This window comes from Centruroides sculpturatus, unplaced genomic scaffold (assembly GCF_000671375.1).
Source record: "Centruroides sculpturatus isolate CEXI.00-Female unplaced genomic scaffold, Cexi_2.0 scaffold171, whole genome shotgun sequence".
NCBI lineage: Eukaryota > Metazoa > Arthropoda > Arachnida > Scorpiones > Buthidae > Centruroides > Centruroides sculpturatus.
The window spans coordinates 142927-210610 of NW_019384470.1; the positions used below are offsets into that span (position 1 = coordinate 142927).

The 67684-nt window shown below is 30.4% G+C and overlaps 3 protein-coding genes and 3 long non-coding RNA genes across 6 annotated transcripts; 5 read left to right on the top strand and 1 right to left on the bottom strand.

The window, feature by feature from the left end:
- Positions 1-10428: 10428 nt before the first annotated feature.
- LOC111621126 (astacin-like metalloprotease toxin 2) lies at positions 10429-11249 on the bottom strand. Its single transcript, XM_023363197.1, has 4 exons — positions 11194-11249; positions 10996-11125; positions 10753-10928; positions 10429-10664 (listed from the first exon to the last, which is right to left on the bottom strand). Exons 2-4 carry the CDS (start codon positions 11079-11081, stop codon positions 10429-10431), a joined length of 498 nt encoding a protein of 165 aa, XP_023218965.1. The 5' UTR covers positions 11082-11125; positions 11194-11249.
- A 6848-nt stretch (positions 11250-18097) lies between these two features.
- On the top strand, positions 18098-26909 carry LOC111621128 (astacin-like metalloprotease toxin 5). The gene is made up of 8 exons (XM_023363198.1): positions 18098-18161; positions 18234-18310; positions 18415-18490; positions 18563-18686; positions 18754-18929; positions 19005-19228; positions 26610-26678; positions 26892-26909. Exons 1-8 carry the CDS (start codon positions 18098-18100, stop codon positions 26907-26909), a joined length of 828 nt encoding a protein of 275 aa, XP_023218966.1.
- A 4135-nt stretch (positions 26910-31044) lies between these two features.
- LOC111621143 lies at positions 31045-31620 on the top strand. The gene is made up of 3 exons (XR_002756008.1): positions 31045-31162; positions 31427-31473; positions 31547-31620. It is a non-coding gene; the product is annotated as an uncharacterized LOC111621143 (long non-coding RNA).
- A 1194-nt stretch (positions 31621-32814) lies between these two features.
- On the top strand, positions 32815-56944 carry LOC111621129 (gastrula zinc finger protein XlCGF57.1-like). The gene is made up of 8 exons (XM_023363199.1): positions 32815-32824; positions 33003-33371; positions 36448-36813; positions 38369-38400; positions 39988-40501; positions 49312-49343; positions 49421-49489; positions 56459-56944. The coding sequence occupies exons 1-8, from the start codon at positions 32815-32817 to the stop codon at positions 56894-56896; spliced, it is 1830 nt and encodes a 609-aa protein (XP_023218967.1). The 3' UTR covers positions 56897-56944.
- On the top strand, positions 34035-35273 carry LOC111621145. The gene is made up of 3 exons (XR_002756010.1): positions 34035-34174; positions 34359-34617; positions 35015-35273. It is a non-coding gene; the product is annotated as an uncharacterized LOC111621145 (long non-coding RNA).
- On the top strand, positions 54226-55945 carry LOC111621144. The gene is made up of 3 exons (XR_002756009.1): positions 54226-54365; positions 54556-55393; positions 55468-55945. It is a non-coding gene; the product is annotated as an uncharacterized LOC111621144 (long non-coding RNA).
- Positions 56945-67684: the final 10740 nt, after the last annotated feature.

Sequence of the window (67684 nt, forward strand, 5' to 3'; positions counted from 1 at the left end):
ATAATAGTAACGGTTGTATATATTGATCATTTACGTTGTATTACTTTATAAGATTTTATATACTTGGGATCTCTGTTTTGCTTTATCCCCTCATTAGGGTTTTTGCACCAGTATGTTAATTAAAAATAAATAAATAAATAAGCATTGTATTAGATGTTTATTTAATTTTATCAATGTAATCAACATTCCTGCTTTATTCATACTTGCATGTTTTAAACTTTGTTCCTTTTATGAATTATAATTACAAAACAACACATATCATGGCATAATCCAATATGCCAATCCTATATCGACGTGCTAATCCGAAAAAAAATATTACAAACATTTCATTATTATTCCATAAAATTATAAAAAGAAAAAGAATTTGTAAAAAGAATTTATTTTGTAAAAAGAATTTATAACAAAATTTGACTTCAATTTTTATTTTTGTTGAATTTTTCACCTCTTGAAACTGGATGCCCCTAGCTACAGCTTACATAGATTACTTGTAAATTCAACTTTGGCTCTAGCTTTTTTCGCAATTCATTGCATAAATGTAATTGTAATGGCTCCAAAAGAAAACAAAGTTCTTTAAAATGAGTTTTATTCAGCCTAAAATGAGTTTTATTCAGCCTAAAACTATATCTCGAAGACGAGAAACCAAGATTCATGACCTCCAATGCTAATTTTCTCTCCCTTAAACTAGAGAATGCTCGATAAGAAAAGCTTAGTTATCGCACGTATCTGTCGGATTCGAAAATGATACGTACGACTTAAAATGGCATTTTCATAGTTCATTAAACGCCAATAACATGGTTTCGATAGAAACTAGTTTTTTATCGTATTCGTTAGCTTTACGATACATCTGAAAACAGATCCCGTAAAGTGAAAACCAGTCCGATATCAAAAGCAAAGGGATATTAAGGACGTTGCATTGGTAATTCTGGCTGCATCTCATAAGGTCGATCAAAGTTTCTTATTATTTTACTACTTAACTTTTTTTCAGTTAGACATATATGGCTGCTGATCTAAGTTCTTTGATTGCCACTAGTTAAAGCTAACTGTCGAGTCTCTTGTAAAGAAGAATCAGAATTTGCTGAATATGCAAGATTTGCTTTTGTAAAATAAGGTGAAGGACTACAATTATATCGTCCTTGCTCGGACAATAGACTGCAATGCCTTGTCGTGGTCTCATCTTTTTCACTAAGTAATATCTGCTACACATCCAGATAATTTTTATTTAATTATTATTTCATTTTAATTTTCAGTAAGTTTTATTCTTTCCTTCAGTTAACAAAATGGCGACCGAATTCGAACCCCTCTCCAAAAAATAAAACATTTAAACAAAAGAACGTCCGACTCTAATATTTCGTTTTAAATTTTAAATGTAAAACTAACAAATAAAACGTCAAAGCCGTATTTGTGACAAGAATATGTCTCGGCGACTCACTGCTATGTGGAATCACTTCAATGTTTCATATGTCGCGAGTGGCAACCTTATCTCACGACCAGTGTTGCCACTCGCGACATATAAAAAAAGTTGGGTCTAAATGAAAAAAAATCCAGAATATTTACCCAGGAAAATTCATGATTGAAATGTAATTATTAATAGTTTATACTAGTACATTCATGCTGTTATAATTACAGGAACTATAATACAAATTTAAAAAAAAAAAAAAAAAAACATTTATTACCTAATTTACACCGTAGTTAATATTATTTCACAGCTACTCTGTTTTTTTTTTCATTAACAGTACTGCACAATCTTTATGCTCTTCTTGTCGCTTTTTATACCTTTGGTAAAAAACTCTTTGTACTGCATCTTTAATTAGATCAGGTTCGGGTTTATACAGCGAACAGCTAACATTTTTGCTACTGATCGCTTTTTAGCAAGCAACCTGTTCTTTGATAATTCAATAGTTAAATTAACCCTAGTGTTTTCAAAGTTGCTGTATTAATTTAAAAATACACGTAAGCCATCCGAATTTTCAAGTAGCTGGAGTTAAGATGTTCTGTTTGTGTCGCGATAGCAAAATAAAACTAATTATTGTACAAGAGTTGTAATTACGTTTCTTAGCTAAGTGCTCAACAAAATCTTTTCCGAATCATTCCTATCACCCTTCAATAGATCGTACAACTGCGCAATCCATTTCAAACCAATTGGATCACAGGTATAAATGATTGACATATCAAATAACGTCACTTACGTAAATTTACGTCACTTACGTTGAGTAGAAATATTTTTCAATTATCGTGTAACAACTTACATCGTAAATGTTAGCCTGCGCGTAACGTTCTGTACATTCAGCAAGTACAACACGCTTTATGTAATAAATGTAATTTTTGATATTAATAAATCAACTATTAAATAGCTAATACTCTACAAAACACATACAGTAATTATAATTGTATATACAATCAATACACGTTAACTTAAAATATAATTCGTTCCATTAATATTTATTTTATGCTGCAAATTTCTACCCATAAAAATAAATTATGTAAAAACTTCCTATTAATATGTTAGTTGTTGCCATAAATCTAAATGGAGTAGATTAAATATCCATTACATTAATTTAAGTATTCATAAAATTTTTTTTCTAACTGAATGTCCTTTAATTTCTAAATTTATATACATGTAAGTCGATAGATATCAAATAAACCACATTAACTATATAAAAACATCGGGTTTGCATCGAAATCAAGTGAAAAAAAACTAAAATATTTTCCACTTAATGCCGATAATCGATTTACGTAGATAATTAATATCCAATTTGATTGTATTCTAAAAAAAAACTACAGTTTACAGAAAAAAACATTACTAGTATTGTGACTTTGTAACAACAAATAACTTATTTCATCGAAAGTATTAAAACAGACACAGTCGCGCGACCCGACGTAGCTAAAGAAAGTCTTGCTTGTTCTTCACGGGACCGCCGACGGCTAACGTTCGCCTGTTAAAATATAATANAAATTGTTTCTTGGATGTTTGTAGCAATAATTTTTATGTTTAGAGTTTTGCATCGATGAACATGATGACATCCGTATCCTCTAGATTTATATTCTGCCAGTTGGGACTTGAGAGAATAAATGTACTAACTCAATATTAACATCTGTTTGTTATTAATTTGTTTAAACTGCTAAATATAGATAAACCTATAGATTAATGACATTTTAGAGTTAGTACTTTTAACTGATGTTTAATCTGTGCTTTACATTTAGTTTTTCTGTGCAGTGAAAATAATATTTTAGAGTCTTGTAAAAATGTTTATTGTTTATCTAGATTCTGAGAAATAGCTTTTAGAATAAATTTTGAAATTGGATTATTTTATTTGGATTAGATGCGATTGATTAATATGTGGGAAATGAACATCGCAGTAATTATTTTGAAGTTTTTCATTGTTTAATAGTTGAGTCAAATAGCTTTTCGAAGAGCCGGAGAAATAGGAAAGGTATGATGTCAGGACAGCGCTGATCCTGTTTATATACGGTATTTAGCAAGCAGATGAATTACATAATAAATTTTTAATACGATATTTATAAATTATAAATAATAATTTCGTGGATGGTCATGAAAATATAAAATTTATTTACTCGCGTATCCCGGAGTTTGTGCTTTTCTTATATATTTTTAAATGAAATGTAAATTTTTTTAGTGTCGCTTTTAAGTTAATTTTCGGTTTTATAAAGATATATTTTTTCAATTCTTTGAATGAATATAATATGATGACTAAATACTCGTACAAAGTTGTCAGGCGTTCTTATTATTATAACTATAAATGCATTAATGGCGACGATAACTATTAGTGGGCCATGAAAAATATTTTGCGCTCAGTCAATCGATTATTGTTGTTTTAGATCACAATTCAAATGAAAATAATGATTTAACCCAGTTTATTAGTAATGTAATACGGCTTGATCAGTAATTTTCTTTATAATTTACTTACTGATCAAATAAGTTAATTTTATAATTTTCTTTTATAAGTAAGATTTTAATAATACATTTGAATTTTTTACTATAAAAATTTTATTTTTATCTAAATACTGATCAGTAATTTAGATAAAATTAGTAAATCTAAACTAAAAATATTCTTCCCTGATCTAAAATAATTTTCTTTATAAAAAAAGAAATAGTTTTTGCATAATTTATTACTATTAATATAATTTTTAGAATGCGTTTAAATTAACATTTCAATGAGACTGAATGTGACGATGAATTATTTTATGATGTTATTAACGAGAAAGTGTTCACTGATCATTAACATATGACTTAGGATGAAATTAGGTCAACATACAGCCGGGTTAGAAAACCTCACTTCCTTCTGAAATCATTTTTGGCGATCGACTTGTTGCTGACGTCATTCCGGGAATGTTACCATGGTAACTGCATTCGATGATGTTTAGAAGAGAAGCAAACAATGATATTACAGAAAATTGGACGTATCATGTCAAATTCAGAACTTTTTATTTTAAAAATATCTCATACCATAGCAATTGTATAAAGTAAGAATTGGTGTAACTCGTTATTTTAATTAGTGTAAGGTCGAGTATAATGCAGCTAGTCGCTTATAGATAAAGTGTAGTGATTTAACAAGTTATTTGCAGTAATGTGTAATTTTTGTTAATAGAGATCAGCAGCTATGTGTGTATGATAGTGGTGTGCAACAAAACTTTTATAATTTTTTGTTTTGAGTATGGGCAATAACTATATTTTTATACTTTTGCAGGTTATAAAACACGTATTTAAGCTTTTTTACAATAGTTATTGTATGATGACATACACATGACCGTTGCAATAGATTACATTTTTATTTGGATAGCACAAATAACCATTATTAGGTTCGGTTATTAATTTTATAAAAAAAGAAGCATAATTATGTTTTTCACTTAAAGAAACATTTTGGAATAGTATTTTTTTTAAGTGAAGAACATTTTAGCTATTTTGTTACTGTGTAAGAAGCATAACCCTCTATAAGGGTTATGCTTCTTACACAGTAAGGAAAGACCGTTTATGATAAGAAAGATAATATAAAGATTTATATTAGAATATATTGGGTGAGAATACTGGTAAATATATGTTTCATTTGGAAGATTATTGAGAAATACTATTGTTTCACTGCTTAAGTTATTATTATCTTTAACAACTGCACAACTTTAATGCCAAGATCTTTCATCCTCAATATGTTTTTTTTTCACAAAATTATGCAATATGTTACTTGTGGTTGTTCCAATTGACAATATGTGCACAACATGTTTATAACCGGATAACATATTGTTGATTATGAATACATATTATCAGTTGGCTAATTAAAGGAGGAAATGTATTTGGAAATTCTTTGTTTATAACATTAAAAACCATTATTACTCCCTTATAATTTGAAGAATTTGGTTGCAAGTAAATTTCATTCATTAGTACGAGTAAATATATCATCAGATAATAAGAAATTACTTTTTTATTGATATATACCTTAACAAGTTTGATGGATATTTTTCTGATAGAGGATTTCTTTGAAAACCATTGCATAATTGTCGAATAGTTGATGGACCCGGCAGTTTTTAGATATTTGATGCCTTAAGAAATTTGTAACCATGTGAAGATATTCTGTAAGCTAACAAGTACCATTGTGCTTCAAGAAAATCTTTATCTGTTCCTAATAATAGTTAAGAGGCCTGACTGTTCTTTTAAAATATCAATCATCGTTATATTGTCTGGGAGTATGGTTTCTAAATGATTTAAACAGCATATAATAATATTAATAAAGTCACTTAGACTTTAAGAATTTTACGTTGCATTATTTCATAATTTTTCTATAACATTTAAGTTATTCACCGTACATGCCATGAAGTAGTTTCAGTTCTGTATTTTTAAAGTATATTCTTGCATGCAAAGTGTAATCTACGTGTACACTACATTATATGTGGTCAGTATATATTAGTAGTCAACAAATTCATTTGGATTTTAGCTATTGTAAATTGCATAATCAACACCAGATGGTACACAGTAATGCTAGAAGATATAAGAACGATCTTAAAAGGAGGAAAGATTTCATTCTAAACGTTATCACTATTATGGAGTCCATAATTATACAATTTTGTAAAAAATACAGAGGAAATATCTAAGTTTATTTCAAAATACAATAGGTAAAGTCACCATTTACCCATGAATAAGGCTAGAAAAAGGTCTTACGTTTTTAATGAAAATGAAAAATATAAAGACCTTTCTATTGCGAGTTACTCAATTTTTATATTTTATTAATAGAGAAATATTAAGTTACTTACGTTACGCAAGGTTTGGTTATTAAAATTTATGCGAAAAATGATAAAATAGAAAGAAAAATAACTCACAATTTCCGAAAAAACGTTCAATTCTAAGATGGCGTCGGCAATAAGAAATGGAACGAATTCGAATCTGTCGACGTTCCTCACGTTTTACGTCACGAGTTACACGTCATAGATGTAATATTTCCAGCGTTTTAATTGCATTTTTTTTTAAGGAAAGTTTTTTTTAACAATTTTTTCATCTCGGATTCGGTAAAATATTTCTTAAATGAAACAGTTGGCTAAAAAAANTCTTGCATGCAAAGTGTAATCTACGTGTACACTACATTATATGTGGTCAGTATATATTAGTAGTCAACAAATTCATTTGGATTTTAGCTATTGTAAATTGCATAATCAACACCAGATGGTACACAGTAATGCTAGAAGATATAAGAACGATCTTAAAAGGAGGAAATATTTTATTCTAAACGCTTTCACTATTATAGAGTCCATAATTATACAATTTTGTAAAAAATACAGAGGAAATATCTAAGTTTATTTCAAAATACAATAGGTAAAGTCACCATTTACCTATGAATAAGGCTAGAAAAAGGTCTTACGTTTTTAATGAAAATGAAAAATATAAAGACCTTTCTATTGCGAGTTACTCAATTTTTATATTTTATTAATAGAGAAATATTAAGTTACTTACGTTACGCAAGGTTTGGTTATTAAAATTTATGCGAAAAATGATAAAATAGAAAGAAAAATAACTCACAATTTCCGAAAAAACGTTCAATTCTAAGATGGCGTCGGCAATAAGAAATGGAACGAATTCGAATCTGTCGACGTTCCTCACGTTTTACGTCACGAGTTACACGTCATAGATGTAATATTTCCAGCGTTTTAATTGCATTTTTTTTTAAGGAAAGTTTTTTTTAACAATTTTTTCATCTCGGATTCGGTAAAATATTTCTTAAATGAAACAGTTGGCTAAAAAAAAAAAATTCAGATAAACGTAATGAAATCACATGGATGGCACACAATAAAAATTAATTCCTAATAAAATACACGTTAGTATTTATTAATGAGCATCTTTTTGAAACTTTTTCGATCTTTTAAATGAATGTGCGCTTTATAATCGACTTAAATGCTGCTTGAATACACGCGAGGAACAAACAGCCTGATTGGCTGTCTGTGTATTACGTCGTTGATTCCTCCACTAATTAGAATTTTGTGTTGAAGTTGTTAGATGATAGAATTACAATGAGACTTCAGAATTATAAAATTGCAAGTGAACAATGTCACTCAGAAGCTGAGTTTTAGACTTTAATTTATTTATAAATTACATTAAATGTAAATCTTAATGAGTATATTAATTTATATAATAAATTTGATATTTAAATGAGATTTTTCATTTCTATAAATAAATAATTCAAATAATTACCTTGCTGAAGTTTTCTTAAAAGAAAATGAAAAATATAAAGACCTTTCTATTGCGTTGAAAGGTCTTTATATTTGAATTTTGTCCACCGACTGAATTTCGGCATTGAATTTTGTCCACCGACTGAAAATTCAATGCCGAAAAGCCAACACATTTCTATAACAATCGGGTGCAAAACGTATTGTTGAAGATCGCTAACAATGAAAAAATAAATTTCGTTTTAAATATTTTTTATGGTTTTCATAATATTTTAAAATAATTTTTGAAATTCATAAACCGAGAAATATGTATTTATACGGGTTTTAGGGAAGACAAAAATTTCAAGTCTCGATTTATTTACACAAATTATTTCAAATAATAAAATTGTATCGTAAAATGTAAAATTGAAAGTATACAAGTTTTGAAATGGATAAAGTGATGAATTGGAAGTGTGTACAGTAGATCCTCCTATAACATATAATACGGATTCGTAAAACACGGCGAGCAAAATGCGATCGTGTTCGTATAAACACGTTAAAAGAAAATCGTATAATACGGTAAAACGTCATCGCCGACTCGTGTCGCGACAAGTTTGGTCGAATCTAGATCAATATTGCACAAACCATTGACTTTAAACGAGTTGCGGATCTACTAAAAACCATTTATTATTTAACGGCCATAAAAATTATATTTATATTAATGATGTCTCCAAAGTCTGACGAGCAGAAAAATAACTTATCAGAAAACACGCGCCCTGCCGTTCGATGCGCCGCTCCGCGACGAAAACAAGCTTAAACAATGACGTCGTCGAACGGTGCAAACTAGGTAAGTAATCCTACAGTTTTTGTTTATAGAATAGTTTATATGGATTATTCCCAAAAAAAAATTATACGTGTTTTGGAAATGTTGTGTCAAATTAGTCTAGAATCGATTAATTTTATAGAAGAAAACTTTTCAAACAGCCGTAGTTCGTAAACTGCATACGTGGCGGGCTGTGATTGGCTCATGTATTTAAGTGACTCGCACAACATGGAATTCATAAAACACGGAACGTATCTACCGTGTTATGGAGGGGTCTACTGTAAAGAGGTCAATAAAGTGATCAATCTACTACACTAAATTCGCGTTTAGAAAACGAGTTTGCGATTTTATAATAAAAAGTTTTTTGCGTAGGCTCTTCGATTGGGATTTTCAGAAAAGAACTGGTTTATTTTAAGTGTTAATTTAAAAAATTCTTTATAGCTTACATTTATTCAAAGCATTTTCAACCAATTCGTTGTGAAAACTGGCTACAAATATAAATGTTGAATGCACTACTTCATCTTAAATCACAAGAACATCTAATTAAAGAAAAAAAATATGTGGTATTTATAAAAATAATATAAAATTACCTATTCACCGCATGTAATGCAAGCATTTAACCTACAACAAGATAAATTTTTTAAAATAATTTTATTGTTTTATATGAATTTTACATCTATTTTGAGTTACATTAATACATAACAACAAAATTCACATTCTCCACGATGCTAAGCAGTGTTTTATATACCCCCACCAACGGGTAGTCCCACCCATACAAAAAAAGGATTCGAATGGTCCACAATGTTCCAGAACATTCCACAACATTCGAGTGTTCTAGAATGTTGTAAAATGCTCTCGAATACTTCCGAATGATCTGGACTGTTCTAAAAATTTCTAGTAGGCGAAACTTCCTGCCCTTATATCTTCAACAGCACGCCCTTCAGTTAAAAACGGGAACCTTCTTCATGGATGGAGGATAGAGTGCTACCACACCATATAATTCCCTTGATCGTACCGGGACTCGTTTTTGAGTTTTAGCGGCACGCACATTGTACGCTTTACCTTTATTATATATACTGATCATTATGTTAATGCGGAAAACGAGTAAAATCGTCATTAAATTTGACACTACTGGAGACACAACCGACTCCCTTTATCGCCCTAATCCCTCGACCTTTAATCACCAAAATTTAAATTAATTGCATCAATACATTAATAAACAAACCTTCCTGTAAAAGTTCAAAAATTTCCAACATAAAGCAAAGGAATTATTAAGCTTGAAAGAGGGTGAAGAAAATCTTGCCCTTCACACATGCTAATATCCATACATACAGAAAAAACCTCCGAATTTTTTTGCATATGTCATGTTCTTGTTATTTTCTTAATTTTTTCTTCGAAGGAGACATCGAACCCTGTGTATATAATTATAAGACCATTTGAGTGCCCACAGGCAAAAAGTATTAACAACGGAAATAATTATTTAGTTCGTTAAGTACTCGTTTATTTTAAATTTTTAACTGTAAATTTACAGAACTTGATTTTAATACTTTATAATTATTAGTACGTTGTTATTTCATTAGTAAAAATTATTAACAGAAAACAATTTGCGCTCAAAATTTCTATATGCGTACAGCATTTACGAAATTCGAGTACAAAGATTAATTTCTTCCTTATTGCTTATAATGTTTACAAGAATTGAAACAAAATCGTTTGCAAAACAAATATAAAATGACTTTCGAGCCATACTTTATATAAAAAGAAATTTCAGTACAGACATTTTGATTTAAAGACTTTTTAAAATTTAAATATATTTCATACAAAATCATTAAACTTTTATTAATATAAATAAATGATTTCAGGAAATTTCAGCATAAAATAATGTTCGATAATCATATGATATTAGATATAAACAAAGATAAATATATATTTTAGAAAAGTGCAGAGTAAGGATTTATATCTTATCTTCACTTGTGATTACTACAGTTATATAAAGTATTTATACGAAATATATCACTTTCGCTCAACCCTGGTTTACTGCTGATGTCAATGAGGCTCACACCCTGTTGTAATGCTTCCATAGTTTTGCTGCGCCCGTCCTTTGAGAAGTATGTTTCTCCATAGAGCATAACGGAATTATAATCAAATCCATTAAATATTCTAATTTGACTTGTCGGTAACTTAAGGAAATTCCATGTCTCATCTACAAATAGATAAGAATACATTAAACACAAGTATTAATTTATATTTATATATACTGCAAATAATTGTTAAAATTGAAATTCTTTTACTTGGTTTTATATTCTCCCAAAATACTTTTATGTATACATCTCTGTCGGGTCGATTCTGCTCGTGGTAGAAGCCAACAGCGTGATTCAATTCGTGTTCTATGCTTCCATAGTTCCAGCAACCTTTTGCCAGTGATAACAATTGTTCTCCTTTCTTTCGACCGACATGTGAAAAACAGCTAAAAGTACACGAATTAATTATACATTTGTTGTATACTTTTTTGGATGGTTTTTTGCATTACTTACCCAGGACCTTTAAAAATTTTTACGTAATCTTTTTCATTGGTTCTCCAAATAAATCGAATACAAGTTTTTACTTTGAAATACCTCATACTTTTCTTTATTAATCGTCTAAATTTTTTGTAACCAACTGAAACTTTTAAAACAAGTTATTAAAACATATATATTTCAAATATTCTAACACAATTGGAAACGAATTTTTACGCAGTTCTTTGTCAATTACGTATGGAATGGTTCCTCCGGGCCACAAATCATAATTACTTGGAACTGCACCCCTCGTCTGAAAATGTTTAATTAAACGAGTAATTTGGAGTAACAATGATTATTTTACATTTACACCACAACTATTTAATTTACAGTCTTCTATCGATTTCTATTATTACTTACATTATCGAAATCACCAATGATATCGCCACCAAAAAGATTGGGATTTTGCATGAGTAGCTCTGCATCTTCTGAATTTACTTATAATTTTGCAAGTTAATTAATCTAAAAGCTATAATACTAACAATGATTATGGGTTGAATAACCTTACCTTCAGAATGCTCCTGATTTGGAATGTTAGAAAAAGCTAAGAGGAAGATTGCTAAACAAATCATTTTGAAAAGTTACAGCTCGAAATGGAAATAATGCACTATATTATAAATAAAATAGTGTGTACACGGATGCACTTTTGTTTATATAAATGAAAGAAATGTTTATATTAAATAAATGCAGAATAAACTTTTAGATATTTTCCCCGGCTGTTATGTGAAACAGAGAAAAAGTATAGCTATCTGTCAAAAAATAACCCCCAAGATTTTCATAATTTTGTACCCACGACGCGTTGAAACGTCGAGAAATAAAAACAAGACTGGTGAAACCTATCTATATTATGTTTATTATAATATTTAATTTAATAAAATATGCTAACTGGGAAGATTTTACTGCAGCTTACATTGACCGTTAACGAAAATGTTCAGTTCTCTTTTGTGTATGCGCGTGGACATGCGAAATGAACGGATTGAACGGAACATAACACAAAACCTAACGTTGAGAATTTCTACCTAACTGATATTTGGTTTAAGTTATAAAGTGTACTTTTCAGTTTAAATCGAGTGGTTCGACAGAACATAAGATAGCAAAAGTCATTGCGCTAGCGCATGGAAATCGGACAGACAGTCCAAAGTTCTAACATAAGTACTTTACCACTACCGTGAATTATCGTGCTAAAAAAAATATTTCCTTTTTTTAGATATTAGTGTGTGTGTCTGGAAGACAAGAATGTGTTCATTCACTTTAAAAAATAACTCTCGTATATTAATACTATTAAATTTCAATCGCTAAAAGTCAAGTCTTTAGAGAGATAGACAGAGTTAATGTGTCTTAGCATGTGATAGCATGGAGTCTGTCTTCTCTTTTACGAATACAGATAAGAGATAAAGATAGCATTAAAAGATTTCTTCGGTTTGAGATTTGAGAGACGAAATATTCGCGACTTCGAATTATCGCGTTTCGAATTATCCGAGATTTACATATTTTTATACAATATGCCAAATGCCACGTAACCGGTTAAGATTAATTAAGAAAATGGAATACCACTTCGTATGCAAAACGTTATTTTCGTTAATTAATAATTAATAATATGAATTTAAATGAACCGCAAGTAAATAGCTCGTGCTGAGTGAGATTCCCACAGGTTACCAGATAAATTTTATAAAAAGTAAATGTAACCAAAATTATATTTAAAGTGGCCCAAATAGTTGTATGTCGCCACAAATGTAGGACCCTTGAGCTCTACAAATATCTCAATCTGCTACTGGCAGCCCAATCTCGCAATCTGAAAAACCAGCCGTATTTTATGAGATAAGAGGAAAAAAATTAGTCGAACACGAAATCGTACACGAATTCATGATACGACTTCGTGAATAAAAGTTATCAGATTTTTGAAAATGTTTATTTCTATATGTATAAACATTTAAGTAAAATCGACATTAATATCTTGTCATGACCTTCATAGTATTAAAACATACGGTGTAATTGGTTTCAAAATAATTCAAGCACCAAAGAACAGATCTTGATTTTTATTAAATTCAATACACCTCTTACAGATCTTTCAGAATTATAAGTAACGATACATTCAATAAGTCAAATTCTTATTGAATTTATTACTCAGTAGTGAAGGCTGAAAACCCATCATACCAGGTAAATAAGAAGTTGGGCGTAGGGCCTGACATATTCAGAATCTAAAAAAACTACGAAACAGTTTGTTCTCCATCAGTGAAACAACTGAATTCTTCGCGGGCAACTGCCTCATTTGTAACTGAAATCTTGAAGACAACAGGCATTTGTGAAAATCCGCAAACTCCACATTAAACGGAATAGATATTTTCTCTTTGTAGGACACTGTGCAATGTATGCATGAACATTTCTCAGCGCCGCAGCATTTCGAAATACGTTTTACTCTTCTACTAAAAAGAAAAAGTTCTTTAGCATCAAGTGCAATGAAAAATTGAACGTCATTTGTATGAATTTTATGCCAGGGATGAATGAGTCTACTAAATGTTTAACAGCTTTGAATGACAAATTCAAGCTGGGGTAGAAAAAAATTTGAAAAATTTTTTGTAGAGGATCCATGCAAAAATACCCATGTTGAAGATACTTGTCGTCTATAACTTATTAACAATGTTTGACTTATTATACAGGTTTCCGAATATCAGCTTTTCTACTAGATTCGTAGAATTTTACAAGCAATTTTATGCTTACACTTAACAATTATAACATGAAAAAAGGCAATCAAGTAGATCTACTTTATATCCGTTTAACCCGGTTCTCTGCAATATTAAATCCTAATTGAGCCATATACTAACTAATGTTGTTAGCAACTATGCATGTGTCCAAAAATTATGAATAAACACAATGTTAACTATGATAGTTATAGAACGTCACCTGAATTATTTCGTGTCGAACCTGCTACGACTTTGCAGTGCTGCATTGCAATTCGAGGTGGACATTTTCTATATAGGCAAGTCTCTCTGCCAGGGTATTCATAAGCCCTTTCCATCCGTTCTCCACCTATGTCCAAATGCAGTTTATATCTTTTTGACCAAAGACTTACTTTTATTGTTTTATTTTGTAAAATTCTACATATTATCACGTAATTCCTTGTGTTAGACATCGAGCAATACAGTACTTGCCGTATTTGTGTGCATTCAACTACAGTTTTTTCTATTCATGTACAAATGTTGTCTGTCTTTAAGTTCTGGAAATGTGTATACTGCTGAAAATATGAGTAGTATAAATGCTAGTTGTATTGGTACTAGTTATAACAACTGGTACTTTTGACATTGTAAATGTAATATACATGAATTTTTCAAAGTGTTGGACATAATATTTCATTTTATTTTACAAAACTCATTCTTTGAGTGTATTAAAAATGGTTTGGTTACAAATTTCGAATTCATATGTATCTTCAGTGACATCTCGAAACTTCAATAATGTTAATAAATTACTCCAAATAGAATTCAGCAACTATTAAGGTATATTTATTAATTGGAATTGATTTTAATTTTTATAAACTATGCATTTTTATTATCATTATACTTTAATATTAAATTGCCATGAATACTGTAATACATTATAATAATTTTTTAAAAATATTTTATAGCACAAATATATAATTAGTGCAACTTTTATTATTATTAAGTAATATAACCTTAAAATTTATTATTAATTAACGCTTTTACATCATCAATGTTGTTAAATGTTGGCCTGCACGTAACGTACTGTATCTTCGGCGGGAACAATGCGCTTCATGTGGTAAACATAATTTTCTGATATTAATAAATTAACAATTAAAATCATTAAAATCTACCAAACACGTGCAGGAATTATAATTGTCTATACAATCAAAACACGTGAAATTAAAGGGCAATTCGTTCAATGAGTATTTATTTTAAGAAACTACTAGAATAGAATACATTGTGACGTTGTCAAAATAAATAACTGCTTGTTACTTTTATCATTCCTATGTGTATTGCCTTCTTTTCATTCTTTCTTATAATAATAAATTAAACAGATACACGCAACTCTTCGCTTGCCCTTCGTTATTTTCAAACGAACGGCAACCCAGAACTCACCACGGGGAGGTGGTTGCGTCAGAGTTTCACCGAGAGTTGAAAAGAATACAACTACACACGTGATTAACATCACTTGTGGAATTTCATTCGTCCTAACTCACACTTGAATAACATCTGTTTCACACTAATTAAATAGTTTAATATTAACTAAACTTTGTACATTTATTGCACACAAACATTTGTACAGTACTATAAACTTACCGTATAATTCCGATACAAACTAATGCATGCAATATTCTATCTACTGACAATGAAAGTCAGTAACGATACTTTATTATAGTGAAACATACGAAAGAATTTTGGAAATGAAATATAATTCGCTACGAATGCTTCTTGAACAATATTCGAAATACAAATTAAAAATAGAAAACGATAAAACTGAATAATTGTAACGATCGTTAACTCGATACAATTGCCCAAAACTCAAAAAAGTCAGAGCAGTCTCCGACTTCCCTCGGTGTCTTCTCTCTAGAACTTATGTGAAATTTGAAGAAGGGAAAGATAAAACACTTCCATCCCGTTACTATCTTCTTACCTGCAGGAGGAAAGAAAAAGGTTTTTTTTTTTTTTAAACATAACAGCCAACAATTAAGATATTTAACAATGCGTTTCAACAATCGGTTACTTTTGACGAATACGTGACGGGCGATTTCATTTATTCGGCTTTAAAAATTAAAATGATTCTCTTTTCTAATAAATAGAATTATTAAAATGAAATTTACAGATGTAAAGTCAATACATCGCTAGTAAAACTTTTCTCTTCGGTAAATATAACATTGCTGCAACATTGAAATCAATGTTGAAATTGATAGGCAAACACCATAAGGTTCATTGAATTACTTTTGGTCGAGATCTCGTTAGCGGCTTTTCTTCCGTGCAAATTCGATTCTGTTAATCTAACAAACATAAAAGTAATATAAATCTCTTTAAACTATAGATTAAAAGTAATACATATAGATTTATCACAAAGCCTAATTTTATCACTATAATCATAATCTCGTTCCTACTTTATTCATGACCGCATGTTTAAATTCATGTGGTTATAACCCATAAAAAATAAAACAACTATAACATAACATATACAATATGCCAATCCTATATCCAAGTGCTAATTCGAAAGAATATCACAAACATTCCATTATTATTTCGTAATAAGCAGACAATTCGCATTTCTTTAGAACATATTCTTATATTTATAGATAAAGCGCAAAGTATTCTGTAATTATTTCTATCATCTATCAATATATCAGTTAGAGCAAATCTGTTTACCGTCTCTTGACTTTGCAGAGATGCAAATGAACTGTTGCTGTTGTTGTTTGAGAGTATTTGCGTTTTTAAACAGATACCGTTTGTTAGCTGTTATCAGCTCTGCGTCCTCAACAAAAAGGCAATTCGATAACAATCTGTTTATATTCACTGTGAAACAATTCCTCTTTCTGCATACTGATTACAAATCTTGAAAACTGCTTTCTCCGATACTTTAAAAACATTTGAAATATCTGTAACCTTCATTCCGTTCCGTCTAATTGCAATAATTAACATTCGAACGGATTCAGTAATCGGTTGTGGCATTATAATTATGAAAGAATCGATATTCGATAATGTAGAAGTGTCGATTAAAAAACTCACTTTTTATACTGCTTTATAATACCAAACGTGTTTTCTATTAGATGAAGATCAGAACATACGGCAAGTCCATAATATGCATACAATTTACAAAAAAAAACCACCCCCAATTTAACTTTGCATTATCTTGTCGAAATTGAAAATCTTTACAGAGATTTTTTCCGTAAATGGTATTAAGTGTAAATCTAGCATTTGTTGGAATCCTACAGCATTAATACAATTTAAGATAAACGCTTGATTTGTTTTACCACCCCATCCAAATTATAGCCGGATGCAGAGCGGTCAAAATGTCAGCAAATCGCTCTGGGTGACGCAGGGTCTAATCCGAACAGGTTAAAAAATTTCCAGGAATTTTTCGGAAAGGGTGTTCCTTCCAGGTATGTCGGACCCTGTCCCTCACAATCCAAAATAAGATTAATAAAAGAAAATTTTTCATAGTGTCCATAACGTGAAGAGAGTGAAAAAAACCTCCATCGAAAAGCACCTCACCTCATAACACTAACAGCATTTTGCTGCTATCGAAAGGTAAAAATAATGAAAAAAAATATACGATAAAAAATAAATACAAATACAGTTTAATTAATAATGATGATAATAATAATATTAATAATAAACATTTAAAATAGATATAATGACAGCATTTTTATAACTGATTTACATATCAGAAAGTCCAGAAAGGAGTTGCTCAACTTTCCAGGCAACAACTAAAGCTCCGTGTGTGCCGCCATCCCTTATAATATTCTACTATTATTAAAATCTTATTATATTTTTAATTATTATAAAATAGTAAAAAAAATTAAATATTGAAGCCAGTGAAAAGTTTTATAAAAAAAATTTTTGCAAATGCGAAAAACGAGTAAAACGGTCATTTAATTTGACACTACTGGAGACACATCCGACTCTCTTTATCTCTGTACTCCATCGACTTTTAATTACGAAAATTTAAATTAACTGCATCAACACCCTAATAAACAAACCTTTCTGCAAAAGTTTAGAAATTTTCGACAAAGAGAACAGGAGTTATTAAGCTTCAAAGAGAGTGAACAAAATCGTGCCTCTCAAACACACATACTAACATCCATACATACAGAAAAAACCCACGAAGTTTTTTTAATATCTCATGTTTTTTATTTTATTTCTGTCCGAATGCGGCAACGAAATCTGTGTATATAATTAATTATAGAAAGATCGCTGTACTTTTCCTCTGTTCCACTTACAACCAAGACATAACATCTAAATGTTTAATCTGCATTTATTTAATATAATCGTTTATTTTATATATGTAAACAAAAGTGCTTCTGGGTGAACACTATTTTATTTATAATATAGTGCATTATTTCCATTTCTAGCTGTAACTTTTCAAAATGATTTGTTTAGCAATCTTCCTCTTGGCTTTTTCTAACATTCCAAATCAGGAGCATTCTGAAGGTAAGGTTATTCAACCCATAATCATTGTTAGTATTTTAGATTTTAGATAAATTAATTTGCAAAAATTATAAGTAAATTCAGAAGATGCAGATCTACTCATGCAAAATCCCAATCTTTTTGGTGGCGATATTATCGGAGATTTCGATGATGTAAGTAATAATAGACATCGATAGAAGATTGTAAATTAAACAGTTGTGTAAATATAAAATAATCATTGTTACTCCAATTACTCGCTGTAATTAAACATTTTCAGACAAGAGGTGCAGTTTCAAATAATTACAGGCTGTGGTCAGGAAAATCCATACCATACGAAATTGAAAAAGAACTGTGTAAAAATGTTTCCAATTGTTTTAAAATCTTTCAAATATATAACTTTTAATATCTCGTTTTAAAACTTTTAGTAACTTACGAAACATTTAAACGATTAATAAACGAAGCCATAATGCAATTCGAACGAAATACTTGTGTTCGGTTTGTTAAGAGAACCAATGAAAAAAATTATGTAAGAATTTTCAGAGGTCCTGGGTAAGTAATGCAAAAAAAAAACACGAAAAAAGTATAAACAAATGTATAATTAATTTGTATACTTTAGCTGTTTTGCACATATCGGTCGAAATAAAGGAGTACAAATTTTATCACTGGCGAGAGGTTGCTGGAATCTTGGAAGCGTAGTTCATGAATTGAACCGCGTTGTTGGCTTCTACCACGAACAGAATCGACCCGACAGAGATGAATACATAAAAGTATTTTGGGAGAATACAAAACCAGGTAAGAAAATTTCAATTTCAATAATTATTTACAAAATATATAATTGAATTTACTGTATTTTGTAATCCACTTTAGATCAAACTTTTAATTTCCTTAAGTTTGCGCCACATCGTATGAGAATATTAAATGAATTTGATTACAATTCCATTATGCTCTATGGAGAAAGATACTTCTCCAAGGACGGGCGCAGCAAAACTATGGAAGCATTAAAACAGGGTGTGAGCCTCATTAATATCAGCAGTAAACCAGGGTTGAGCAAAAGTGATATATTTCGTATAAATACTTTATATAACTGTAGTGTTTATAAATAAACTGATTTATATAAATCCTACTCTGCAATTTTCTAAAATATATATTTATCTTTGTTTATTATATTTTATAATTATCGAACATTATTTTTTGCTGTGATTTCTTTAAATCATTTATTTATATTAATAAAAGTTTAATGATTTTGCATGAAATATATTTACATTTTTAAAAAGTCTTTAAAATCAGAATGTCTCTGTATTGAAATTTCGCTTTATATAAATGGTGGCTAAAAAGTCTGTTTACAATTAGTTTTGCAAACAATTTTGTTTTAATTCTTGTAAATTTTATAAGCAATAAATAATTTAAACAAGACAGAAATGCATTTTTGTACTAGAATTTCGTAAATGCTGTAAAAATGCTCGAATTTTTAGCGCTAAATTATAAATTTGTTTTCTCTAAATAATTTTTACTAGTGAAATAAAAACTAACTAAAAATGATGAAATTTTGATACCAAATTATTATGTAAATTTTCAGTTAAAAGTTTAATATAAACGAGTACTTAAGGAACTAAATAATTATTTCCGTTTCTTGATACTTTTGCCCTCTGCGCACTAAAAGGGCCTTTTAAAGGGGCACAATTAGTTGCATGTCGCCCAAATGTAGGAGCCTTGAGCTTTACAAAATATGATACTGTCAGCCCAATCTCGCAATTCCAAAAACCAGCTGTATTTTATGAGATAAGAGGAATAATAATCCATGGTAAGGTAAGACCCAAAAAATTATTACTGTAAAAGCAATACCATATTGCCCAAATTAAAGCTATTTTTCGTAAAAGAGACTTTTGTCTCGAAAATTTGAGAATCTAATGTTCTAAATACAATAGAATAGGTAGTAGGCTACAGACTTATCACATTGCTACTAGTAACATTAAAATGACACTTCTATCATCGGAATGCAACTTTATTACTGGTATGCATTTCGGTACACAAGACCCTCATCAGTCATACATAAAAATATATATGTATCTGTAGTAACAAATTCGTTGTAGAGACAAATTCGCAGAGAAACTAACAAAAATTATAATTGACAATTTATAATATACCTGTTCAAGATATATTTCTACCCACACTACACAATTCTATAATGATTAATATATAAGTAGTGTTAAGTGGCAATGTCATAAACGTGGAGTAAGAATACAAGTGATATTACTATCCATTCAAGATCGTTAGTAAAAAACGTACGTGAATACTAAATAATTATAATTTAGTATTTGGTATTTGTTAAAAAGTTAATCAAGTCAAAAGAAAAGCAACTTTGTACAGGGAAGTTCATAAAATTGTACTTCTGATAGCGTTTGCTTTCTAATTGACACATCTTCCTGGACTACTTTTTATCCAAGGTAGCATCTGCTGAAAATCTTGGATATGAATGGTCCATTTCGCTGCACGATACTGATAAAATTTGAGCATACGGAATCGTGAGATAAGAGAGCAAATAAAAAGATGAGATAAGGTCAGAGAGTTCAAGTGAGAGTTCGAACCCGAGTAGTTTGAATTAATTTCGTCGCTTCTTCTCCAAGTGCACCCTTTTTCTCACCATTTTCTTTCCGCTCCGTTCCGGGAAGATCCTGGATTTATTTAGAACAACCACTAAAAATCGATTTGGCAGGTGTAGGTATCTATCTTCTCCTCGCGGGATTCAAACGCAAACTCTTTCTCTCGCGAGGAGATACTACGGCTTAGATAAATTTAATTGTTAATGGTTTGTATTGTCGTATTCATTGTTAATTTTACGTTAAATAAATTACTGTTGTTTTAACGTTAAATATTAGTACCAAAGTGAATCACTTCAGGGTCGCTGTCTCCCAATTTCCTTCTCCATTCGCTTACTCCGAATCCCCGCACGCGACCGAAATAAGGTGGTGTGAAATATTCTAATTCGTTCAGTGTCAGCAATTCGCAAAATCGATTAGACAGGGGTGACTACCTGATAATAATTTATTTCCCTTGAAAGACTCAGGGCTCGCTCATTATTCCTGGTTACCATGAAATAAAATCGATCAATCATTTGTTATGTGGATTCGAAGATTCTTCAATCTATCCAGTACTTTCATTTTTTCTTCTTTTTTAATTGATATATTTATCTGAGGTTTTACTCATAAAATAATAAATTTTATTGGGCTGCAATTTGAAAAATTCCCACAGACTGCCATTCCTTAATCTCGAGAGCGATACCACATAGATAAAAGCCGACACTAGATATATAAAGTATAGTGGCAGGAGCTCCCGATTAACGGTACAGGAACGTCTGGTTTGCACCGGATGTCGCGTTATTTCAATTCAAATACTTTCCCGTGACAGGAGTTAGATAGATGACCTGCACGACTCTATTGCTAGTAAGAAAGTATGATGTACAAGGGCGAGAGACTCTAATTTGATGTGAAAAGCATATATTTTTAATTTAAAAACTTAAAAATACGACAAAAAATATTGCAGCCCAGCATTGTGACGATGCCACAGTAAATAATTGCTCGTTTTCATTGCTAACTCGTGATACTGCCTCCAGCAAAGGTTCAAATTTTATGGATGAAGCTGAAAATACAGTTTCAATTATTTCCATAAATATTTATAATTTTTATCAGTAATAATACACTCACTGCCAAAAGTTAAGCACAGAAAAGAAAATGTTCATGTCTGGAAAGCAATCTGCATTTGAGAGGCTGCAATTCACTGCAGAGGTAGGTGGAAGTATGCAAATATGTTACGTTACTATCAATCATGGTTATGTGTCGCGAAATATGAAGAACANGAAAATGTTCATGTCTGGAAAGCAATCTGCATTTGAGAGGCTGCAATTCACTGCAGAGGTAGGTGGAAGTATGCAAATATGTTACGTTACTATCAATCATGGTTATGTGTCGCGAAATATGAAGAACAGGCAGTCATATAAGAAGCCAGCCTTCTGAAGTGTGAGAGGAGTTGCATATAAGTGCCTAGAAAAAGTGTGGAGAACTGTCATAGAATTAGTGTGCATGACTGACGTGTTTGTATGACTTCCAGAAGACGAATAATAGACAGTAAGCGCTGGCGGTGTGTGGGACGCCTTGAAGCAGGACAATCAATCACAGATGTTGCTCTTTTCTTCGGCGTTCATCATTCCACCATTTCAAGGTTATGGAAACAATTCCAAACAAGCCAAACAGTTGTCCGAAGACCTGTGGCCGATCGCCCAAGACTTACGACCCCCCCCTGCAGAAGATCGCTATATTGCTCTTGTAGCCAAGTGGAATCAAAGATCAATCTCTACAAGTGTGACATCGATGGTTGCAGCAGCCATTGGTAAAACAATATCTGCTACAACTGTGCGCCGAAGGCTAAACATGAATGGACTGTACGCCCGAATACTATGAGTTTGTGTTCCACTATCCGTCCAATCCAGAGGCACACGATTAAAGTGGTGTCAGCAACATGTGAATTGGACTGTGTCTGATTGGGGCAATGTCATGTTCACGGATGAGTCGCGATGTTCCCTGGAGCCAGATGACAAACGTGTAAGAGTATAAAGAGAAAAGGGCACACGCAATCGACCCCAGAACATCATCGAGCATCACGCATTCCAAAGTGGAAGCATTATGATATGGGCATGCATTTCGTTGGGATATCGCACCGACCTGCACATCTATCGAGGAAGTTCTGCGACAGCTGTCAGGTACCAGGATGAAGTCCTCGAACCCATTGTGAAATTGTATGCTGCAGCAGTTGGTCCTGCTTTTGTTTTAATAGATGATAACGCACGACCCCATAGAGCTGCCATCGTCGATGACTACCTCAAGAATGAAGGAATCATGCATATGGATTGGCCGGCGTATTCAATCCCATTGAGAATCTTTGGGATGCCCTCGGCTGTGCTCTGTGTGCACGTTTCCCATTCCCTGCCACTTTCACAGAGTTGCAAACTGCTTTACAGGAGGAATGGCACTTATTTGACCCTGGAGTGGTTGATCACCTCATAGAAAGCATGGTTACACGCTGTAAACTTTGTGTAAGGATAAGGGTTGACCATTTACCCTATTAATGTTGGTTTTGTTTGTTTGTTTCGGATTTAAACATCGTTTTGTTAATGATTCCAATATGATTTCATCTTATACTTTATGAAAATTCAATATTGTTTTCATTTTTTTATGTAATTCTTTGTGTTGTTTCATGCATAAACATATTTGCTACTGTCCTGCCACATTTTGTGTCAATCACAGCTATATTTGTCCATTTTTTGCAGTTTATCACTCCGTGCTTAACTTTTGGCAGTGAGTGTACATTATTTGTAAAGTATATTAGTATATCCCATGTATTTAGTATATTAGTATATCACTAAAACTTATAACATTTAATGGTATGTCTTAAATGTTATATGTTTTAGTTTTGTTATACAGTTTATTTTACAAAATGCAATAATCTATTCTATATGTTTCTTCTAATCAGTTGACAGATGAGGGGCTATACGCCCGAAACTTGTAAAAGTACCCGTATCAACTGAATAAAGTGGATAAACGCCAAGTGTTTAAATAATAACACAGTCTTGTGTTCAACAGTAAATAAATATGAAAACACGGTTTCAAAAAACGAATTGTGTAGTTATTATCAAAATATTAATTGTAGTAATAGCGCATACAGTGAGTATTCGGCCGAAATATATACTAACATAGAATCAATATGTATAAATAACCAATTGAGTATACATACTGTATGTATAAATAGCCACGTCCAATATATATTGTTCCAGTATCGTAGCATTGAATCTGTTGGCAGCAGCAGCACCTGTATTTCTATCGACTTTGGTCATATGTACAGTGCCGCCATGTTTTTTCTAAACCGTTTATTAAGTTTCAGCCACATTCTATACTTAGTTGGCGAAACGGAAATAATCTAGCACATATTTAAATAAAAATTCGGGGCGAAAAAAATTAATGTCATTTTAAGTATTTAGAATTAATTTTTATTACTGTCATTTGCTTGTGTAAAAATCGTACACACCAAATGAAAATAGAAGTTAAATAAAACAAGTTTCGTTAAAAGCGCATAACAAATTACTGAGTTATAGCCTTATTTTCTGTCTTCTGTTTTCTGTCTTATAAAGAGTTCGCCATGTTATTACTCCGAAATAGCGACGCCACTCTTTAAAACACTGCTGTCATTTTTGTTCTCCATTTTATCTGTGCATATGTATATAGAGTTGGCTTATTGATTAATCATGTCATTCATCGAATTTATTGTAAATTGTTGACTTTGCGATTTATATCAAAATAGTTATTTACAATGATAATTCATTTTATCTTTTGATTTGACTGAATTCTTAAGTCAAATATTTATTCGATTTGATATTTTTATTCTAAATTTATTTACAAACGAAATTAGTTATTATAAAATGGATTTATAACCTTGTTATTTAAAAGATGTGATAATTTACTTAATTTTAAATTTATCTTTCATTTTTCATTCCTAAGTGTTGTTTTATTCTTATTTNGCGCGCTAATGAAGTGGTATTCTTTCATTAACCTATAAATGTGCATCCGTTTGTTTAGTTCTATTAGTCTACCAACGATGATTTTAGTTGTCTTTCTTTACTAGATCTATATTTTCAGAAAACTTTAATATGATAATTTATTAATTAATATTAATACATTCTATTCAAACATAACAGGTAAGTCGTTTGAATTAACATATTGAAGATGTGAACCAGGTAACAGGTTGCAGGTTGTGGACCATCAAAACTGTAAAGCATCTCGATAAAAGCAAAGATGTCCGTAAAATTATACTTCTAAATATAATTCTTCTATAGAAATAATCGACCGAAATCAACCGCACGCAATCGCGAGTCGCATCTCGCGCTTCGATAAAGCTATCGTGTTTAATGTATTTCAATTTCAGATTTACCGCAGAATTAAATATCAAAGCTGATCTCATACTCTTAGTAGTCTTTATATAACTAGACGTTTTCTACAATAAATCTATGTCTAACATGCTTCCATTAACGTAGAAATATGCTTATCGATCTTTGTATTCAACTGCTCTATTTACTTTTACTCGTTCCATTTATTTACTCAAACAAGAGAAATAATTCTTCTGAACATTATTAAATTTATATAACGGATAATGTAAATATAAATCCATAGCAATGTATATTAATGCATTCGTTAAATATATTTGATTGTAGTTGAGAAACTGGAGAGAAGAGTAAAGCAGACAACGTACACCATAACAATACAGATTATAATTGTACATGTGTAGTTCGAAAATGAATTTTCCCGATCAACAAAACATATGTCTTGGTGTCATGATACGTCCTATTTTAGATTCGGCAAAAATATTTGGAATGGATTTCGTAGTTCCGTGTCATTGCATGTTACAAAGAAGAGGAAATGAAAGAACAAAACTTTCAAAATTATTCAAAATATATTGTCATACTATCGAATTGGTACTATGGACAATTGCTGTTGTTTACATTTACTGGATATTTAATTTAGACTTTTATTGCTTACGAATCGTGCATTATTTAAAGGATTACGCAGTGCATGGTGCAGTAGTAAACACGGCACTAATCCTCTATGCAGCGGCACAGTTCAGTATTTTAAAAAGAAAAAAATTATATTTGCACTGTATTCGAAGCTGGTACAAGGAAGAATATAAAGTAATTGATAAGATGCAACTCTTACAAATTTGTTTATTCATATTTTTATTTTTGGATTTTTTATGTATTTCGATTCTCTCAGAGATTGTCGTCTACTTAGAAGTTAAAAGACAGAATGGTTCAAACAGCGAAGCATTCGTTTGTTCTGTTAGCATTACATTTGTATATATTTATGTTTCGGCACACATTATATCATTAATCTCTGTTCTTTGCTGTCTAGGTCTTGTCGTAATGAACAGACTAACGAAACTTTCTGAAGAGCTTGCAAATCTGAAATCGAAAAATACAGACTTGAAAAATAAGTTAGACAAATTTATCAACAAACACGTAGAAATACGGGCTCTTATAGAACATGCGAATGTAGAATGGGAAATGCTAACACCGTTAATATATGGATTTTTTATGCACTTCACCTGTGTTATCTTATACGCTGTGATATTCGTGACTGTAGATCCTGATTACAAATTTTTTCTGACGATTCTTTGTTTTGGTTTTCTGGCAGGTTGTCTTGCGATAAGTAAAGTGTTGTCAACATTTGTGTCGTCGGTAAGTATTAACCTCATAACAAAAATAGGTTTATATTTTTCATTTCATAAATATAAAAATAAATATTTTTACCATAAAGTTCGAAGGTAACCACTGTATTTTAATGCTGAACAGTTCGAATTGTTATAAAGCATATAATGAAGTGAAATTAAAAAAATATGTGTTGTTTAAAAATGAATGTGATATTTTTGTTACAGCTCTATGATGATTTTGTGTCCATATACAAACTTTCATCCGTAGATCTACCATTAGAGTTCAAACTGAAGGTAAGTGTAAATTGTATTTTAGAATTAGTAATCGATTTAGTATATATTTTTATAAAGTTTACAATATATTGAAGAAAATAATTTATGGAAGATGTCTTCAATTTCTGTTACATCACATTTGTATAAACGGAATTATACAATAACACTAGTGCATTAATTACAATAAATAAATTACTATTAGGCTTTCTAAAAATTATAAATTTTATTTGTAAGATTCAGGAAAAGCGCTAAAAACGAACGTTGAGATTTTTTCTGTTAAATGGTGAGGGCGGCAAAGGATCTTTTTTTCCACTACCACCGATTGTGTTGGATTCGGATCGCGAAATATAGTCGGAACTTTCTCTTCACGTAATCTTTTTAAGAATAATATGCTTACAAAGAAAATGAAATTGAAAATCGAATAAAATTCAATTTTTAATTTTCACCACAATTAATCTGTCAGAATATTTTTGAATATTTGAAAAAAAATTGAAAATTATGAATATATAAAGTGACTTTTCAAATTTAGCTGAACGATTTTATGAAAAGATTTGGAAAAATTCCTTTGGCCATTTCTATTGGCGGTTTCTTCTATATAAAAGAAGACTTTTTTATCAAGGTATGTGAAACCTTTACTTAATTTTTGAGCTGTGTACTTGCATTTGTCAATTGTGAATTCTTTGCAGATGGTCAGCGGATTGTATTCTATATTTTCCACAATCCTCGATTTAACAGGAGTGATGGAAAAAGAAAAGAAATGTGCAGAAGTTTTTATTAAAATCACAGACAAAAATACTACTTTAATATTGTAAATTTAATCTTAATTAATTTACGGCCCAACAGTGGTCAAGCGGTTCTGTTCCCTAAAGACTAGAAGTTCGGTCGCGCCCCCACCCCAGGACGGGCTGGCTACATGGAGTTTTCCGGGTTTTCTCCACGTCTGTAACGCCTGAATAGGGGCCAGCTACCCTTAAAAAGACCTCCCGGAAGGCACCCTTTTAAGCAGATCGTCTAAGTGCTGCGTTGTTATATCTTAATAAAAGCAGATAATTAATGTACGGTTTTCACAACACTTTAAATCACTTATTATCTTTTGTATATATATTCAAGTATAATAAATACAATTATTATTTAATTTCTGTAACTTAACAACAACTATAATATTTTTCTTGAAAATAAATAATTTGTTAATGTTTTTAGATGAAAACAAAAAATGTATAAATTTATGAATATAAAAGAACACTTTTAGTGCTACATAAAAATGCATATAAGAAATGAAATGTGTAACCATTTTTATTTATTTACTGTCTTTAATTTGCACTTGATAAGTACTGTCTTTACACACTGGTACACACTAATTTTAGATGTAAATGAAATATATACGGTCACTAAAACTTTTAAGTACAAGCGCCATAATTATATGCTTTATAATATTGTAATGTGTTATTTTTATGTATATTTAACTTCAATATAAAGAAAATAAAGTAATGCACTTAACTGTTCTGACACATTTCACTAGAAAATTGATGTTATTCAAATACAAAATATTCGTGTAATAATTCATCAGTTATATTTAACAAGTATGATATGTTTTTTTAAAAAAGATATCTACTTCTACTTTATTTATTCTGATAGTATATGCAGCAAATAGTATTATTTATATAAAAATGTATGAATTTATAAAAAAAAATTATTTTCTGTTGGCTTCTAAGCAAGTAATCATTTATTATAATCATTTATTATATGTAATATTAGAAATCTCACACAGAAGAAAATTTCATAATGATTAATAAATATTAATAATAATTTGATTAATATAAATGAATTTTCTAGAATAAACGGTTATTGAATGTTTATTATGATAAACCAGTTGTCAGGTCAAAAAATTAACCAGCGGCACTGTATATTAACATTCGAAAATACAATGGTTGATCGGATAACGAACATAATCCGTTCCATGACTTTGTTCGTTATCCGAATTGTTCGTTAACCAATTATCGATTTACCAAATGTTTTTATGGGAATTTGATTAATTCGTTCCGGAGACTCCAAAAAATAAAAAAAATACATACTTTTTTACTACGTTTATTTATATGTAATAGTAAAAACAAATATATATGCAGTTTTGCATTTTTGTTAGTCATGTTTTTTCCATTTGTGGGGTTTAAAGAATGTGTCCAATGTCGATTGCTTTTCTCTTTTTTTCAGAAGTAATTAATAGTATCGTAATTGTAGAGATCCCAACCTCATTAACCCTATTCTGGTTTGGATGCCATTTGGATGATCGTTGTTTAGACATCCTACAACTTTTTCAAAAGATCTGAAGTAGCAGATGTCGACATTGGTCCTCTTTCGCCTTCCTCTTTTTGAAAAGAAAACACATCTCGCTAAGTTTCTTGGTATTCTTCATTTGAGAGTTCTCAGAGTTCTTCTGTCGTCAGATCAGTTTTAGGCTCAGCAGTCATTGAGCTTTAAAATGCTTATATTTCTCAGATGTGATTTTCATTATTCCATTACCAGCTACCAGATTTCTTGATATATCTTTCATAGCTAAGATTGTGCCTACTGTAGACCAGTTCAAGCCATAATACCTAGCAACATCAGGCATCTTGTGTTCACTTTCTACCTTGGCTATTATCTCTTATATGGTTTCTACGGTGAGCACAGGTTTTGACACTCGTTTTTTAGGCTATATATTTTTTAAAAAATGATAATATTATGAAGTTCAGAAAAGCACTTACAAAATTTCAGAGAACAGAAATCAACTAACCCACAAAACGTTATTTAAATGCAAGGACCTGATTAAATTCGAAATTTGGTATTAAAACGTTAACGAATATCCGATGGGATAAAATTTCGCCTTTCGTAAATAAACCCTGACGCAAAACTTAACAAGTGCCCGTCCGACAGTCTCGAGAAGACTATAAAAAATTATTTGTCAGAAAGGTAAACAAAAAGCTGGAATTACAAGGGAGAGTTTCAAAATTCGGAGGGATACTGTCCGATCGGTATCGAATTGAGCGTCGATGCTGACGTCTCTCGCGCTCCGAATGGTTTCGAATTGTTACCCGAACACAAAGGAAAATCAATCGGTATTCCTTATTTTCCGTCGCTTCTTTTTATGTTTGTGCAGTAAAGAGTTCGTTATCCGAACATGTGTTCGTTGTCCGATCATAAAAATCTTTCCCGATAGTGTTCGTTTTCCGATTTGTTCGCTATCCGAAATGATCGTTAACCGATCACTCACTGTATTTATTTATAGTAAAGTTTTAATTAGATATTATTCCTAGCAAATAGAATTGAAGTAAAACAGCATTGAAAATATGACACTTAATTTTAAGATAAAAATTATCGGCAAAAATAAAAGTTTTTTTACATCTGAAATTACAGACGGCGCCACTGGATTTATTCAAATTTCAAAAATGGTCCGTTACAACCTAATCGTTAACAGACGTTTGAGTAAACGACAAGAAAGAAGACGAGAGATATTTTGTGTTTATTTTCGAGTAGGAAATTGTTCCGAGGAGAAACGGAAAAAGTTTTCGGCTATTCAAAGGTAAAACTTTATAATCAGTCTGTCGGGCGCTGTTTTTATTTATTGATTAAAAGGCAATGGAACAAGTTGGTTATTATTGCAATGGTCAAAATTCTTTGATACGACTACAGAAATATTTCGAAAAATTTATAAAAATCTATAACGGGTTTAAATGCGGAGTGTTTTATTAATTGTATTATTATATCTCCAGAACGGAGTTAGATGAAAGAAGAGAGCAATTATGGTATCAGAAGCAGCGGAATGCCTCGATTACCTGTTCATGAAATTTCGCTGCAAACCGGAAGTTACACTATTTCGATTGAAAAGTTTTCTCCCGAAAGCAGTTATACCCGTGTTTCCCCGAAAATAAGACAGTGTCTTATATTAATTTTTGCTCTGAAAAACGCGCTATGTCTCAGGGAATGTCTTATTTTTTCCAGGAAGAAGAATTCACATTTATTATTGAACAAAAAAATTCCCAAGTCGAACTTAGACGAGAATGACGTATATCCGGTGTGTCCAACTGTCGCCTTTTTATAGCGTCAACATCGGACTCGATGCTCAATTAGTGCTTACTGAACCGTAGCACAATGCAAATGTCATGTGGCGTGATTCCCCTCTGACCAATTAGCCATCACCAGCCGTAACGTTATGCAAATCTGTGATTACCAAGCTATAGTCTTATGCAAATCATGCCGCGTGGCGTAATTGTCTGCTGACCAATCAGTGGCTGTACTTTCAAAAAGCCAACGGCCACTTTCAACCATCGGTCGATGACCGTTACGACTAAAAAAAAAAAACTTCACTAGGACTTACTTTCAGGGGAGGTCTTATATTTCGCAATTCAGCAAAATCTGTGCTAGGTCTTATTTTCTGCGAATGTCTTATTTTCGGGGAAACACGGTAGATAATCGGCACGACTCTATTGTTAAAAGAAAAAAATGATGTACGGGGGCACTGCTAATTGCAGGTGAGCATATATTTTAAATGTAGTAAATTATCAATACGATTAAAAACTGCAGCCCGGCATTGTGATCGTGTCATAATAAATCAACCCTCACTATTAATATTTTTAAATAATTATAGTTTAAAAGTGTTCATCCCTTTTCAATAATATTCGAATGAAATATTATTTTTCGAATTTCATTTGTAAATTTCGAAAAAATACAGAAATGAAAACAATTGGAATTTAAATATTAGACTGTGCCATTTATTTTTTTCACAAAATTGATAGGTCTTATACAGAGAAAAGAAGCAAATGCCCATTCAGATAGAGAAGTGGTAAACTGTATTTATATTTTAATTATTGAATGGATTCTTACTTCTTTCCTGATGAATCAAATCTTTCACGTAGGAATCGTGTCTATTTGTTTACGTGCCGTCTTTGGTTCTGTCAGAACTGAAAAGAGAAGAATAAACAACAATAAATACTTTTAACACGCAACACTTCGCTTGTTACTACTGACGTCTTTTCATTGTCTTTCGTGTAGAAAAAAGTCGAGGATAGTTTTATTTTTACTCAGTTGATACCTTACAATTCTTTGAGTATTTAAAGACAGTGATGATTCTGTTGTACTTTCTTCTGTATGACGAAGTGAACAAAAGCTTATGGAATTCTCATGCAGAAATGGATTTGTCTTTTATCATTTCTTTGATAGTCATCACTTTATTTTAACATTCAAGAAATTAAAGTAATGATTTATAGTGCTGATCTGAAGAAAATCTCGTTGACGATTACGTTAGAAAGAAAAAAAACGAAGATTTCCTAAGATAAAGACGATTTCTCAGGTGACATTTCTTGATATATCGAATGGCCCTAGAGTTTGGCTTGTGAAATGTGCTAAGAAGTATTGAAAGTGCTTTACGTTTTTTTGTTGAATGAAGTTTCTTGACTTATTGTAAACAAACGTAAGTACATCTTTCATTTTTTTCTTACGCATTGTTAAAACCACAATAATTAGAAAAAGGTTAGAAATGGTTATTTTTCAAATTTCAAGTTTTTCAATCAAAGCTGTGAAATATAAAAATAAAAGGAAAGGATCTTTGTAAAGTACAGTATTATCTGAACTACTTGTTTTTAAACATAGCAGACAAAACTATTTTAAATATCCTATTAATAATTAATTAATGCATTTCACATGTATATGTATTCCTGTTTAAGAAAATTAACTTAAAAACGTTTATTTTTCAGATCTTGAACTCAGCTTTAATTTTGTGGCGCGACGTTTGCATAAAACAATTTCTAAAATTATTTAATTTGAAATATTTAACTTGTTTTATAAAATAATGTATGACGTCACTCTCGTATCTGATTTCATTCAAAACTTTATTTTCAGATTCGCTATTAAGCAATAAAAAGAAGAGAAACAAATGAAGTATTATACAACGATATGAAAAAGGAAGAATATATGTGAAGGAAATGAAAAAAAAAAAAAAAAACACAAAATGAAATGAAGAAGATATTTTAAATAATTTCCAAATATGTTATTTGTTAAAATACACTTCATATAAATTGTTTTAAGATAAATGTATAAATTACATTTATTTGTGATGTTTATACCGATTACACCAGTACTTGCAAATATTTTCAAACAGTTTATGTATGATCTATGGTGTGAGGTTATGTCGTCTAGTTAGTTGTAAGGTTTAAACTTTAGTGTAAAGAAACTTGTTAAAAGGAAATTTTTTATCATCTGCGCAGACACTTTAACAATTCTTTAAAATCAGAGATTAATTTTAGATATTTACATATTCGATTAGCAATAAATTGAAGGGAGTTTCGATTTTAATACTCTTATGATATTTTACAGGTTTAAACAATCAGAAGTCAAGAAATGGGAAGTATCTATGTGGCAGTTGCCAGAAAGAATTCGTTTCGAAAAATGGGTTAAAATTTCATCGAAGGATTCACACTGGAGAGAAACTCTTTGCCTGTGATCATTGCAAACAACGTTTTACACAAAAAATAAATCTGATTCGACATCTCCGAACTCACACGGGAGAGAAGCCATTCTCTTGCAACCATTGCAAACGAAGTTTCACACTAAAACATCATCTGATAAGACATCTTCGTCTTCACACCGGAGAGAAACCGTTTTCGTGTAATCATTGCTCAGAAAAATTTCGTTTTAAACGTTCTTTAAACTATCATATTATTAAACATCATAATAGTAATGAATAATGACTTTTGTGGAAATGATTTTAGTACATTTCTTCCGAAAATATGTAATACTCGTATTTTAGATTTTATTGAACNGATGATCTGCTTTAGTTCATCCTCACAGAAAAGTAAACTTAGGTCGTCGTACTCGTAGCGCCATCTGTTGGACATAAAGTCTTAACCCTAGATGATATCTTTTAATTTAAATGAATGCTTAATGGACAATATACAGATTATGTCCACCCTGAAGTTTCATTCTAAATATTGGTGAAAGAATTTTTGAAATCGGATGATTAGTTTCGGAGATTACCCGCTACACCCAAACTTCCAAGCATTACCTCTTTATAATATTAGTATAAATTACAAATCTCACAAAACAGAAATTTTCATAATAATTAATAATAGTCTAATATAAATAAGATGTTTTTGAAAAATAAACGATTAGTGAATATTTATTACGATAGATCGAAAAACTAACCAGCGGCAATGTATATTAACATTCGAAAATATTTATTTATAGTAAATTTTTAATCAGATATGATTCCTAGTAAATTCTATTAAAGTAAAATATCATTGAAAATTTGATGTTTAATTTTAAGATAAAAAATATCGGCAAAAATGGAAATTTCTTACAACTGGAATTACAGACTGCGCTACTGGGATTATTCAAATTTGAAAAATATTTCGTTACAACCCAATCGTTAAGAGACGTTTGAGCAAACGACGAGAAAGAAGACGGGAGATATTTTGTGTTATTAATTTATTTTCGACTAGGAAATTGTTCCAAGGAGAAATAAAAGAAAAGTTCTCGGCCATTCAAAGGTAAAACTTTATACTTAGTCCGTCGGGGCGCTGTTTTAATTATTGATTAAAAGACAATGGAACAAGTTGGTTGTTGCAATAGAGAATTCTTTGATACGCCTACAGAAATATTTCCAAAAGTTTATAAAAATTCATAACGGGTTTAAATGCAGAGTGTTTTCTTAACTGAATTCTTATTTTACAGATTATTTTGATGACTTCTGGATATTTCAGTATAAAGTTCTTACTATCCAGAACGGAGTTAGATGAAAGACGACAGCATATATGGAATCCTTAGAGGCAGGAGGATGCCTCTAAGGATTACCTGTACATGAAATTCCGCTGCAAACCGGAAGTCACGTTATTTCGATTCAAAAGTCTTCCCCCGAAAGCAGTTATAGATGATCGGCACGACTCTATTGTTAAAAGAAAAGAATGACGTACGACGGCACTGCTAATTGCAGGTGAGCGTATATTTTAAATGAAGTAAATTATCAATACGATTAAAAACTGCAGCCCGGCATTGTGATCGTGTCACAATAAATCAATCCTGATTATTAATAATTTTAAATAATAATAGTTTAAAAGTGTTCATCCCTTTTCAATAATATTCGAATGAAATGTTATTTTTCGAATTTCATTTGTAAATTTTGAAAAATACAGAAGTGAAAACAATTGGAATTTAAATATTAGATGGTGCCACTTATTTATCCCACAAAATTGGCAGTTCATTTACACAGATAGAGAAGTTGTAGACTGTATTTATATTTTTAATTATTGAATGGATTCTAACTTCTGCCCTGTTGAGTCAAATCTTTCACGAAGAAATCGAAGTAATCATGTCTAATTGTTTTTCTGCAGTCGTCTTCGGTTCCTACAGAACTGAAAAGAGAAGAAACGACAATGAATAGCTTTAACACGCAACACTTCGCTCGTTATTTCTCACGTCTTTCTGTTGGCTTTCCAGTTGAGAAAAGTCGAGGATACATTTATTTTACACTCTTACTGATATATTACTGGTACCTCACAATTCTTTGCGTATTGGAACACAGAGTGACGATACTGTTGTACTTTTTCCGTACGACAAAGTGAACGGAAGTTTATGAAATTCTCATGGAGAAATCAGGTTGTCTTTTATCATTTCTTTGATAGTCGTCACTTTATTTCAACATTCAGGAAATTAAAATAATGATTTGTAGTGCTGATCTGAAGAAAATCTCGTTCACGATTACGTTGGAAAGAAAAAAAAGGAAGATTTCTTAAGTCGCTGAAGACGATTTCTCAGGTAACATTTCTTTATCTATCGAATGGCCCTAGAGTTTGGTTTGTGGAATGTGCTAACAAGTATTGAAAGTGCTTTACGTTTTTTTGTTGAATGAAGTTTCTTGACAGTGTAAACAAACGTAAGTACATTTTTCATTTTTTCTTACGCATTGTCAAAACCACAATGATTAGAAAAAGGTTAGAAACAGTTGTTTTTAAAATTTCAAGTTTTTCAATCAAAGCTGTGAAATATGAATACAAAAGGAAATGATCTTTGTAAAATACAGTATTATCTGAACTACTTGTTTTTAAACATAGCAGACAAAACTATTTTAAATATCCTATTAATAAGTAATTAATGCCTTTCACATGTATATGTATTCCTGTTTAAGAAAATTAACTTATAAACGTTTATTTTTCAGATCTTGAAATCATCTTTAATTTTGTGGCGCGACGTTTGCATAAAACAATTTCTAAAATTATTTAATTTGAAATATTTAACTTGTTTTATAAAATAATGTATGACGTCACTCTCGTATCTGATTTCATTAAAAACTTTATTTTCAGATTCGCTATTAAGCAATAAAAAGAAGAGAAACAAATGAAGAATTGTACAAGAATATGAAAAAGGAAAAATATATGTCAAGGAAATGAAGAGAAACAGAAAATGAAATGAAAATATTTTAAATAATTTTCAAATATGTTATTTGTTAAAATACACTTCATATAAATTGTTTTGAGATAAATGTATAAATTACATTTTTTTGTGATAGTATGTTTATACTGACTACGTCAGTATTTGCAAATATTTTCAAACAGTTTATGTATGATCTATGGTGTGAGGTGATCTGGTCTAGTTAGTTGTAAGGTTTAAACTTTAGTGTAAAGAAACTTGTCAAAAGGAAATTTTTTTTTTTATCTGCACAGACACTTTAACAATCCTTTAAAATCAGAGATTAATTTTAGATATTTACATATTTGATTAGCAATAAACTGAAAGGGAGTTTCGGTTTTAATACTCTTATGATATTTTACAGGTTTAAACAATCAGAAGTCAAGAAATGGGAAGTATCGATGTGGCAGTTGCGAGAAAGAATTCGTTTCGAAAAATGGTTTAAAATATCATCAAAGGATTCACACTGGAGAGAAACTCTTTGTTTGTGATCATTGCAAACAACGTTTTACACTAGAAGGAAATCTGATTCATCATCATCGAACTCACACGGGGGAGAAGCCATTCTCTTGCGACCATTGCAAACGAAGTTTTGCACGAAAAGATTATCTGATAGGACATCTTCGTCTTCACACCGGAGAGAAGCCATTCTCGTGTAATCATTGCTCAGAAAAATTTCGTTTTAAGCCTTCTTTAGATTATCACATTATTAAACATCATAATAGTAATGAATAATGACTTTTGTGCAAATGATTTTAGTACATTTCTTCCGAAAATATGTAATACTCGTATTTTAGATTTTATTGAACATGAAACAAGAAATTTCTAAAGTTTGATTTTCTTGGTTTTGTAACTGTCATTTTGTACATAAAACAATTGATTTTATGTACATAAAACAATTGATTTTATGTACCAAAAAAGGATTTTTTTAGAATGAATACAAATTTCATTGATTAAAAAGTAATAGTTATTCATAATTATTTTTACTTGTTTAAGTACGAGTCGTTTATTTAGGGCGATAACATTTATTTCTATTATTTTCGGAGAGTTCGTTTATTGTTAGAATAAGTGTATTCAGAAACATAACAAGTAATCGTGTTCACACAAAGGTCGATTATTCTCACTCGCTTTATTGGTGCATCCGAAAGTTATTGCAATAAGGGAATTTTACTGTAAACGGCGTTTTTTAAAATCATAAACAGTAAAAAAGTTTAATAACGAAAACTTTTCATTTCAAAAAGAGATATATCACACAGACCGTTAACTTCTAAACGTTGTATACACATTAAAGTTAAATAAATACGAATTTAACATTACGGGACATAATTTATTATGTGTCATTTTTATTTGAGGTCATTTTTCTTATGTTTCATTTGGTTTTTTAATTCTGGATAGACGCTGAATTTCGCTATTTTCAATTTATACTTAGTTTTTTCGAGGAAACGTTTTATATTTGATGCGAAACATCTTTATGATGATGATAAGAATATAACCAGAGGAAAATTTAAAATCATAAAGTCTTTCTTTTCATGTAATATGACGAATAAAACTCCTTTATGTACTCACTCTTTCGACCAACATCCATCAAAATTGAACAATTGAATTCCCTTCGTATTCAAGCAATTGTGCCAAATTTCTAAACCTTTGACCTAATTAAACATATTAATTGATATACAAATCGAAATAATTGAAGCTTTCTGTAGTGCCAGGTATATGTTTTTATTAAGGTTTAATGTTTCTAGACTTTTCTGTATTAAATGTGATATGACACCCGAAACATCACCCACACAAATGAAAACAAAATTCTGCACAGTGCTGCATGGTTTTTCCATGCTGTTTCCTTCTTTTTTTTCTAATGAATCAACACAGACATTTCAACAGTGATTTTTAACAAAAATTACTGTTGAAATGTCTGGTTTTTTTGACAATAAATTTCTCTGTTTTATTTTTCTACTATAACAACATTAAACATGGAAGATGTCGTGTGATTGTTATTTTATTTATTATTTTATTTTTAAATTGTATTTATTTTTGCATCTGACAGATACATTACGACTTCCTGAATTAAAAGGTCTTATTCGTGCCATTACAGTGCTATCTTTTAACTCCAGCGTTTAATTTATTGACCAATCAATAAAACCTGCACTTAACTAATTAATTTTTATATCAATTTCGCGATATTATCTCAAAATAAAAATTTAATATCACCCAAGTTCAATAAAGAATTTGTGGTATTTCCAGAGATAATGGCTTTATGTAACATGCACTTCTAATCATAGCATCATTTTACTTCCTGAGGCGTGAATACAGAGTAAAAATGAACCCAAATTTACAAGAAGGAACATGTATGAACTGTTTCCTTATTCCTTGTTGGACGACTTCCCTCATATTTCAGATAGATCCGTTTGACTCTTGCATTTGCCGAAACAAAATTAGAATATGTAACTCCCAACAAGAAACTAAGTCCGTGTGAAACAGTTTATCGCCGTATTAAGCAGTACTTTTTTGAAGTAACAATTATCTTGGGTTAAACAACAAGAATTTTATAATAATTCATAATAAAGGTTTTCATAAATTTTTTCTGATAACAAATTCGGCTCTCACTATATCATATTATATCATTTGGCTTATATTTACAAAAGTACAAAGGTACTGTACGTAAGAGTTTATCACACCGAGTGCCCAACCTAAACATTTAAAAAATTCTTTAAATTGGGTACAAATTTAGAAATTTTATAAATATGTTAGACTAAACATCGAATGTGATAAACCTTTGCGTAAGATAATCTTTTTAGTTACATAAATCAAATACAATAATTTTAAACTCGAAAAACACTGTCTGTGTTTTTTGTTGTCACTTTGTCGACGGTAGACGTCACAAAATGGTTGTTCTATAAACTTTCATTTAATCGGAATGAAAAAATGAGTCTTTGTATGGTGAAGACAAAGATGAAACATGAAGATAACCACGGCAGAGAAAAGATTTATTTTTTTAGAAGTAAACCGTTTTTCTCGAGGCTTCTTAGGCTTACGGCTACATTCAAAGATCAATTTCGACTTCTGAGATGAGTCACTTTCTCAATTCTTTAAAATTATCCATTCTGCAAAAGAAAGAAACGAGTATTGTGAAATTAGTACTTTTAGTCATCAATTTAGACAATATTCGTATTGTCTTAATTTAATCTGAATTAAGTAAGATATATATAAATTTCTAACGTAAAAATAATTTAAATAATTCAGAAACGAGTTGATTAACTTTCCCGGCAACATTAAAAACAGCGTGTGTAGCGCCATCCGTTAAGTTACTTTATCATAAAAAAACCTAACCTGTGTAGCTATTCGCATAAACAGCATAACAGAGATTTTTCTTCATTTGAAGCATTAAAAGGCTTACATAAAAAAATAATAATTTTTTCATTCTTTCGAGTCTATTCTTTAATTCTTTGTACAGTCCAACTCAGAAGTAACAGTAAAACACTGGCTAGAAGACAAAACTAAATCTTTAACTTTCCCGGCAACATTAAAAACATCCGTTAAGACACTTTATTATAATAAACCTAAACAGTGTAGCTATTCGCATAAACAGCATAACAGAGGTTTTTCTTCNGAAAATGAAATGAAGAAGATATTTTAAATAATTTTCAAATATGTTATTTGTTAAAATACATTTCATATAAATTGTTTTGAGATAAATGTATAAATTACATTAATTTGTGGTAGCTTGGAAATATTTGCAAATACTGGTGTAAGCAGTTTACGTATGATTTGTTGTTTTATGTGGGGTGGTCCAGTTAGTTGTAAGGTATCAATTTTCGTTTAAAGAATCTTCCTAGAAAGAAAATTCTTTTTTTATCTGCACACACACTAACAGTACTTTAAAATCAGCGATAAACTTTAGATATTTACATATTCGATTAGCAATAAATTCAAGGGAGTTTCGGTTTTAATGATCTTATCATATTTTACAGGATTAAACAATCAGAAGTCAATAAATGGGAAGTATCGATGTGGCAGTTGCCAGAAAAAATTCACTTCGAAAAATGGGTTAAAATATCATCGAAGGATTCACACTGGAGAAGGGCTCTTGTCTTGCCAATACTGCAATCGTCAGTTCGCCCAATCCCGCCATCTACGTGAACACATCAAGATTCACACCGGAGAGAAACCCTTTGCCTGTGATCATTGCAAACAACGTTTTACACAAAAAGGAACTCTCATTCGACATGTTCGAACCCACACAGGGGAAAAGCCATTCTCTTGCGACCATTGCAACCGAAGTTTTACGCAAAAACATCATCTGATAGAACATCTTCGTCTTCACACCGGAGAGAAACCATTCTCGTGTAATCATTGCTCAGAAAAATTTCGTTTAAAATGTTCTTTAAAGTATCATATTATTAAACATCATAATAGTAATGAATAATGACTTTTATGGGAATGATTTTAGTACATTTCTTCAAAAAATATGTAATACTCGTATTTTAGATTTTATTAAACATGAAACAAGACGTTTCTAAACTGATTTTCTTCGTTTTGTAATTTTCATTTTGTGCATAAAACAATTGATTTATGTACCGAAAAAAATGGTTTTTAGAATAAATACAAATTTCATTGATTAAAAACTAATACAGTTATTTTTAGTTGTTTACATACGTGTCATTTATTTAGAGCGTATTAAGTGTATTCAGAAACATGACAAGTAATTGTGTTTGCACGAAGATCAATTATTGCCACTTGTCTTTATTGGCAGATCCGAAAGACATTAAAATAAGTGAATTTTTACCGTAAATGTCATCTTTTTGAAATCATAAACAGTAAAAAATTAAAAAAATAACGAAAACTTTTTATTTCAAAAAATACATATATCACACAGACAACCAACTTCTAAACACTGTATACACATTAAAGTGAAATAAATAAGCGTTAAACATTGCGGGACATAATTTTTTAGGTATCATTTGTATTTGAGAAGTTTTACATNAATAAAAGAAATACAAATATAAATTGAACAACGACCGCGTGCTCCGCATTAAGTTATGAGTTTTCTTTCATTACGTAAAATATATATATATATATAGTTCTCATTGATACGAATAAATTTGTATCGATGAGACCAATAGAACGTATTGTACGCAAAGTTGGGCCGTATTCTGGTCATCGTCTGTCGTCTCTTACAAGCCGGTCGCTGATTGGCTAATTATTTGTCTACGTCTAGAGTGATCATCGCGTCTTTCTAAACGCGATTCTGAACAATTTTTTCTTTCTTCGCTTCTCTCGTTTATCACAGACCAGCGGATAGTTGTCTTTCGACCAGTCTATCGTCTTCCGCCTGGATTTCGTTATATCCAATATGGACTGCTAGATGCTACTCGCGCTGTACAACCGTATTAGAGAACGTTCTCTACTCGGAAAAAAATATTTCCGGAGAAAAAATGCTTACGATTTTTTTCACTGCCTACTCGGAAACATCACTAATTTAATTTTTTTTTAATTATCCTACATCAATTACTAAACTATCGAATATGATGTTAATCTTATTTAGATAGTTAAGGAGAAATTAGATGGTAATATTTCGAAAAATATCNATTAAAAAAATAACGAAAACTTTTTATTTCAAAAAATACATATATCACACAGACAACCAACTTCTAAACACTGTATACACATTAAAGTGAAATAAATAAGCGTTAAACATTGCGGGACATAATTTTTTAGGTATCATTTGTATTTGAGAAGTTTTACATTATAATACATTAAAGTGATTTTTGCCTTACGAAGAGTTTGAATTTCATTGAACTGAATAAGAAAAACTGATGATGTTTTTAAACCCGAATCGCGTAACTGACAAATTAATCGACGCCAAAGTTACTACTACTATCAATTATGCTAGTTCGCCGATCGGAAAGACTCGTGTTCGAGTCTTGATCACCTTTGAAAATTTTCGGGGAAGATTTGCCCAACGTACTTATGTCATCACTGCGTAGAATTTTGTTACGAATCTGTCTCTGCAGTAATGAAAGGGTCTTCCTTGCAGACAGAACCAAAACTTTAAACAAATCAATCGTTTTGGAATAATTCTGTTTAATACTGTTAATTAATTAAATTAATGTTGAGAAAAATTCACTTTTATTTTAAAAATTCATTCAAATGTATTATTCTAAAATTAAGTAAAATATATATACTGTATATGAAACACACCTTACTACTGACAGACTGTCTATTACGTTAAACACGTTTTCAACTCAATGGGTCATCATTAGGTTATTGATGCTATACGAAACTTTACACTAGTTCGTTTACGATTGTTTTTATCGAATCACTAACTAATTGAAACTGTGCTAAATTCAAAATAAACAAAATAGAAACCATTTAAATAGTACATTAAATACCGAATCAAACAAACTAATAAAATAAGATACAATAAAATAAAGAAAAGAAATACAAATATAAATTGAACAACGACCGCGTGCTCCGCATTAAGTTATGAGTTTTCTTTCATTATGTAAAATATATACAGTATATATATATAGTTCTCATTGATACGAATAAATTCGTATCAATGAACCAATAGAACGTATTGTAAGCAAAGTTGGGCCGTATTCTGGTCTCTTACAAGCCGGTCGCTGATTGGCTAATCATTTGTCTACGTCTCGAGTGATCATCGCGTCTTTCTAAACGCGATTCTGAACAATTTTTTCTTTCTTCGCTTCTCTCGTTTATCACAGACCAGCGGGTAGTTGTCTTTTGACCAGTCTTTCGCCTGGATTTCGTTATATCCAATATGGACGGCTAGATGCTACTCGCGCTGTACAATCGTATTAGAGAACGTTCTCTACTCGGGAAAGAATATTTCCGGAGAAAAAATCCTTCCGATTTTTTCCAGTGCCTACTCGGAAACATCACTAATTTAATTTTTTTTTTAATTATCCTACATCAATTACTAAACTATCGAATATGATGTTAATCTTATTTAGATAGTTAAGGAGAAATTAGATGGTAATATTTCGAAAAATATCCAAGTATGCACACTTTTCTAACTTAGGTTATTAAAATTTTTATTTGTTAATTTAATTAAAAAACAAATTGACATTACAATCTGTAAAAACGTTATAAAACAAATAACAAATTCGTCGAAATTACGTGCTTTATTTGAACACATGCTTTCCTTGCCACGTGATCTATGATTACGTACTCCGCACTTCCGAAAATTTTACAATTTCATTGGTTATTAAAATCCTATATCGAGTTGCGCGCGCAGATTACCCAAACATGTATAATCAACCGAATAGAATCGTGACGTCAACTACAAAGACAATGTGTATGAGAGAGGAATTTCGTTTTTCGATTTGACGTCATTTGTCGATGAAAGAAGAAACGAGAGATAATCGACCAGAATATGGGCCCTGATCTATTTTAATTTTATATTATTAACTGAAGAAATGATAAGCTTTAATTATTTTATTCAGTTATTCTTTTCGTGTATAAAATATATTAAACAAATATTCAAAATAAGTGTTAAAATTTGTGCAAAAAGTAAAATCTTAATTTAATTAATTTATATTTAAAGTTAGGCTGAAAACGAAATCCAATCCTTCGGCTTAATTAATAAAATGAAAATTTTACAAAAACGTTTAAATCTCATTTTCTTTAATTTGTATTCGAATAATTTGGCTTATTTTATTTTATAACATCTTGAGATCCACTACCGAAAAAAACTATTTTTTATTGAAGTTTTATTATGCTTTTGACCTCTAGGTGTTACTTATTAGTAAATTGTCATTTTTCTAAATGTTTTTTGTTCTGGTCATTAATTAAAAACTGGCATGTGTCATATATGACACAATGGATCTCTCAAAATGGACCTGTACAAAATGCAAACTTTTCGTTCATTTAAAAATGGTTTATTTGACTGTTTTTGTACATTATTTGACATTTTATATTTAAGTATGATATGCTTTGCAACAATTTTTATTTTCCCAAGGCACAGATTTGATACAGTACACTGTTGCTCATACACATTTACATTCTTTCATTGGGCAGTGGTAATTTTTGCCATTTGCAATGATTTCTGGCTTGTGTTTCGCTTCACTTTTGCCTTGTATTTCACTGGGATGCAAAGTTGGAGTATTTTTTGTGTGATTTTCTTTTTCTTCGTCATTTGTATTGTTCCTATTGTCGTATTGTCTGTACTGTCTGAATGTGATAACGATTTTGACACTTTTTTAATATGTTTTTTGAGCAGACTAATGACTTCCATTCTCTAGGACAGTCTGCTCAAAGAACAAATGTTTTATCACTGTCTTTATCACTGAACCAGCCTTTCAGTTCAAACAAATTGCTATCAATATTATGTGCCCTATCATGTTCCTTTCCTATTTTAATGAGACAATGAGAAATTAAAACTAAATCATTGACATTTATTATAAATATGTGATTTATGATATTAAGAATTTATAAGTTCTTAATAAACAAAAGCTTTCAGACCGAATAAATAAGCAGACAAAAATAAATCAGCAAAAATTTGTGATGAATAAAAATAAATTATTATTTTTATTAATTAATTAGTTTAATAAAAAATGAAAATAAATGATAGAATACATATTGCCGTCTAATGACCAAATATCTATAAAAGTAAATAACTTGCAAATACGAAAACAGTTCATACACTGTAATGTAATTATTGTAACATAGAGATGCAATGTGTCATATACANACTGCGTAGAGTTTTGTTACGAATCTGCCTCCGCAGTAATGAAAGGGTCTTCCTTGCATACAGATTCAAAACTTTAAAAAAATCAATCCTCCTGGAATAATTCTGTTTAATAATATTAATTAATTAAATTAATGTTGAGAAAAATTCACTTTTATTTTAAAAATACATTCAAATGTATTATTCTAAAATTAAGTAAAATATATATACTGTATATGAAACACACCTTACTACTGACAGACTGTCTATTACGTTAAACACGTTTTCAACTCAATGGGTCATCATTAGGTTATTGATGCTATACGAAACTTTACACTAGTTCGTTTACGATTGTTTTTATCGAATCACTAACTAATTGAAACTGTGCTAAATTCAAAATAAACAAAATAGAAACCATTTAAATAGTACATTAAATTCCGAATCAAACAAACTAATAAAATAAGATACAATAAAATAAAGAAAAGAAATACAAATATAAATTGAACAACGACCGCGTGCTCCGCATTAAGTTATGAGTTTTCTTTCATTATGTAAAATATATACAGTATATATATATAGTTCTCATTGATACGAATAAATTCGTATCAATGAACCAATAGAACGTATTGTAAGCAAAGTTGGGCCGTATTCTGGTCTCTTACAAGCCGGTCGCTGATTGGCTAATCATTTGTCTACGTCTCGAGTGATCATCGCGTCTTTCTAAATGCGATTCTGAACAATTTTTTCTTTCTTCGCTTCTCTCGTTTATCACAGACCAGCGGGTAGTTGTCTTTTGACCAGTCTTTCGCCTGGATTTCGTTATATCCAATATGGACGGCTAGATGCTACTCGCGCTGTACAATCGTATTAGAGAAAGTTCTCTACTCGGGAAAGAATATTTCCGGAGAAAAAATCCTTCCGATTTTTTCCAGTGCCTACTCGGAAACATCACTAATTTAATTTTTTTTTTAATTATCCTACATCAATTATTAAACTATCGAATATGATGTTAATCTTATTTAGATAGTTAAGGAGAAATTAGATGGTAATATTTCGAAAAATATCCAAGTATGCACACTTTTCTAACTTAGGTTATTAAAATTTTTATTTGTTAATTTAATTAAAAAACAAATTGACATTACAATCTGTAAAAACGTTATAAAACAAATAACAAATTCGTCGAAATTACGTGCTTTATTTGAACACATGCTTTCCTTGCCACGTGATCTATGATTACGTACTCCGCACTTCCGAAAATTTTACAATTTCATTGGTTATTAAAATCCTATATCGAGTTGCGCGCGCAGATAACCCAAACATGTATAATCAACCGAATAGAATCGTGACGTCAACTACAAAGACAATGTGTATGAGAGAGGAATTTCGTTTTTCGATTTGACGTCATTTGTCGATGAAAGAAGAAACGAGAGATAATCGACCAGAATATGGGCCCTGATCTATTTTAATTTTATATTATTAACTGAAGAAATGATAAGCTTTAATTATTTTATTCAGTTATTCTTTTCGTGTATAAAATATATTAATCAAATATTCAAAATAAGTGTTAAAATTTGTGCAAAAAGTAAAATCTTAATTTAATTAATTTATATTTAAAGTTAGGCTGAAAACGAAATCCAATCCTTCGGCTTAATTAATAAAATGAAAATTTTACAAAAACGTTTAAATCTCATTTTCTTTAATTTGTATTCGAATAATTTGGCTTATTTTATTTTATAACATCTTGAGATCCACTACCGAAAAAAACTATTTTTTATTGAAGTTTTATTATGCTTTTGACCTCTAGGTGTTACTTATTAGTAAATTGTCATTTTTCTAAATGTTTTTTGTTCTGGTCATTAATTAAAAACTGGCATGTGTCATATATGACACAATGGATCTCTCAAAATGGACCTGTACAAAATGCAAACTTTTCGTTCATTTAAAAATGGTTTATTTGACTGTTTTTGTACATTATTTGACATTTTATATTTAAGTATGATATGCTTTGCAACAATTTTTATTTTCCCAAGGCACAGATTTGATACAGTACACTGTTGCTCATACACATTTACATTCTTTCATTGGGCAGTGGTAATTTTTGCCATTTGCAATGATTTCTGGCTTGTGTTTCGCTTCACTTTTGCCTTGTATTTCACTGGGATGCAAAGTTGGAGTATTTTTTGTGTGATTTTCTTTTTCTTCGTCATTTGTATTGTTCCTATTGTCGTATTGTCTGTACTGTCTGAATGTGATAACGATTTTGACACTTTTTTAATATGTTTTTTGAGCAGACTAATGACTTCCATTCTCTAGGACAGTCTGCTCAAAGAACAAATGTTTTATCACTGTCTTTATCACTGAACCAGCCTTTCAGTTCAAACAAATTGCTATCAATATTATGTGCCCTATCATGTTCCTTTCCTATTTTAATGAGACAATGAGAAATTAAAACTAAATCATTGACATTTATTATAAATATGTGATTTATGATATTAAGAATTTATAAGTTCTTAATAAACAAAAGCTTTCAGACCGAATAAATAAGCAGACAAAAATAAATCAGCAAAAATTTGTGATGAATAAAAATAAATTATTATTTTTATTAATTAATTAGTTTAATAAAAAATGAAAATAAATGATAGAATACATATTGCCGTCTAATGACCAAATATCTATAAAAGTAAATAACTTGCAAATACGAAAACAGTTCATACACTGTAATGTACACAATGTGTCGTATACGACACGTTGAAAAGTTAGCTCATCTCATGAAATACTCCTATTAATATAGTTTTTTAAAAATACTCTTTTATAATCTTAGAAGTCTCTTGAACAAAATCATGCTTAAATTGTAAAATTATAATCAATACAAATAGAAAAAACTAAATACTGACATCAAGCAATCATACTTATGATCACTTCCAAAAACACATGCTCAGACAATTACTTATATTTTCCTTTGTCTCTGTCACATTGAAATGCATGTGGTCTAATAAGCTTTACTAAACTCTAGTGACAAAATGTATAACAAATATAATTGTTTAGCAAACAAAAAAGCAGAGCTGCTTCTCATTCTTTCAGTGATCCCTCTTGGGATGCCGTGTGTCATATATGACACACGGCATCCCAAGAGGGATCACTGATTAGCAGACGCGCGATGACTTGCCTTTCTTTTATCCTATCTTGTCGATGTGTAAGACTCGGCAACCAATCTATTTCTGTGGGAACTTGCAATAATTTTTTTTTATCATCTAATGTTAGAAACGTTAAACACAAAAATTTACACCCTCAAAACGCTTGGGCTCACATTGTCGTATAAACTTGATTTATTATTGCACCTGACAGAGACACTATCATATCCTGAATTAAAATGACTTACTAGTACCATTACAGCGATGCCTTTTAGCTCCATCGTTTAATTTATTTACCAATGAATAAAGCATGCACTTAGCTAATTAATTTTTAATTCAATTCGGCGAAATTATCTCATATAATAAATATTAAATATCGCCCATTTTCAATAATGGTACTTCTAGAGATAATGGCTTTATGTAACAAGCCCTTTTATTCAGAGCATCATTTTGCTTCGTAAAGCGTGGATGACAATAAACATGAACCCAAATTTACAGAAAGGAACATGTATGAACTGTTTCCTTAGTCCTTGTTGGACGACCGCCCTCATATTTGGGCTAGATCCGTTCGAATCTTGCAATTGCCGAAACAAAATTAAAATATGTAAAATTTCAAAATTTATGAATATATACGTTCGAATAATCGAATTTTCTTTTTGGGAGCGTGCAATACTTCTCATTTGGAAAACAATACCCGGTTTAGATAAATATTCAATTTGCAACGGAGAATTTGATATACTGAAAACTCTTCATCCTACATTGTATAAATTGTTATATTCTTCTCTGTTTATCAGTTATTGTATTGTTTTCAGATGCATCAAAAGAACCAAATTAGGATTAATAAAGACATTAAAGAACGAGAATTTCCGTAGCAAAATGAAGAATAATTATAACTTATTGACAAAAATTGTTCTGCTTGTGTCTATAATTATAATAGTAGTTATTATCTCATTTATGATTTTTCTGATTTTCGTTTCTTATCCTTACATAGAAAAGAAGAAAAAATTTTTTCGTGGGGAAGCTCTATTCTGTAGTATCCAAATTTTCGTAGCTATAAGTTATCTTATAGGATAACTCGGTTTTACTTTATTAATATCGGCTTTGATATGCATCATCGTTCATCAAGAGTTCGAACAATTGTCGCGGGAATTGTATTTAATTAAAAGAGTCTGTTCAGATTTGCAGAAAAAGCTAAACGAATTAATGTTGCATCACGAAGAGCTTTGGCTTTTCGTACAACAATTGAATACCAAGTACAATTTAGTAGTTGTAATTATCTATTTTCTTGTCCTTTGGTGTACAAGTTATTTCTGCTACGCATTTTTATTTTTGGAATTTCATTATTACATGAAGTATATATTATTTTTACTTATGATAATATTCACGTGTATTTGCGTAATAGCTGGATGTCTACTGTGTTCGCTCGCATTTACGGTAATTATATTCTACATACAGTATCGACGTGTTTTTTTATTATATTTCTATACTGTTTTTTTTTTTTCCTGGTGCAGATGGAAAATACGTTTCAAGACGTCAGACAATTCGTAGGATGTGATATTGGACTGAAAAGAAAGATGAAGGTATGTTATCTATAATCATTTAATAAATAATTATTTTATATTTTCTATTCATACTTTCAGATTTTGGATTTTATGAAAAGATTTGGAAATGTCTCTTTGTCACTTTCAATAGGCGGAGTTTTAGTTGTAGATAAGAAAATAATTTTCAAGGTTGCATTACTTTTTCTTTTAATATCTTTTTCTAAGCAGATTTGATAATGATATTGCTTTATATTTCAGATGGCAAGTACACTACATTCTATTTTCTCCGGTTTCTTGAAACTGAAAACCGTTTCAAATAAGAAAGAAAACTGTGAACAGATTTATNACAGATTTGATAATAATTTTGCTTTACATTTTAGATGGCAAGTACACTACATTCCATATTCTCCGGCTTCTTAAAACTGAAAATCGCTTCAAACAACAAACAAAGCTGTGAACAGATTTATGAATTAAATTACACGAAGATAACATAAACCTTTAATAATTTGCTACTGAAATCCAGTTATTTCTCGTGCAATACGACACTTGTTGAAGGCGGTTTCGTTCTAACATGGTTTAAATATTGGTGTTATTTGTTGTACTACACACATTCTGGTTTCGCTCTAACATAATTCGAGAATTTTGAAATTCCATAGTTTTTTATTCAAGTAAGAATGTGTGTTATCTAACATTTGTCTGCGGGTTTACAATATTGAAATATTCTATTTTTCGTTGTGTTTTATCAGGTTTAATGAAAACTGGCTGTGCAGATTTTTCTTTCTTGTTTTCTTCTCTATTAATTATCTAGCTGTTTTTGTCGTTGCTTTTAGATTAAAGCCGTTAAGATTTTCATTGTGTTTTATTTTTATAGTTTAATATTGGTATTTAGTCATATTTATCTAATAACGTATAGGTAGGTGTTATTAAACTATGTAAGTTCGCAGTCCTGGATACAAATAATGGTGATTGAGCGAGCGAAAGAACTGAAGCATTTATTTATAGGAGGAGGAAAAAAATAAAATTATGTAAATTAGAGACCGATCTGAAGCAATTTCTCAGAAAATCGATTTAGAAATTTGTAGACAAAATGAGAAGGACATGATAATTTTTGATATATAATATTTCAAATCGAAACATACAGCATTTAATTCTATGGCTTTGTTTTATAAAATTATCGCTAAAGTACCGACTGTTGATTTAGAGAAACTACAATTAGTAAAGAAAATCAAAGCACGTATGGCGAAAGACTAAAGTCTTTCGCCATACGTGCTTTGATTTTCTTTACTAATTTGCTTTTATTTACTACTTAAACTAACTTTACTTTTCTTTACTTCTTTTCTATTCAATGTATTGCGTTCTTAAAGTTTGTAATAATTTAATAATCGCAGATTTTGCAAAATATTTTATAATTAATAGTTTTTGAAATAGTTGTAAGAAATTCTTTTATAAAAAATATGCGAATCTGAAAATCTGCTCTGATTCAATAACGCAAGAACATGCTACTTATGGTGTTCGTATGTCCGATTGTGACCAATTTATTTGGAAATGCAAGCAGTCTTTGAAAAACATGGCTTTGCTCTTAATTTCCATGTTCTGTTTTTATAAAAAAAGGTTTAATTTTTTCTCATTTTTTAAACTCAAACTTTTGAAAACTTAACGCAAATAATCTTCAGCACAATCAAATTTAATCATTTTCCACACTGTGGAAGACAATCAATAATTTTAATGTCAACAGAAGGAGGGGTTGAACTTATGACTATGTGAAAGTTTTGCAATTAGCTATTATCTTTTGAAATAGTTGTTAGGCATCACTTATGTAACATAATAAAGATTAAGTACAGTTTTGAATTTATTAATGTCCGCTATCTTTGTAGCTTTAGTTTCACGACTGAAAGAACAATAAAAAGTTTTCTTAAATCATCATATAATGATAGCACTTTTAACAAGTAATTGTTATGTACTTTTAGTTATAGTTAAACGTGGCTTATGAATTAATAAAACGCTTTAAATATTTTACAGTAGTTTTCATTTAAGTTGATAAAACAAATTTTCAGTAAATATTATTAAAATTTTTATAATAGATACAAACAGAGAATGTAAAAGTCTGATTTGCATTCTCAGCAATTATCTGCAAAGATCCAAACAAATAAAAATTTCTGAAGAAGTTCAGATAGCTTCTTATAAAGTGGCTGAATTAATTGCTCTTAAATTAAAACCACATAATTTGGCTGAAAAAATTATATTACCTGCTTGCCGTAAAATTGTAAAAAGAATGATTGGTGAATCAGCAGAAACTGACATTTGTAAATTACCACTTTCAAATGACACAATTCATCGCAGGATTTAGACTTGTCCCGAAATATCGAAAAAAATACTGGTAGAACTCTTGCAAATTTTAATTTTGCACTACAAATCGACGATACAACTGATATTACGGGAAAACCACACTTAATTGCATTCGTTCAATTCATTCACAAAAATGATATAATTAATCAATTTTTATGTTGTCGTGAATTATCTGACTTTTCAACAGGAAAACATATTTTCAATGTTATTAATTCGTATTTACAAGAAATTAATGTTTTGTGGAATACAGTATGTGCATTGGCATTTGCACAGACAGTGCTCCCGCTATGACTGGATCTATAAAAGGAATTTTAGCACATGTAAGAAAACATAATGCAGATATGTCAGTTACCCATTGTTTTTTGCATCGGGAAACACTTGTTACAAAACAATTACCATCAGAATTAAAAATAGTGCAGGAACAACGTGTTAAAATGATTAATTATATAAAATCAAGACCATTGCAAAATCACCTATTTAGTCAACTATGCCATGCTATGGAGTCGAAATACGAATCGTTGTTATTGCACACGGAAGTTAGGTGGTTGTTTAGAGGGAAGGTGTTATCGCTCATGCTTGAATTAAAAGACGAGATAAAGTTATTTTTGAACAAGATAATAATGATTTTGTTGATTTGTTGGATGACAAAGTATGGTGTGCTAAGCTAGCTTACTTGTCTGATATTTTCGTTTATTTTAATAACATAAATACAAGTATGCAAGGACCGAATGAAAATATTTTAAACTTCACCTATAAATTGTTGGAATTTAAATTTAAAAAAAATTACTTTATGGAAGGATAAGGCACAAGAATATAGTTTAGAAAAATTTGAGTCAGTTCCAAAAGACTGCTATAAAATAATTCATAAAATAGTTATTGATCATTTGACAATAGTTGAGCAAAGAATTGTTTATTACTTTCCAAATTTAAACATAAAAAAAATTTGATTGGATTCGAAATCCATTGGTGATAAACGACACGTTAGTGTATGAGTTAACTTTCACAGAAGAGGAAGAACTAATTTCAGTGCGTAATAACCGAGATTTAATTTCAAAACATTCAGAAGAATCAACTACAGTAGAGCCTCGATTATCCGACCCCCTATCAACCGACCGTCCTAGTCGGCAAATTTCAAATGATGTGGCGCTACAATATTTGGCTATGTCTTGGCTACTTTAATATTATTTTTAAGTGTTTTAGCTGGCAACACTGCATCGACCATGAAAGGGAGCCAGTCTTAAAACGAGGCTTAACTTTCTAATTTTTAACGATACAATAGCGACGATTATTATTTTAAAAAATTTTTGTTAGGCTTAACATCGATGAAAATTCAACGCAAAGTAGGTTAATAGCGATATATTAACATACTAATTACATGCGATATAATAATATACTACACTAATAATAGATGTTTTCATACTTTTCGGTTATCCGCCCTTTCAATTATCCGATCAACCCCAGTCCCCAATTAGGTCGGATAATCGAGGCTCTACTGTAATTCGTACTGGATTAAACTTAGATACGATTATCCGACAATATCACAAAAAAGCTTTGAGTGTGTAATTACAATTTTCCACATCTTTTTTATGCGAACTTGGATTTTCCTCCTTTGACCAACATAAAAACAAGAAAGAGATTCAGTGTTTTAAATCTGGATCACGAAATGAGAGTAGAGTTATCATTTTTACGCCCAAATATAAATGAAGTTATCAAAAAACACCAAGCTAAAATTTCGCATTAAATATAATTTTGTAATTTATCATTAAATAAACATTTTGTTTATTTTGTAATGCAATTTCATTTTATATTTCATTGAAAATTATTATCGTATGCTATTTTTACAAAATACTCTATATTATAGGTACTGTACAGCCCTCAATTAACCAAGTAAAATTTTTTACAATTTATTTTATTGTCAGTGTGCTGTAAAATTTTTAAAGTAGTAAAAGTATGCTGTGACGAAAAAAAGGTTGAGAACCACTGTTCTAGTGACATATTATTTAATAATTGCAATATAATAGCCCAATATAATCCGGTAATTGTTGGCATATTATATATTTGAACTTATNTTCTAAGCAAGTAATCATTTATTATATGTAATATTACAAATCTCACAAAGCGGAAATTTTCATAATAATTAATATATATTAATAATAATTTATTATAAATAAATTTTGTAGAATAAACGATTATTGAATATTCATTATGATAATCCCGTCTCCAGGTCGAAAAACTAACCAGCGGCACTGTATATTAAAATTCGAAAATATTTATTTATAGTGAATTATTAATGAGTGATATGATTCCTAGTAAATTCTATTCGGGTAAAATACCATTGGAAATTTGACGCTTAATTTTACGATAAAAAATATCAGCAAAAATGGAAGTTTCTTACAACTGAAATTACAGACGGCGCTGCTGGACTTATTCAAATTTGAGAAAATTTCCGTTACAACCCAATATTTAAAAGACAAGAACGAAGACGAGAGATATTTTGTGTTATTAATTTATTTTGGAGCAGGAAATTGTTCCGAGGAGAAATGGAAGAACAGTTCTCGGCCGTTCAAAGGTAAAACTTTATAATCAGTCTGTCGGGGGCTGTTTTAATTTATTGATTAGAAGACAATTGAACAAGTTGGTTCTTATTGCAATGGTCAGAATTCTTCGAAACGCCTACAGAAATATTTCGAAAAATGTATAAAAATCCATGACGAGTTTAAATGCTGAATGTTTTGTTAATTGAATTATTATATCTTCAGAACGAAGTTAGATGAAAGACGAGAGAAATTATGGAATCGTTAGAAGCAGCGGGATGTCTCGATTACCTGTTCATGAAATTCCGATGCAAACCGAAAGTCACTCTATTTCAATTGAAAAGTTTTCTCCCGAAAGCAGTTATATATAATCGGCACGACTCTAATCGACATTGCTAATTGCAGGTGAGCATATATTTTAAATGATTAAAAACTGCAGCCCGGCATTGTGACCGTGTCACAATAAATCACCCCTCATTATTAATAATTATAAATAATTATAGTTTTAAAGTATTCATCTATTTTCAATAATAATCGAATAAAATATTATTTTTCGAATTTCATTTGTAAATTTCGAAAAAATACAGAAATGAAAACAATTGGAATTTAAATATTAGATGGTGTCACTTACTTTTTTCACAAAATTGACAGTTCATTTACGGAGAAAAGTAGCAAATGCCCATTCAGATAGAAAAGTGGTAAACTGTATTTATATTTCAATTATTGAATAGATTCTAACTTCTTTCCTGATGAGTCAAATCTTTCGCGAAGAAATCGAAGGAACCGTGTCTATTTGTTTTTCTGCCGTCGTCTTCGGTTCCATCAGAAATGAAAAGAGAAGAAGAAACGAGAATAAATAGCTTTAACACGCAACACTTCGCTCGTTACTACTGACGTCTTTTCGTTGTCTTTCGTGTAGAGAAAAGTCGAGGATAGTTTCATTTTAAACTCTGTTGATACCTCACAATTCTTTGCGTATGTGAAGACAGAGTTATGATTTTGTTGTACTTTCTTCTGTATGACGAAGTGAACGGAAGCTTATGTAAATCTAATGCAGAAATGGGTTTGTCTTTTATCATTCCTTTGATAGGCGTCACTTTAATTTAACATTCAAGAAATTAAAGTAATGATTTACAGTGCTGATCTGAAGAAAATCTCGTTGACATTTACGTTAGAAAGAAAAAAAAGAAAGATTTCGTAACTAGCTGAAGACGATTTATCAGGTAAGATTTTTTGATCTATCGAATGGCCCTAGAGTTTGGTTTGTGGGGTGTGCTAACAAGTATAGAAAGTGCTTTACGTTTTTCTGTTGAATGAAGTTTCCTGGCTAAATGTACACAAACGTAAGTACATCTTTCATTTTTTCTTACGCATTGTTAAAACCACAATTTTGAAGAAAATGTGAGAAATGGTTGTTTTTAAAATTTTAAAATCTTAAATCAAAGCTGTGTAAACATGAAAATAAAAGGAAAGGTTCTTCGTAAAACACAGCATTATCTGAACTACTTGTTTCTAAACATAGCGGATAAAACTAATTTAAATATCGTAATATTAATTAATCAATGCTTTTCATATGTGTATGTATTTCTGTTTAAGAAAATTAACTTAAATTCGTTTATTTTTCAGACCTTGAACCCTGCTTTAATTTTGTGGCGTGTCCAAGAAAGAATTTCTAAAATTATTTAATTTGTTTTATAAAATAATGTAAGACGTCATTCTCGTATTTGAATTTATTGAAAACTTTATTTTCAGATTCACTATCACCCAATAAAGAGAAGAGTAACAAATGAAGAATTATACAAGAATATGAAAACGAAGAGAAACAGAAAATGAAATGAAGAAGATATTTTAAATAATTTCGAAATATGTTATTTCTTAAAATACACTTCATATAAATTGTTTTGAGATAAATGTATAAATTACATTAATTAGTGATAGTATGGTTATTTTGATTGAAAATATTTGTGAATACTGCTGTAAGCAGTTTATGTATGATCTATGGTGTGATGTGATGTGGTCCAGTTAGTTGTAAGGTTTAAACTTTAGTTTAAAGAAACTTGTTAAAAGGAAAATTTTTTTATCTGCACACACTTTTTAACAATCCTTTAAAATCAGAGATTAATTTTAGATATTTACATATTCGATTAGCAATAAATTGAAGGGAGTTTTAGTTTTAATGCTCTTATATTTTACAGGTTTAAACAATCAGAACTCAAGAAATGGGAAGTATCGATGTGGCAGTTGCCAGAAAGAATTCGTTTCGAAAAATGGGTTAAAATATCATCGAAGGATTCACACTGGAGAAGGGCTCTTGTCTTGCCAATACTGTAATCGTCAGTTTATCCATTCCAGCATTCTACAAAACCACGTCAAGACTCACACCGGTGAGAAATCTTTTATTTGTAATCATTGCAAGAAACGTTTTGCACATAAAGGAAATCTGAATCGACATCTTCGTCTTCACACCGGAGAGAAACCATTCTCGTGTAACCATTGCTCACAAAAATTTCGTTTTAAGCCTTCTTTAGATTATCATATTATTAAACATCATAATAGTAATGAATAATGACTTTTGTGCAAATGATTTTAGTACATTTCTTTGAAAAATATCTAATACTCGTATTTTCAATTTTATTGAACATGAAACAAGAAATTTCTAAAGTTTTATTTTCTTAGTTTTGTACATTTCATTTTGTACATAAAACAGTTGATTTTATGTATCGAAAAAAAGATGGTTTGTAAAATTAATTCAAATTTAATTGATTAAAAAGTGATAGTTATTTATAATTATTTTTACTTGTTTAAGTACGAGTCATTTATTTATGGCAATAACATTCATTTCTATTATTTACGGAGAGTTCGTTTATTGTTTGAGTAATGTATTCAGAAACATGACAAGTAATCGTGTTTGCACAAAAATCAATTATTGTCACTCGCTTTTTTGGCAGATCCGAAAGTTATTACAATAAGTGAATTTTAATGTAATCGTCGTTTTTTTAATCGTAAACAGTAAAAAGGTTTGAAATTTTTAACAATAACCAACGTTTTAGATCTGCACGACAAAGATGTTACTAATTTGTGAGATTCTCAATTGTGCTTGAAGCATAATTATTTCGTCAAGTATTGGTATATTGCATTACAAAATTTTGAAACAACACGAAGAAAAATTATTTTAAATATTTTTAAAGACAAAATATAGAATTATCTGTGAATTTTGCTTTTGTTGTCTTATGCATATATCTAACGACAATTCAGTATTTAAATTTGTATAATTTATATATTTTAGTATACTGAAGTGTTCTTTGACTGGACGATTAATTATATTTTCTTTTTATAATATTTTTTTAAAATTGATAAAAATACCATTAAAATAGTCTATACAAAGGATAACGAAAACTTTGCATTTGAAGAACAGATATATATCACAGACAACAAAATTTTAAACGTTGTATACACATTAAAGTGAAAGAAATACGAGATAAACATTGCAAGACATAATTTGTTATTTGTCTTTTTTTTCATGTAATATAATGTAAAATTTACCTCAAAGTAATTTTGCCTTACGAACAGTTTTAATTTCAGTGAACTGAATAAGAAACACGGATGGAAAAGAATACACTTACTAATAGTTTTAATAAATTTTTAATTGCATAATTGCGGATTAATTAAACGCCATTAACTAATTGCATGCATATTTTTTTAAAGTTTGTGTCGACCGTATCAAGCCGTCATCCGTGGCCAACATCGTCCCATCTCTATCACGTGGAGTCGCCGACTTCATTGCGAATAAAGTTAGTAACAGGCAAAATAGTGGTGGGCCAAGAAGTTTTGTTAGACCCGATTCGCTCGTTAACTGACGAAAAATAAATTCGTATCAATAGAGCTTACACGTTCTATTAGTCCGTAAGAAAAGTGATTTATTTGAATATTGAATTATTCTGTGAAAAAACGATAAGCTTTAATGATTTTATTCAATTATTCTCTCCGTGTGTGAAATATATTGAAGAAATATTCAAAATAAGTATGAAATATTTGTACAGAAAGTAAAACGTTAATTAATTCGTATTTAATAAAGATAGGCTAAAAACGATACCGAATCGTTCGGGTTAAGTATAATCTCATTTCGTCCACTAGTACATATATATTAACAGGACTTATTAAACTGGCTTTAAGGATACTCCAACTCAGTTTCACAGAATAGAAAATTGTTTTATTTAATTTACCTGGACATGTTAATATTGCGAACCCTGGTATTCGGCCGGCGCGGGTCCACTTCTCACCGGCTCACTGCCAGAAACACTTAGGAACTGATACTTGAGCCATGCTAGGCCGAGTATCGCACTGCGCATGACAGGCCCTTCAAGCGGTCTCCTCGGGCGCGGGTCACGTGACATACCTTCGCCTCCCGAGGTAATAAGTACTCCTAAGTACTCCTGAAGGTTATAAGCCTTCAGGAGTACTTAGGAGTACAAGCACAGAGAGAGCAAGCGAGGCGCGACTCTCCATGGCGCTCCCCGGAAATGGCAATCGAAAGGTGGCCATCCTCGTGTTTCGGGTGATTTTGGGAGTGTCTAATCCAAACTTGGAATTGGAGTTGGGAGAAATTACGGCACAACACCATGAAATTTGGACTTATACTAATTAATTCAACGGACCATTCAATTGTGTATTGACGATTGTTTTTGATAATCTATTAACAAAAGCGTGTTTCATTGCTATCTTTTCGAATATGAAATTTGCATCGAAACTGCTCATTTTTCTATGTTGGGCTTTAATAACAACTTTGTGTATTTTGTTTGAAATTTCGAAGACTGTTTTTACATCAATCGTAAGACTTTTTATTACGCAAAATGAAAACTTAATTTAGTTTGTAGATTTTACCAAATTCTTTGTTTTTCGTCTTTCAGATGCAAACACCATTTTAAGATATAAGAAAATTTGATGATTGCAATTTGACGTTAGAACAGAAATTAAAGTTAAAGTATTTAAAATTTGCTTTTTTAAAATAAATGTTAATATTTTTGTAAAATTTAGATACGGTGATGACAATTATTTATTGTACAGATGCTTAATTTTATGAAGAAATTTGGTAAAGAACCTCTATGCACATCAATGAATGATTACTTCAACGATACCAAGAAATTTTTGATTAAAGTATATTTAACTATATTTTATAAGTAGTTGCAAGGGCCCGCTTCGCTAGGTTTTTATTTTTCGTACATTTGTATGTAATGTAGTTTATTTAAAATTTAAAAAAATGTTTTTCTAAGTAATCTGGAATCTAGCTGCTAGGGCCCGCTTCGCTGGGTTTTTAAAATGTAACGATAGTGAAGATTAAGATAATTACATTATAGCCAATCTTACGCGTTTTCACAGAATGCAAGAATTAGGTCCCACGTTTTCAGAATAATTAGAGACCTGGTCCCGATTCTATTTCTGAACGTCTCCTGTTCACGTCCAGTCAAACGAACTATCTTCAACGTTTCTGGAACGTTTACAATCGTTCTTTAATCGAACCAATATTCGAATTTCATGTTCGAATTAAATTCGAACATAAAATTNTAAAGATATTACAAGAAATTTTAGTGAAATTTCGGTACAAATGTTCGATTTTTTAAATATTAATAATAATTTCTTTATTATTTATTGTATTTTATGACTTTTTCCCATCGCTATCATGCCGATGTGAGATGGAAAGTTTCGGGAGAGCCCACTGTTTGCTATTGTAGATGAAAAAACCGAAAAATATAAAAACTACGTTATTTTTTACATATTATTTTGGTCTGAAATTTTTGCAATAGTATGTTTTGGAAAGTAGTAGTTATTCTAATCATGTTCACCGTGTTTTTTATTTATGTACAGTCCATTTTGTTGTAATATAAATAATGAAAAGAGTGTGCAAAAATTGACCATGTTGTTTTGATTTCGATCTTTCTGCAGCTATTTATTTATCTATAGATCTTTTGTAATTTATTCAATTAGAATATAGCAATGACATTATTTTTTATTATTATGCGTAACTAACGTGACACCAATGTCATTGAAGCAAGCAATTGACATTTCGATGTTTTGTAATATTCTTCGCAAATACTAAGAGGGAAATATGACTGTTCATGTATCATAATAAAAGGAAATTAGAAACAAGTCCGACCAATTGGTCCAAGAAATGATTAGTTAATGATATGTTGATTATGAAGCTATATATTCTTCCATTAGTGACATTAAAATATTTTATGTCTATATAGGAATCAGTTTCATATAACTATATTAATGCTACTTTTCACTGGCTCTGTTATTTCGTTTCGAACATTTTAAACAAAATGTTAGTTTATCTTCAGTTTCAAAATTACATTTAAAATTAAGTCAAAACAATTTTTCTTTAAGACGAATAATGCCTCGACTAATCACTTTATACATTGAAAATGTTCGTATACATCTCACAACACTAAGGAAAATTGTCTTTATTATGAACACTGTCGAGTTATTTCAATTTTTATTTAAATACAAAAGTCTTTCTTACACACCTCACAATGAAACTGTTATACATTAGAATGAAATCCCTGATAAAAGATCAAATTTCCTTTACATGCAAAACTTTTTTTTACAGATTTCACATGTTTGAATTCGACTTTTCGAATGACTTTTCATCTTATTTTTAGTATTAAATCGCCTATTATCAATAGAATACGATCCCATCAAAATGTTTTCGTGTTGAACAAAGCGATGTTCGCTGACGAAAGTATTCTTTCGAAATTTGTTTTACAAACGTCCCAAAAATACTTATTTTATCGCTATGAATGTCTATGTTGTCCCAAAGAATGTTTTCTTTTAAAATATCACAAGAACACTTGTATTCATCATTGCACATTTCAACATGCCTTTTAAAACAACAATCGTGTTTAAAACAGTTATTACATATTTGACAAGAATATTGATACTTACGTCGGTCTCTATGAGTTTCACAACGCCTATTTAAATGGGGTTTTGTTTTATAGCTCTTATTACAAAAATAGTATTTGAAAACTCTATGAGTAACTTCATTACGTGTCAGCTGATGTTTCCCTTTAAATTCTTTCTTAAATATCTTACGACAATGGGATATATATGTGTTTCCTCGTGTTTCTCGTAATAAAACTTTGACTTAGGGCGCTTATCACAAATGTCACATTGAAAGACTTTTCGTTAAATTTTGGATTCTTCGCGTAAATATCTGCAATTTTTAATTTTTTTTATTGTGTTCTACTGTCTACTTCTGTAACCAAACAGTTCATATCGTGATAAAATTAAATAACTATTATTTAATCTCGTCGCAATTATAATAAGTGTCAAAAATTAATTCTGTATGAGGCATCGCAAACACGAGGACAGCTTGCATTTCACTTCATCGATTGTGTTTTTTTTATCTGACTGGACGGACAGCGCTCTGTTGGGTCACATTTGAAGCCAGAAGAGGCTTTACCTACGAAACAAATTACAGCAGGAAAGTTTGTTTTTCTTTTAAACTCGATGTTGGAAGAACGAAGAATAACATAAAAACCACGAAGAAAACATTTGATTCGATGTACTGTATTTATCATATGCAGTGCAGCCAAATTTCTCTTATGTTTCATTTTGTTTTTTAATTCTAGGAAGACCACCAATTTATACAATTTTTCAATTTATACTTAGTTTGTCGTTTATATTCAATGCGAAACACCATTATAATAATAATAGGAAAATAACCACAGGAGAATTTTAAATTTTTATGAAATAAAATGTCATATTCGTGCCATTATAGAGCTACGTTTTAACTCCAGCGATTAATTTATTGACCAGTCAATAAAAATTGCACTTAACTAATTAATTTTTATATCTATTCAGCGATATTTTCTCATAAAATAAACATTTAATATCATCCATTTTCATTAATGGAATCGTGGTATTTCCAGAGATAATGGCTTTATGTGACAAGCACTCCTAATCAGAGCATCATTTTACTTCGTGAGGCGTGAATACGAAGTAAAAATGAACCCAAATTTACAACAAGGAACGTGTATGAGCTGCTTTCTCAATCCTTGTTGGACGACTGCCCTCATATTTGGGCTAGATCCGTTTGAATCTTGCAATTGCCGAGACAAAATTAGAATATCTAAAAATTCAAAATTTATGAATATATATGTTCGAATAATCGAAATTTCTATATGGCAACGAACAATTCTTCTTATTTTGCAAACAATACCGGGTTTAGACCAATATTCAATTTGCATCGGAGAATTTGATATTGTGAAAACTCATTCTAAATTGTACAAACTGTTATATTCTTCTCTATTTATCAGTTATTGTATTGTTTTCAGATACACGAGAAGAACCAAAGTGGTATTGATACAAACATTAAAGAATGAGAATTTCCGTAGCAAAATAAAGAATAATTACAACTCATTGAGAAAAATTGTTTTGCTTGTGTCTATAATTATAATAGTAATTATTATCTTATATTTAATTCTTGTGATTTTCGTTCTTTATCCTTACATAGAAAACAAGAAAAAATTTCGTAGTGAAGCTCTGTTCTGTAGTATCCAAATTTTCATAACTATAAGTTATGTTATAGGCGGACTCGGTTTTACTCTTTTAATAATTGCTTTTATATGTATCATCGGTCACCAAGAGTTCGAACAATTGTCACGGGAATTGTTTTTAATTAAAAGAATCGGTTCAGATTTACAGAAAAAGCTAAACGAATTGATGTTGCATCACGAAGAGCTTTGGCTTTTCGTACAACAATTCAATACCAAGTACAATTTAGTAGTTGTATTTATCTATTTCTTTGTCCTTTGGTGTACAAGTTACTTTTGCTACGCATTTATATTTTTGGAATTTCATTATTACTTTAAATATTTAATATTTTTACTTATGGTAATATGCACGTGTATTTGCATAATAACTGGAAGTCTGCTGTGCTCGATCGCATTTATGGTAATTATATTATGCATTCATTATTAACGTGATTTTATTTTATTTCTATACTGTTTTTCTCTGTTGCAGATGGAAAATACGTTTCAAGATGTCAGACAATTTGCAGGATGTGATATTGGACTGAAACGAAAGCTGAAGGTATGTGTTACCATAATCATTTAATAAATAATTATTTTATATTTTCCATTCATACTTTCAGGTTTTGGATTTTATGAAAAGATTTGGAAAAGTCTCCCTGTCTCTTTCAATAGGCGGGCTTTTAGTTGTAGAAAAGACAATTGTTTTCAAGGTTGCTTTTTCCTTTAATATTATTTTCTAGAACTTTTTCTAAACAGATTTGATAATGATTTTGCTTTATATTTCAGATGGCAAGTACACTACATTCCATTTTTTCCGGCTTGTTAAAGCTGAAAACCGTTTCAAAGAAGAAAAATACTGTGAACAGATTATTGAATTCAATTACACGAAGATAACTTAAACGTGTAAAAATTTGGTACTAAAATACAGTTATTTCTCGTGCAATACGAGACTTATATAAGAGGGTTTGATTCTAACATGGTTTGGAAGTTGGTTGTATCGTTTTATTGGTATCAAAGAAAATTAAATAAATAAAGGATCAGAATATAGCAAAATAGCGGAACAAGCTCTGAATTTAGTTTCAAATGCACTGCTTTTAAAAGCAGCTGCTAAACAATTTCAAATTTCCCTTTCGATGATTCGATTTCGGCTATAGAACACTGAATGCAAGAAAATTCGACTTGCGACCTTACCGATTGAAGAAGAGAACTACAATTAGTGAAGCAGATCAACGCATATGTGGGGAAAGAATCTTTAGTTGAAGTATCACATTCTTGAAGCCTGTAATAATTTATTAATGATAATTTTTTCAACAATTCTTTTAAAACCAATCTTTTGTAGAATGGTTGAAGGAAATCGCTCTATAATAGACATCCGAATTTCTAAATCTGGTCTGCTTCAATAACTCAAAAACAAGCTAGTTATGGTGTTCATAAATGAATTGTAACCAATTTATTTGGAAATGCAACTGGTTTTTGCAAAACATGGCATTGATGTTGAATTCTTGCTCATTTTAATGTTCTTTAATAAAAAAAAGTTTCATTTGTAACACATTTTTTTAAACTTATACTTTTAAAAGTTATCTGAAATAACCTTCACCAGAATCAAATTTAATCGGTTTCCACATTGTGGAAGACAATCAATAGATTTCAGTGTCAACAAAATGTGGTGTAGAACTTATGACTATGTATTATATACTAAGAAACGCAAAAAATTTGCAATTATCTACCAGCTTTTAATATAGTTAATAGCCATCACTAATGTTACGTAAGTAAAGATCAATCACAGTTTTGAATGTGTTAATATCCACTATCTTTGTAGCTTTAATTTCAAGACTGAGAGAACAACGAAAAGTTTTCTTACAGCACTTTCAACAAGTAATTATTATGTACTATTAATTATAATTAAACATGGCTTATGAATTAATAAAACGCTTAAAATATTTTACAATTGTTGTCATTTAAGTTGATAAAACAAGTTTTTTATAAATATAATTTAAACTTTTTTAATAAATACAAACAAAAATGTAAAGGTTGATGATTCGGGTTCTCAGCAATTCAAAGACGAATGATCAAAGACACAGATGCGTTTAGTTACAAAATGTTCTTTGAAGAAGAGTAATTTAGTTTTACTGCGAGTTTTAGTAATATATTTTAAGGTGTTATGGTTCTATATTTTCTGTGGTGAACAAAGCATATATTGTTTATATATGTATAGTGTAGTTTTAAAGTCACTCACATCAGCTTAACAATATTCCACTCGCGCATTTTTATGAATTAAAATTGAAGTATGTTATATAATACGGAATAAAAGAGAACGTGTAGATATAATGCAGTATGTTACATAAGAAATATTGTTTTCTGCGGAATAATTTGATGCAAATTTAAATGAAAGAAAGAACTGAAATACTCTACTATACATATGATTCGACATCACATATAAGCAAATTGTTCTGTGATAGAAAAATTTAACATGTATTTAATATTTTTCGCCGTATTTTATACATAACAATATTATATATATAGAATAGATATATACGTATATAAATATAAAGAATGAACGTTTTTCTTTTAATGTAGACACTGCTCTCTGACTGCCAGCATAATATGTAAGAAAATCAGTCAAGTGAGCAACAAGTACTTTTTTTCAACACCTTTCAAAATATTATGTTTTAAATAATTTCATTGTAATTTCAGTTTTGGTTTTAGTTTTACTCTCTGTGTAAAGGTCAAAGTTTTAATTATTATTTTATTTTTAATTAACTGGCTATGTAATATTGATAAATACTATTATATATAATATTATTAGCAGATGATCTCGGCGTTGCTCGAGCAAAAAATAACAACAGCAAAGATTATTAGATTATTTACTTCTTCTAAGAGACGATAACTACACTCAGTTGGTGACAATACTTCTGAAAAATTATCATCAACTCGGTTGCAACATGTCTCTCAAAATCCATTTTCTCCATTCCCACTTACACTTTTTCTCTCCTAGCTGTGGAGCTATCAGTGATGAACATGGGGAAAGATTCCACCAGAATATTTCTGTATTAAAACAAAGATATCAGGACCATTGGAATGAAACAATGCTTGCGAATTACTGCTGGTCTGTGTGTTGGGATGCACCAGAACTCACTTACAAGAGGCAAGCCAAAAGAAAACGATCTCATGAAGTCACCGCATGATTCTCTTTACACCGAACCACCTGCCAGGTATTCTTTTATTAGTTTAGAACTCTTAAAATGTTACTGTAATTTAAAAACAAAATTTAAAAGCACTTTCAATGTTGTTAGCATATGTAATTAAAATGTATAGTTTTCTCTTATGCTGTTAAAATCACCTATTGTATACCACAGAAACTAGAGCTAATAAAAATTTTTCTTTCTCATATTCAATTTTCTCAACCCAAAATTAGTAAGATTTCACTCATAAAATTAAGGAAACATTCAAAAACACTTTTTTTTTGTTTTCCAATGTTATTTGCATTTGTTTAACAGTGTTCTAAAACGTTTCACTGGAAAATTGATCGTATTTAAATACAAAATATTCATGTGTAGTAAAATTTAACTTTATAATTCACAAGTAATATTTAACAAATACGATATGTTTTTTAAATAAGTATCAACTTCCACTTTATTTATTCTGTCAGTATATGCAGCATTACTTGTATGAAAATGTATGAATTTATAAAAGCAATAATAATTATAAAATATGCGTTAGATTTTATTTGAAGTTTTCTTCTGAAATATATTCAAGCAATCTTGTTCCTGATAAAAGAAAACATCAACTGGAAGAGGAAAATAATTTTCTGTGGTCTTCTAAGCAAGTAATCATTTATTATATGTAATACTAGCAGACCCCGCCACGCGTTGTTGTGACTCAAAATGTATCTATTATAAATGTATAACACTTCCCCCGTGGGGGGATTTTTCGTAAAATTCCTTTTTAGAGTACATTCTTTTGACGTACCCTATTAAAACGAATCAAAAACGCAAAAAACCACATTTAAAATAGTATAAATAGAAGCAAAGTTCTTTACGGTAAGCCTTAATCTTGCCCGTCTCCCCCCAGTGAGGGAATTTCGACATGTATATTATATAAAAAAAAAAACGTGCATATTCGAATTCCGCGTTGTGTGAACATTTCAATGGAATCGGAAGGAACAAACGAACATTACATTTTTATTTATATAGACAGATAGATGATCTGCTTTAGTTCATCCTCACAGAAAAGTAAACTTAGGTCGTCGTACTCGTAGCGCCATCTGTTGGACATAAAGTCTTAACCCTAGATGATATCTTTTAATTTAAATGAATGCTTAATGGACAATATACAGATTATGTCCACCCTGAAGTTTCATTCTAAATATTGGTGAAAGAATTTTTGAAATCGGATGATTACCTGCTGCAAACAAACTTACATACATACAAACATTACCTCTTTATAATATTAGTATAGATAGTAACATATATACATGATTAAAATATCAAATAACATGTCTTTTAGACTCTGTATCATTGCTATTACTATCAATATCTAATAAATACTGTTTGAGCTCTTGCCAGCTTTTATTCTATTTGCCAACCTCTAACTCATTAGAGAGGTTGAGGCGCACGTTTTAAACGTGTAAACGTGTACGTGTGACGTTCGGCGCCGCTTTCCCGTAAGCCTAAAAGTTTGACAATGGTGTTTGGATAGTCGGTGGAATCACGCTCGACATTTCAAACACCATCGTCAAACTTTTAGGCTTACGGGAAAGCGGCGCCGAACGTCACACGTACACGTTTACACGTTTAAAACGTGCGCCTCAACCTCTCTATTAA

Coding starts and splice junctions, on each gene's coding strand:
- LOC111621126 (XM_023363197.1), bottom strand. CDS start 11,081: ATGAGGTATTTCAAAGTAAAAACTTGTATTCGATTTATTTGGAGAACC. Junction 10,929..10,995: donor AAAATTTTTAAAGGTCCTGG/GTAAGTAATGCA, acceptor GTGTACTTTTAG/CTGTTTTTCACATGTCGGTC. Junction 10,665..10,752: donor TTGGGAGAATATAAAACCAA/GTAAAAGAATTT, acceptor ATCTATTTGTAG/ATGAGACATGGAATTTCCTT.
- LOC111621128 (XM_023363198.1), top strand. CDS start 18,098: ATGATTTGTTTAGCAATCTTCCTCTTGGCTTTTTCTAACATTCCAAAT. Junction 18,491..18,562: donor CGAAATTGAAAAAGAACTGT/GTAAAAATGTTT, acceptor TAAAACTTTTAG/TAACTTACGAAACATTTAAA. Junction 19,229..26,609: donor ATACTTTATATAACTGTAGT/GTTTATAAATAA, acceptor TTTTTGTTACAG/CTCTATGATGATTTTGTGTC.
- LOC111621129 (XM_023363199.1), top strand. Junction 36,814..38,368: donor CATTATTAAACATCATAATA/GTAATGAATAAT, acceptor TTCTAATCATAG/CATCATTTTACTTCCTGAGG. Junction 38,401..39,987: donor TCCTGAGGCGTGAATACAGA/GTAAAAATGAAC, acceptor GATAAACTTTAG/ATATTTACATATTCGATTAG.